Source organism: Camellia sinensis, chromosome 2, assembly GCF_055761805.1.
Source record: "Camellia sinensis isolate YWXY chromosome 2, ASM5576180v1, whole genome shotgun sequence".
NCBI lineage: Eukaryota > Viridiplantae > Streptophyta > Magnoliopsida > Ericales > Theaceae > Camellia > Camellia sinensis.
Window position 1 is genome coordinate 18,085,543 of NC_138962.1, and position 72,089 is coordinate 18,157,631.

The 72,089-nt window shown below is 36.2% G+C and overlaps 2 protein-coding genes and 2 pseudogenes across 4 annotated transcripts; 1 reads left to right on the top strand and 3 right to left on the bottom strand.

The window, feature by feature from the left end:
• The first annotated feature begins 32,832 nt into the window (after positions 1 to 32,832).
• FIO1 (methyltransferase) lies at positions 32,833 to 41,352 on the top strand. 2 transcript variants are annotated; one of them, XM_028226150.2, is made up of 9 exons: positions 32,855 to 33,109; positions 33,629 to 33,840; positions 33,945 to 34,383; positions 34,482 to 34,689; positions 34,874 to 34,981; positions 35,085 to 35,234; positions 35,327 to 35,396; positions 40,940 to 41,076; positions 41,159 to 41,352. In XM_028226150.2, exons 1-8 carry the CDS (start codon positions 32,877 to 32,879, stop codon positions 41,041 to 41,043), a joined length of 1,524 nt encoding a protein of 507 aa, XP_028081951.2. In that variant the 5' UTR covers positions 32,855 to 32,876; the 3' UTR covers positions 41,044 to 41,076; positions 41,159 to 41,352. The 2 variants fall into 2 exon arrangements, with proteins under 2 accessions (XP_028081950.2, XP_028081951.2); XM_028226149.2 differs by having other exon boundaries at positions 32,833 to 33,109; positions 40,940 to 41,352.
• Positions 38,790 to 40,327, bottom strand: LOC114283339 (uncharacterized; annotated as a pseudogene).
• A 664-nt stretch (positions 41,353 to 42,016) lies between the features above and the next one.
• Positions 42,017 to 43,240, bottom strand: LOC114283335 (uncharacterized). The gene has a single exon (XM_082913849.1). It carries the CDS (start codon positions 43,119 to 43,121, stop codon positions 42,165 to 42,167), a length of 957 nt encoding a protein of 318 aa, XP_082769975.1. The 5' UTR covers positions 43,122 to 43,240; the 3' UTR covers positions 42,017 to 42,164.
• A 9,137-nt stretch (positions 43,241 to 52,377) lies between these two features.
• LOC114283334 (dirigent protein 22 pseudogene) lies at positions 52,378 to 53,271 on the bottom strand (annotated as a pseudogene). Its single transcript, XR_014360245.1, has one exon. The product of XR_014360245.1 is annotated as a dirigent protein 22 pseudogene (transcript).
• Between the last annotated feature and the right edge of the window lie 18,818 nt (positions 53,272 to 72,089).

Genomic DNA, 72,089 nt, shown 5'->3' on the forward strand with positions numbered 1-72,089 from the left:
TCGATGAGGTGGTGTAGCATTTGCTTCAGTTCACCTAAATTGGTTTGCTCAGTGAATGGTTCGTTGCAGCCCAAATTGAAACGTTGAAGCAGTTGTTTTAGCATTTCCTTCAGTTCAGTAACAATGGAGGAGAGGTTAATGATACACACATCATTTCCTTCCACCTAATCATACAAACACATTCGTGAACTTAGTCTTATAAATCATATTCAAATGATATGGCTCAATTGTGTCAAAATTGCGTAATGATTAGATAGATTACCTTGTCATTGTCAACAACTTGCTTGCCTTGGAAATGTCACAACATCTCCATTAAATCTTTTTGGTTGTGAAGAACTTGCTTCATCATTTCCTTCAGTTCGCGAATGTCGGACTCTAAATTGCTCATACGGAGTTTATCGTATTGTCCTTTTTGTTGGTTCTCGACATGGCATGCATCCATGTCAGCATCATCGGCGTCGCTTTCGTCGTTACTGTAATCAAACTCCACATAATCATAGAAATGCATAAATGAAGTCTGACATTGTATGTTGAAGACAAGTGGGTCGATGGTGTGAAATGTGTACAGTGGTTGGAGTGCTTACCGCAATTGTTGGGAAATTTTGCTTCCTTCTGATACGTCGCAGCGTCTCCCGTATTTGGGTATCACCCCAATCATGAAGCCGAGGCGTGGACCGTGTTGTAGCTGACGTACTTGTTGAGCTCAGACAAACACAATCAAGGTACAATAGTTATGGACATTAAGAGGCACACCATAATTAATTTATTCTTCCCACAAAAATCAACTATATTCAATAACACTGACGTTCATTCTTCTCAATTTTGCAGCGGAACGTACATAGAATACCGATTTTGTTTACAATGCTGTCAACTTTATAGCCACATATCATGCAATGTTTTTTGGGGAAAAAAATGTACAACAAACTAAGGACTTTATTGATGAAGCCAAGAAAAAAAAGTTATATACATGTTTGTATATATGAATGGCTGTAACCCAAAAGACATTTCCTAGAATCAATATGTTTGGTTTGGTAATGGTCCTATCAAGGTTTCTTCTGTATATTCTTCTTCAACTCTGCCTACAAATGTGTATAATATTTCCTGTGTCATTCTGTGTCTGATTGATTATTCCAAACTGATGAAGATCAATCAATTATGTTCTCCTCTTCGCAACGTAGGCAAATTGGTTCCTCCATTGAGGTCTGTCATACTTTTTGCCCTGTACTCTTTGTTCCTAAATTCATGACGGTAGTCGCAGAAAATATATTTCTGCGAGTACCATACTTGGTCAGGAAGAGTGTTATTTGTCGTACTCACAAAACAGGTAACATTGTATGTCCCAATCAAGGCCAATTTGTTGAACCATGACAGAACAATGCATGAAACATATGAACGGAGGAATGGAAAAAACAATCGAGTTATTGGCATTCCATTAGCAGGAAAACACATCCAGTTGCACCGCGATGACCTTTACTCTTATACTTGCGAACACCGTTGTAAAGGAATTACAGTGTCAACTTTGCCCAATTACAAGCTCGCATACCATTTACGTTCTTCACGGCATGAATGAACGATGGCTTCAAGGCAGTCATTGTGGTAGGACACAACATGACCCCCAAAACGTACAACGCAAATTTCTTCCGAAACTCGTCTTCCGCACCATCAGTCTGGGTTAGATAAAGTCTCGACTTGTTCAAAGGAATGACTCCGTTAACAACTCCAACCTCATCGTAGATATTGGGATATGCTTCTAATGACCCAGCCAACTGTAGACGCGCCCGCGGAGGGGGGCCTTATGCTACTACAGTTCGGACTCGCGATTTTTGTTGTCGCGGTTCTTAATCTGAACCAAAGAGTCCAAATCTGGCAAATCGTTTTGAGAAACAGATTTTTGAAAAAGTAGTGCCAAACATGGACTGTTTTTCCAGATACAGAGTCGCCACCTAAATATTCTTAAAATGGGAAAATTTAGGAAACCCTGACTCGGTGCCGAAGGCCACATGTCCGTCATCACCGGAGTTGTCTCGGCTCGGGAGCTTGGGTACGATCGGGGAAGGTCATCTATGAGCACCCCCTTTCGCCCGGTCCGAAGACCGGCCTCTACTAACCATGATATCCGATTTTGAAAACATTACGTGTTCTTATTCCATTTATTAGCCTAGAATTACTATGTTATGCGCGCAGCAAACAAGTATAGACTAGATTGTCTAATTTGGAAATAAGCATTGCATATCCGTTTGTTTTGAAAAGCGCTTTGGAATTTGCTACTCGCAAGTAGGCTAAAATACGGATTTCAACGAGTTTTTCTAACTCAAACAATCCAACCTCCACCCACAGGTATTCAAAACAGTTATCTCATATAAGCACTTAGCCGCATGGCAGGCATACTGTCATGGCAACACTCACACACATGCGGGATGCTAAAGCATAAATACTTACATCGTACTCCGTGCCAAAACAGTAAACTAGTCAGCAAACATGCATGTCCTAGTTCATGTTAAAAATGACTAATGCATCACATGTAAAAATGCAATCTAGGCAGGCTCGGCTAACCCTAAACATGGCATGTGAAATGCGATCAACTACCACATATTCAATTTGTGAATTGAAGTACAGATGCAGTTAGCGTGATGTACCGAGCCTAATGTATGTAATACAAATGTATGGATGCACGCATGCATAGCATAAGGTATGCTAATTTTAAAGATGCCCTAATCTACCATCATAATCAGGTAAATAAAAGGGAAGAAAGAAGTGGGGATTGGAAGACATACACGCCAGTCACACACACTTATTACAGATTTGCCCTCACTCGGAGGGACCAAATAAATATTACAAATTAATTAACTACGCAAGCTAATTAAATATTACAAATTGCCTAATCAACTAAGCAAATTAAGCTAAGAAAATAGTAAATCGCCTCGGGAAATGCGCCGCCATGCATGAGCTGCCTCTGTTTTCCTTCCTTCACTCCTCTGGAGGTTGCCAAAACCTCAGGACTGCTTCTCTGTACATTGAGGAGTACCACCGGCTGAATATAATTACAACCGGCAGTGTGGAGTAGTCACCGGCACAAGATAAATCCATCGGCTGCTCGTTTACTGCCGGTCGGCAATATATACTGCTGGTCGGCAAGGAATGCCTGCAGAACCTGCAATTGACAGCAACAGAGGGCAAGGCAAAGCATGGCAGCATAATTCAAGACATATATGCACCAACCATGTCCCTTATCATGGTAATGACTCAAAGGGGCATGTGTCTCGATTCTCGGACCACCAATCACGCATTTCCATGCATGATGGCCCAAAGAGTCAAGTATGCAATTTTTATGTCAAATGCATGCAAACCAAATCAAATTAAAGTTCCAATCCCTATCACCAAATCAAGGGGCAAGGAATGCATGCAAGATGCAATGCAACCTAAGCATGCAAGCTAAGGATGCAACATGACATGGCAACAAGCTTATGCAAGCATACAAGCAAACATAGGGCAATGCTAGCCAAAGAAAAGGTGGTCTTAAGCATGGTTTAGGCAACTCTAATAAGGCCTAAAACAAGGGCCAAAGTGCTACAATGAGGAACCAAATACACATGCACACATACATATGTTGAAAGGCCAACACTTAGGCACAAATTGAACAACTCTCAAGCACACTTGAAAGGGGGAATCATGGACAATTAACATGCATAGTAAGCATTGAAAATCATGTCATAAAATGATGCCAAATCATGTTAAACAAGACAAGCAAATGCATGCAAGCATGATCCAAGTACTTGAGGCAAGTTATGAAGCTTTGAAGCACATTTATCACAACAATCATGGCATGCGTTAAACAACTAAAAACAGGTTTTTAGCATGTTAAAACAAGGCTAAAGGACTACTTAGATGGCATCTAAGTGGCTCAAATTTAGAGGCATGCACAAGTGCCAAAACAAGGAGCATTGCTACACAAGCTTATGAGGCATTAAAGATGCATTCAAGGTAAACACATAGGCATGAAAATGGGACTGAAATAACATGTAGGGTGACCCCAAATCACCAAATCAATGCAAAGATGTCATACTATACATGCACATACTTAAGGCCAACAAGCCAAAATGCAAGGGAGCTATACTAAGCATGCCAAGATCAAACCAAACGACTATGGACAGACCTAAAACATGTCAAAATAAGCACAAAATCTTCACAAATATAAGCCTAAAACATGCTAGAAACAAAGGCACACAACCCAAGACATGTTAAGGAATCACAAGGCATTACATGGCAACTATGCTAAGCATGCATGGAGTACCAAAACCAATTTAAAATCATGTTATATTATGGAAAAATAAGCATGAAAAACAGCCTATACATGCTCAACACACACTCAAACATAATGCTCTCTCAAGAGGCCAAAACATGCCATTTTCAAGGACAACAAGGAGAGGGGGTGGGCCTCTCCTTTTAGAGACTTCAAGGCACCATCTCTACCACTGAAATCCCTCAAGATTTTAGTGGTGAAGAGGCCCAAACACCAAAGTCCCGAAACTAGCACAAAATAGCACAAAATAAGGCCTTTCAAGGCCTAAGAGGGGTCAAACACCCTCAAATCACAAAACACCCTTAATAAACAATCAAGAGGGTCTAAAAACAGAACTTTTTTGTATTATACACCAAGCTTAAAAAAGAATTTAAGACAGGTAGAAATAAGGTGCAAAAATGGGGAATAAAGATGTTAGTTTCTTACCCTTGATGACCCCTTTACAAATGGTGCTCCAATGACCCTCCTTGGCTTGAATCCAACACCAAAACTTCAAAATCAGTCCTTTAGAACTTCAGTTCCAAGAGGAAGGTGAAACACTAGGTGCTTGTGTGCAATAGTATGGACTAAAACACACACAAGAGCACAAAAGAGAGGGAAAGAGAGATAGGATGTGTATCTAACCCTAACCCTAGAACTCAAACCCTAACAATGGCTGTCTAAACTCTCAAAATATCTTAAGTGTCTAACCTCTTAAGCCAAGAGACCAACCCCTCCCTTTTTGGAACTTCTTGTCTTGTAAAGCTTACAAGACAAGCCTCATAAGAGGGAGATCCCTCCATACACGTGTATGGAGGGGAGCAAAAAGCAAGACAGCTATCTTAAAATATCTGCAAAAACAGATGCACAGTAGTCGGCCGGCCAAAAATGCCATCTTGGCAAAAAAGAGTGTCGACCGGCACTAAATAGTGCTGACCGGCAACAAATAGTGCCGGCCGGCAATATACATTGCTGGTGGCAACAAAAACCAGCCGGTGGCCTCTAGCCACCGCCGGTGGTGGGTGGGGATGGTCTACAAGCCCTACCTTGCCTCTCAAAGGCAAGATGTCAGTGTTTGGTGCAAAACCAGACACTAAACGGTCGAGTTCGGAGATCCTGAGGCAAGGCGCGCTAGCCGAGGCCTCCGGGAACTCCAAACGAACACAAACATGGATAATCACCGAGTGTTCAAACGGTGACGTCCAAGTCTTGAGGACGGTCAAAAATGGGGTGTCTACAGTTGCCCCTCTTTGACAGAACTCGAAAGTCATAACAATGACGGGAGTGAATGTCAAAGCCCAGAGACGACCCATTTTTGACAAGGCCGAAGACTTAGACAAACATGCGAGACAAACAAGATATGCGCCCGAAGGCAGGGGCAAAATGCAAGACAATGCACAGAGCCGGACATAACTTATGATCATGCAAAGAAAGCTGTAACGAAGGATACATGCGACAGTTTTAAGCCAACATACACCAAACTACACTACAATGCAGAAAGGATGTAAGAGAATTATGCAATTCTCAATACGTCTCACTCGGGAGATACGATACCTGTGCGGCTCGTCTGGTTGCACCAGCCTCAAATGAACCGTACATACAATATCGTGCCTGAAAAGAAAACAAACTTAACAGGTACAATATCGTTAGCAACATGCATAGTAGTATACTCGAAATGCGTGACAGCGCAAAGCAAGTGGGGAGCATAACAATGCTGTGGAAATACAAACATGTAAGTGGAGCATGCGGTCTACGCCGGCAACGAATTTGATCATAAGCATGCGGTCTACGCAGGTAATGAAATCAACAAATTATGCGGTCTACGCAAGCAATGCATGCGGTCTACGCAAGCAATGAAATTAATGTGGGGTCTATCCAAACAAAACATGCGGTCTACACAGGTAATGATATTAAACAATCATGCGGTCTACGCAAGTAAATAAATTAATAAAGATGCGGTCTACGCAATTAAAACATGCGGTCTACGCAAGTAATGAATTTGAACAATCACGCGGTCTACGCAATCAAAACATGCGGTCTACGCAGGTAATGAAATTAATAAAAATGCGGTCTACGCAATCAAAACATGCGGTCTACGCAGGTAATGAAATTAATAAAGATGCGGTCTACGCAATCAAAACATGCGGTCTACGCAGGTAATGGAATTGAACAATCATGCGGTCTACGCAAGCAATACGTGCGGTCTACGCAAGCAGTGAAATTAACATGCGGTCTATGCAATCAAAACATGCGGTCTACGCAATCAAAACATGCGGTCTACGTAGGTAATGATATTAAACAATCATGCGGTCTATGCAAGCAATACGTGCGGTCTACGCAAGCAGTGAAATTAATATGCGGTCTACGTAATCAAAACATGCGGTCTACGCAGGTAATGATATTAAACAATCATGCGGTTTATGTAAGCAAAACATGCGGTCTACGCAAGTAATGAAAATAGTAATGCGGTCTACGCAGTCAAAACATGCGGTCTACGCAGGTAATGAAATTGAACAATCATGCGGTCTACGCAAGTAAAGAATTTAAACGATAAATATGCGGTCTACGCAAGGAAAGAAATTGAACAATTATGCGGTCTACGCAAGCAATATATGCGGTCTACGCAGGTAATGAAATTAATAAAAATGCGGTCTACGCAATCAAAACATGCGGTCTACGCAGGTAATGAAATTGAACAATTATGCGGTCTACGCAAGCAATACATGCGGTCTACGCAGGTAAAGAAATTGAACAATAAATATGCGGTCTACGCAAATAAAGAATGATTACAAACATGCGGTCTACGTAGGTAATGTAATTAACATGCGGTCTACGCAAGTAAAGAAATGATTACAAACATGCGGTCTACGCAGGTAATGTAATTAACATGCGGTCTACGCAAGTAAAGAAATGATTACAAAACATGCGGTCTACGCAGGTAATGTAATTAACATGCGGTCTACGCAAGTAAAGAAATGATTACAAACATGCGGTCTACGCAGGTAATGTAATTAACATGCGGTCTACGCAAGTAAAGAAATGATTACAAACATGCGGTCTACGCAGGTAATGTAATTAACATGCGGTCTACGCAAGTAAAGAAATGATTACAAACATGCAGTCTACGCAGGTAATGTAATGAGATGCGCAAAACCGCGCAACGGAATGCAATGCACAAAACAGCGCGACGGTTTGAAATGTACAAAACAGTGCGATGATTTGAAATGCACAAAACAGTGCGACAGTTTGAAATGCATAAAACAGTGCGACGGTTTGAAATGCACAAAACAGTGCGATTGATATGCGATACACATGGGGCAACTTTTGGATCTTGTAAAAGTCAAAAGGATACGAAAAGGATACACCTTGTATGAATTGGAGTGCCACGCACAGAAGACACGACCCGAGGTCAAAACGGAGGCCGGTTGAGCATCGGAGATGCACTTTTTTGCATTTTCTTGAGCTATGAAGACCAAAAACTTCTCATATGGCCTAAACAAGGTTGTGGGAACACCACTGGCCAGAAGGGGAGGCCACCGGCTGTCCACCGGCTGCAAAATAACTCCATCGGCAAAAATTACTGCCGGCCGGCACAAAATATTGCCGACCGGCAAAATGTTACTGAGTCGGGGCAGTTTCGACTTTTCACTTCGGGTGTTTTAAAATAGGGCTTCAAACCCTATTTCCTCACTTCTCCACCGTCGAAAACTCTCACCCTCTCTCTCTAGAGTGTTTTTCTCTCATTTTTCGCCCGTTTCTTCGCGTTCTACGCCCGTTTCGTCGTTGGATTCGCGATTTTCTTCGCGTTTCGGACATTTTTAACCGATCACATTTTTGTTTCGGTGCCTCGTTTGGCGTTCCCGCCTTTTCAGGGTTTGTTCCTCTCGTTTTCCTCTTCATTCCCGTGCCTTTTCACATTTCGGCCTTCCCGGCCATTTTCGACCTTCTCGGGAGTTGACTTTTCGGTTGACTCTTGGTATTCCAGCCCGATTTCCCTTCCTCCGGCCATTTTCACATCATTCCTGACATGGTGGACGACATTCCACGTGACGGGACTCCCCCGGACCACGAGATGGATCCCGGGGTCAAGCTCCTACCGTTGAGCGAGCGCCCGTTCGACCCGGCGACCTACCGACCGGCGATCCATGTTCTGCCCCCCGACGGCCTGCGTCAGTTCCGGAGCTTCGAGAGGCACGTGGCGCCTGAGCTACTACTGCGTGAGCCTACCTCCCACCTTTCTTTCAGCGTTTCCGAGGTAACTTTTTTTCTTCTGCTTTACTTTCCGCAATGTAGGATACAAAACTGTCATAGTTAGCTGTACTCTTTAACTGCTTGAATTTGATATACCGTAGACTGTAGTTGACTGTAAACATACATACAACTGACATCTGCTCGAGACTGACACCTGCACACACACTGCACTAGCCCTGAATCACTCAAACACACTGCGCTCACTGTATTTCATTGCATACACACTGGCACCCAGTATTTGTCTGAATCTGTTAAATTTGCACACATGCTATATCTGTTCTGAAACATCCAAACACGTTGACACATCACACGTATTTCACCGTAAGCACACCGGCACCCGGTATTTGTCTAAATCTGTCAAACTTGCACACATGCTTCATCTGCTTTTTCAAAACTGCATTTTGAATGTTGTCTTGCAATTGTTATTTTCTGTTTACAGGAGGGTTCCCATACCATTCGCGGGTATGGGAATACTGGCGCTCGGGAGTGGTACGATGAGCTCCCTGACGCGGTCCAACGTATAGTGGATCGAGCGGGTTTCGGCGCCTTCTGCCGAGGACTCTCCAGGCTCTCCACATGCAGACCTCTCCTTGCCGCTTTGGCGGAGAGATGGTGGGACACCACCGATTCGTTTCACTTTTCTGCTGCAGGGGACATGACGATGACCCCTTATGATTTCTCGATGCTCACTGGCATCGGGGTAGGGGGGGATCCGATCCCTTTTGACATCGACATGGATGAGTGGACCGCCGCTCAGGTCCATCTACTGGGGGAGGCCCTACCTCTTGCTCGTCCAGGCTTCGTGTGGTACTCCTGGTTCGAGGTACAGTTTCGGGTTCAGCCCGTGTTGGAGGAGGAGGCGCAGATGACCCAGGAGGACGTGGAGAGGTATGCTCGCGGCTTCCTCATGTTCCTGTTTGGGACTACCATCTTTGCCGATCGGGCGAACACCGTGCCTCTCTGTCTTCTCAGCGCACTGGTGGACGTCCGGGACATCCTGCATTATGATTGGGGTGGCGCTGCTCTGGCCACCCTTTATGGATATATGAGCTCGGCTTCGCGCGGCAGTGGCCAGTTGCTCGGGGGCTACTGGCGGGCTTGGGTGGTACATTCATTTTCCGCTTTTCACTTCTGTCCGATATTTTCTGTACTCTGTACACTGCACACACTGTAGTCTGCTTTATACTTGCTGTATACTGTACACACGGCACACACATACATTCTGTTTCACACTGACTGTACACTCCTCACACTGTACACTGCACACAATACACTGCACAACACACGGCTCTGCCATTTCTGCTTTATTCTGCATATTCTGCTTTATCCGATAGTCATACTGACATCTGTTTTGTAGTTGTGGGTTTACGCCTACTTTCCTAGGCTTGCCCTCGTACCAGTCACAGAGACTCCCCTGCTCGTCCCCTTCTCACGGCGCTTTAACGGGAGATGCACCCGGCGGCCGCGAGAGACTTTCGGCTTCTTCCGCCGATACTTCGACACCATTACCCCGACCGAGGTATGTTTTACTTGCAGCTCATTTAAGCTTCGCTTTCCCACTGCATATTTCAATAACAGTAGATAACAAACTGTCTGTCACTTTCAGATCACTTGGCGGCCGTGGGCTCCGTTGCCAGCTATGACTCGAGATCGGTTTGCCAGTGCCGATGAGACCTCACGTTTCCGGATCTTGCTAGAGGGCCCGGTCTGTCGGGCTTGGTACCTGGGTGAGCGTTTCCTACGCCAGACCCTGGGGTTACCTGAGCAGATAGTCCCGGTTCACCCTCCTGCGGATATGAGGGAGACCGAGAGGCTCACCAGCGAGCAGATGGATGACTACACCATTGACTGGGAGGAGGCCGGCTTTAGAGGCACCGGAGACTATTGGGAGTACGTGCAGACGTACCTGATGCGACCTCTGAGTGGCGGCCGTCAAGCAGAGGGGGCCAGGCCTGTGGCATTGGCGGTTGGGGCCGGAACGGGAGTTGGAGTAGGGGCTGGGAGGAGGGCCCGAGTCCATGGCAGGGGCGGAGCTCAGGGAGGACGGGGGACTGGCTGGCCCGCCCTGCCTGCTGTACTGACTTTCCAGGGGCAGGATGGGGCGACCTATCAGATCCCCTTCGCCCCTCCGCTAGCTGATCACGAGTTCGTCGGTGTCCTCGACTTACCTCCGGTATGTATTACTGTATTTCTGTACAGCCATTTCATTTTAGTTTATTTGATATTCCACAGAATATTGATGCATCTAATACTTTTGCAGGCTTCTTCTGAGTACACCCGTCAGTCGTTGGCGATGAATGCCTCGATGATGGGGATGCTTCAGCGGACATTTGACCTCCTAGCCCTCTACAGCATACCGGTATGTTCTTCTGACACTGGCCTCAACCATTCATACACTGCTTCACATAATCTGATACACGGCACAACACCTGATACACTGATCTCACAGTATCCGATACACTGCATACACTGCATTCTGCACCGTACTCTGCGATGATAAACTGCTCACGGCATTCTCATACTGTACTCATACACTGCATTCTGCGCTGGTAGACCACTCACGGTATTCTCATACTGTACTCATACACTGCATTCTGCACTGATAGACTGCTCATGGTATTCATACATTGTACTCTGCATTGCATTCTGCACTGATAAACTGTCTACAGTATACTGATGCATTTCCCTTTTGTGTACTTTTCAGTGCAGATTTTTGTTATTTTCTTCTTTCCTGTATTTTTCCTCTTTTCTTTGGTAGTTAGATTACCTTGTATTGCCGCAGGCAGATTTTTGTTTTCCTCAAAACTTTGTACTTAAAAGATTATGAAATGAAACGGACTTTTTATCTTAAAAAGTGTTACATTTACATATCTCATGTATTGCATCGCATCTCATCATGTACACCTCAATGTAAATGGAATTGATTGGTTATCTGAAAGTTGAACACTTGCACTGTAATAACCAGATAACTAAACAGCCAACAGCAAAATAAACCCAAGCAGCCCACTGCCTGATTCTGGACACACAGCCCTTACTCTGTTGGGGATTAATCTGCATACAGCCCATAACACAGCATTCGTTTCATTCTGCACATAGCACACCCCGAACAAACAGCCCAATCTGACAAGACGGAGCTCAATGATGGAACCGGTTGGAGTCGAAACACGTTCAAATGTAGAGAATGGCACAGCATTCCGAGTGTAAATGATTTTTGAAATCAAATGAGGGTTTTTCAAACCGGGATATCGAGCCTACAACTGAACACAGCGGGGAGGACTCAAATAAAAGGTACACGACCTAAACACAACGAGACACGCTCGGAAAGGACCCAAAACAAAGGTCAAGGTAAACAAAATAAAAGACACGACATACAGACGCGATAACGACGACGGGGGACCTCAGATCAGTCAATGCTCAACGGGCATGGAACTTACTCTTTGAGATGCGCAACCTCGGATCGGAGGCAATGGAAAATTGCCCCTGGTTTAAAAGGGGGGGAGGCAACGGAAAGTTGCCCCTGGTTTGAATGGCGTCTCATGGCAACGGAAATTTGCCCCTTGTTTGGATGGTGCCGCAGCAGTCTGCAAACAGTCTTCATTGGCGGTGGTCGAGCTCTTGGACACAGCGATGACGCAGACGGTCACTACAAATATATGGACACAGTCGCCTTGGAAGCGTTGGCGACTAGACTTTGAGATGAAATCGAAACCATTGCATGGACTGAGACGCTATGAAAGCGTTAGGGGCTGGACTTCATGATGAAGTTGCCTACGTATCCCAAACATGGGAATCAAGCCTCACGTAGTTCCGGTTAAGGTACATTCGGGTATTTTAATCTTCACTTTTTTTAGGCTCTCACTTCTGCCAAGGCGCCCGATGCGGGTTTTCGACCTTGCGAGCTTCTTTTCATTTTCTTTTGTTCATTCCTTTTTTTTTTGCATTTTTCTTTTTCTTTTCTTTTTTGCATTTTTTGTCTTTTTCTTTTCTTTTCTTCTTTTTTGTATTTTTTGCTTTTTTGTATTTTTCTCTTGCTCTAACTTTTGCCTGGGTCGCCCTTCCGGATTTTCGGCCCAGCGAGCCTCTCAAAGGGTAAAAGTGTAACAAGTCCATGCCAAATGGTTCCTGAAATTGAAGCCTCCCTGTGTCCAGGAGAACGACTGTTGCAATGATTTGCGGAAGAATCCATCCTGGTTGCTCCACGAGCTTCTTCTGGTGAGATCTACTCGTTTTGATTCGGCTTTGGTGCCTCTTGCTCGAGGGCTGTTTCGAAACTGGCCATACAGACCTTTCATGGCGTTTGTCCGATGAACTTTCTGAACGGATTCAAGGTTTGAAACGGATGGGTTGAATTTTGAGGCTGAGAGCGATCCTAGGCTGCGCAATCTCAATAGCGGTTCCACACAGGTCTTCACAGGGCCGCGTAAAACATTTGTTTTTGAAAGTTTTTAAGAAAGCGACAGATCGCTCGCACCGAAGATAGTGTGGAACCAATCCGGATCCAGCCAGGATCCTCCTCAGTACTCACACCGACAAGCATGATTTCACTCATTAAAAGGCTTAGCATGCTTCTCTTCCTCTCGAAATGATCAAAATTTTGCAAAACCCGAGGAATTCCTTCCTCTTCGTTTTTATCACCGCAGTGTTCAAAAGGTTTGTTTTTTTGAAAAACTTAGGTTAATGCAATGATTTTGGCGCGCAAGAGAGCAGACGAGATGTACTGTCAGCCCAATCGAATTCTCTGGCACTTATGCTGAAAGCAAGCATGAAGTTGAGACAGCAATAGCTGTTTCATTCGGATTTGTTGGTGCAACTGTCCCCTCGGCAGAAACAGACTCAAAACAAAAACAGATAATTACAAAACAAAACGGTGTTCGGGACAACAACCCCAGAATCACCTGGTATTATATACAAAGGGGACTGACTCGATACAACAAGACAGACCCTTAAGCGAAAAGACCGACTCAAGACAAAGAGACAGACTCAAAACAAAAGACTGACTCGACACCCAAGCCAGGTTTTACAAAACTCGGTTTCACCGATGCTCAAAAATGCATGCCAGACGCTACATCCAAAATATACCAAATGTCGCCCGCAGGCGGTTCACTTTACATACTCGCAGTATCTAAGCCCTCGAAATCCAACAACTGGGTGGTAACGGACTTGGCTGAGGTGGGTGGAAGGATAACCTTGTTGTCGATCAAATCTTGCACTTCATGACGAAGGCGGAAACAACCATCGGTACTGTGGCCGGACTGTTGGTGGTACGCGCAGTACAAGGTAGCATCATGCGTAGCGGGGAGATTCTTCGGGAGTGGCCGAGGCTCCAAAGGTTTAAGATGCCCATTCTTTGCCAATATTAGTAATGCCCTAGGCAAAGGCATGTAGAGGTCGTGAAAGACCTTGCGCCCTCGGGGCAGGTACTTTGAAGTTTGAGGATTCTTGCCAGATGCGCTAGCGAAAGGGTCGGCTGGCACTGCCTTGGATTTTTGACCCTTTCCCGGTGCAGGGTTGGGAACGACAGGAATTGTCTGGGCATGACGGGGCCCATCCCGATTTTCTGCCTGGCTTGAACTGCCTTTGATTGGAGTGGAGAAAGCATCATCCACAGCTTTGGTCATGATCGCAGATGTTTGTTGCTTGTTCGTCCCTCTGACTTTCAGAGCCTCGACTGCCCACAGCAGTTGTTCAATAGGATCGGCATCTGCCTTCATTTTGTCTTTTCCTCCGGCCTCAGCCTGGTCAAGGGTTTAGGTTGCTACTTCAGAGCGAAGCCCAGTTGTTGTTGACATGTCACGGCTGTAGCCGGAAGCCACCTCTGGCTGGCTGAGCTCTATCACAATCCGCCCCAGTAGCGGGGGTTCCTATGGTGTGAAATTCTCGGCATATGGCGCCGCTGGCGGTGAAGCCGACATTCCATAGGCCAGATCGGCCACGAACCTCTGGAGGTCACCTATCATCCCCATCAATTCAAAGGTGGTGGGCTCACGAGCCTGGTATAACTGGGGAGCCCAGACCGGGTGCACAACGGGCGACCTGGGTAGATGTGACATACTGATGCTGGCCTCACTCTGCGGAGCGGTCCCCTGCTCCAATGCAGCCGTCATAACCACAACTTCTTCTGAATTTTGTGTCGCCATAAATCCTGCCTCAGCAAGGGAAGACACTGGCTATTCTGTATCAACTCTGCGACTCTCTGAACTGAAAGAAAAAACAGACAGCATTTCAGCCCAAACTGATCAAACACGGGTGTAGCCAAACAACTGTACCCTACTGCTGATCACTGTTCCCAGAAATCACTGTTCCCGAAAACTGAACCTTGATACCCGCGGATAACTGATTCTCATAACTGATACTGATACTGGTGTCCTCAGGTCTGATACTCAAACTTGCAAACTGACATGTATTTTCCCTGTAGAAATACATTCTAGAAGCACATAGCAAGTAAAGAGAACAAAAATACCCTTATGTTGGGGTAGGGTTTTCCTGTCCTATTTTGTCAGGAACTAGGGTTTTCACTACGCACACAGCGGTTCTCAAACAACCTAACATCGGGTAAGCAACCTGTCCTAACTTGGAATGGTCACTATGGATCCGAATATGTACTAGGTCGAATGGTCGAAAAGGGTGCCTCGGTAAAAACCGGGGTTTGTGTTCCCATACTGTCAGAGCCCATAGCCGGTCAGCCTTATGGTCATGCCTTGACAAGACAAGCCTCCGGCAAACCGTTCAGGAATGGCAGATGGCAAACACTGTGTTCCTAGGCGCACTAATGCACATGCAATGCAAACACATAAATGAGATCAAAACCGGATATCATGAGTTCGAGTCAAGCTCTCTAAAGTCCCCAGCAGAGTCGCCAGAAACTGTAGATGCGCCCGCGGAGGGGGGCCTTATGCTACTACAGTTCGGACTCGCGATTTTTGTTGTCACGGTTCTTAATTTGAACCAAAGAGTCCAAATCTGGCAAATCGTTTTGAGAAACAGATTTTTGAAAAAGTAGTGCCAAACATGGACTGCTTTGCCAGATACAGAGTCGCCACCTAAATATTTTTAAAATGGGGAAATTTAGGAAACCCTGACTCGGTGCCGAAGGCCACATGTCCGTCATCACCAGAGTTGTCTCGGCTCGGGAGCTTGGGTACGATCGGGGAAGGTCAGCTATGAGCACCCCTTTTCGCCCGGTCCGAAGACCAGCCTCTACTAACCATGATATCCGATTTTGAAAACATTACGTGTTCTTATTCCATTTATTAGCCTAGAATTACGATGTTATGCGCGCAGCAAACAAGTATAGACTAGATTGTCTAATTTGGAAATAAGCATTGCATATCCGTTTGTTTTGAAAAGCGCTTTAGAATTTGTTACTCGCAAGTAGGATAAAATACGGATTTCAACGAGTTTTTCCAACTCAAACAATCCAACCTCCACCCGCAGGTATTCAAAACAGTTTATCTCATATAAGCACTTAGCCGCATGGCAAGCATACTGTCATGGCAACACTCACACACATGCGGGATGCTAAAGCATAAATACTTACATCGTACTCCGTGCCAAAACAGTAAACTAGTCAGCAAACATGCATGTCCTAGTTCATGTTAAAAATGGCTAATGCATCACATGCAAAAATGCAATCTAGGCAGGCTCGGCTAACCCTAAACATGGCATGTGAAATGCGATCAACTACCACATATTCAATTTGTGAATTGAAGTACAGATGCAGTTAGCGTGATGTACCGAGCCTAATGTATGTAATACAAATGTATGGATGCACGCATGCATAGCATAAGGTATGCTAATTTTAAAGATGCCCTAATCTACCATCATAAGCAGGTAAATAAAAGGGAAGAAAGAAGTGGGGATTGGAAGACATACACGCCAGTCACACACACTTATTACAGATTTACCCTCACTCGGAGGGACCAAATAAATATTACAAATTAATTAACTACGCAAGCTAATTAAATATTACAAATTGCCTAATCAACTAAGCAAATTAAGCTAAGAAAATAGTAAATCGCCTCGGGAAATGCGCCGCCATGCATGAGCTGCCTCTGTTTTCCTTCCTTCACTCCTCTCGAGGTTGCCAAAACCTCAGGACTGCTTCTCTGGACATTGAGGAGTACCACCGGCTGAATATAATTACCACCGACAGTGTGGAGTAGTCACCGGCACAAGATGAATCCATCGGCTGCTCGTTTACTGCCAGTCGGCAATATATACTGCCGGTCGGTAAGGAATGCCTGCAGAACCTGCAATTGACAGCAACAGACGGCAAGGCAAAGCATGGCAGCATAATTCAAGACATATATGCACCAACCATGTCCCTTATCATGGTAATGACTCAAAGGGGCATGTGTCTCGATTCTCGGACCACCAATCACGCATTTCCATGCATGATGGCCCAAAAAGTCAAGTATGCAATTTTTATGTCAAATGCATACAAACCAAATCAAACCAAAGTCCCAATCCCTATCACCAAATCAAGGGGCAAGGAATGCATGCAAGATGCAATGCAACCTAAGCATGCAAGCTAAGGATGCAACATGACATGGCAACAAGCTTATGCAAGCATACAAGCAAACATAGGGCAATGCTAGCCAAAGAAAAGGTGGTCTTAAGCATGGTTTAGGCAACTCTAATAAGGCCTAAAACAAGGGCCAAAGTGCTACAATGAGGAACCAAATACACATGCACACATACATATGTTGAAAGGCCAACACTTAGGCACAAATTGAACAACTCTCAAGCACACTTGAAAGGGGGAATCATGGACAATTAACATGCATAGTAAGCATTGAAAATCATGTCATAAAATGATGCCAAATCATGTTAAACAAGACAAGCAAATGCATGCAAGCATGATCCAAGTACTTGAGGCAAGTTATGAAGCTTTGAAGCACATTTATCACAACAATCATGGCATGCGTTAAACAACTAAAAACAGGTTTTTAGCATGTTAAAACAAGGCTAAAGGACTACTTAGATGGCATCTAAGTGGCTCAAATTTAGAGGCATGCACAAGTGCCAAAACAAGGAGCATTGCTACACAAACTTATGAGGCATTAAAGATTCATTCAAGGCAAACACATAGGCATGAAAATGGGACTGAAATAACATGTAGGGTGACCCCAAATCACCAAATCAATGCAAAGATGTCATACTATACATGCACATACTTAAGGCCAACAAGCCAAAATGCAAGGGAGCTATACTAAGCATGCCAAGATCAAACCAAACGACTATGGACAGACCTAAAACATGTCAAAATAAGCACAAAATCTTCACAAATATAAGCCTAAAACATGCTAGAAACAAAGGCACACAACCCAAGACATGTTAAGGAATCACAAGGCATTACATGGCAACTATGCTAAGCATGCATGGAGTACCAAAACCAATTTAAAATCATGTTATATTATGGAAAAATAAGCATGAAAAACAGCCTATACATGCTCAACACACACTCAAACATAATGCTCTCTCAAGAGGCCAAAACATGCCCTTTTCAAGGACAACAAGGAGAGGGGGTGGCCCTCTCCTTTTAGAGACTTCAAGGCACCATCTCCACCACTGAAATCCCTCAAGATTTCAGTGGTGAAAAGGCCCAAACACCAAAGTCCCGAAACTAGCACAAAATAGCACAAAATAAGGCCTTTCAAGGCCTAAGAGGGGTCAAACACCCTCAAATCACAAAACACCCTTAATAAACAATCAAGAGGGTCTAAAAAAAGAACTTTTTTGTATTATACACCAAGCTCAAAAACGAATTTAAGACAGGTAGAAATAAGGTGCAAAAATGGGGAATAAAGATGTTAGTTTCTTACCCTTGATGACCCCTTTACAAATGGTGCTCCAATGACCCTCCTTGGCTTGAATCCAACACCAAAACTTCAAAATCAGTCCTTTAGAACCTCAGTTCCAAGAGGAAGGTGAAACACTAGGTGCTTGTGTGCGATAGTATGGACTAAAACACACACAAGAGCACAAAAGAGAGGGAAAGAGAGATAGGATGTGTATCTAACCCTAACCCTAGAACTCAAACCCTAACAATGGCTGTCTAAACTCTCAAAATATCTTAAGTGTCTAACCTCTTAAGCCAAGAGACCAACCCCTCCCTTTTTGGAACTTCTTGTCTTGTAAAGCTTACAAGACAAGCCTCATAAGAGGGAGCTCCCTCCATACACGTGTATGGAGGGGAGCAAAAAGCAAGACAGCTGTCTTAAAATATTTGCAAAAGCAGATGCACAGTAGTCGGCCGGCCAAAAATGCCATCTTGGCAAAAAAGAGTGCTGATCGGCACTAAATAGTGCTGACCGGCACTAAATAGTGCTGACCGGCAACAAATAGTGCCGGCCGGCAATATACATTGCTGGTGGCAGCAAAAACCAGCCGGTGGCCTCTAGCCACTGCCGGTGGTGGGTGGGGATGGTCTACAAGCCCTACCCTGCCTCTCAAAGGCAAGATGTCAGTGTTTGGTGCAAAACCAGACACTAAACGGTCGAGTTCGGAGATCCTGATGCAAGGCGCGCGAGCCGAGGCCTCCGGGAACTCCAAACGAATACAAACATGGATAATCACTGAGTGTTCAAACGGTGATGTCCAAGTCTTGAGGACGGTCAAAAATGGGGTGTCTACACCAACTGCACGTCATCGCCTTCACACCGTATTCTCAATAAAACATTAACTGCCTTACAGGTGAGCCTGAGTTGACAACCATAAACATTCAATGAACTACTATCAGGATCGAAGTTCTGTACCAACCATGCGCACAAGTTGTGATCTATACGTGTACACTTCATCCCCAGGAGGCCAGCAAACCCAATGTCAATGACTGCCTGCTTTTGTGCTTCGTTGAACCGGTTAACTAGCTCAGCAATTGACTTCAATGATATGCGGAGTTGCCTTTTACCCTGCACATTTTTTACCCTTAAATTAATACAAAAATACAACCAACAATGTTAGCAAAGCAGGACCTAGCCAAATGCATTTACGAAAACATGAAGTACGTAATGACCTTTTTAGACTTCGGTGCACATGGTACTACTTTGGCGTGTTCCTCAGCGTTTGCCTTAGCCATTTCCACAAACCTCTTTTTCTCATCAGAGGGGAGTGCCTTCCACCTTTCCCCAAGCTCCTTTTTACTCTTTAACCACGAAAGTGACAGACGTACAAGATAAGTAACAACCATGAGTCCAAAATAACTGTAACTACAATTTTATGCCAAACGCAATCCGCGTGCATTTTTGGTAATTAAATAAGATTGCAAATACAAATAACAGTTGCAGGAAAAAGTCAACAACAAAACGTAGCTGGACTTTTACAACGAATTGAAATTTACGAAAACAATAGGAATGTGACATTATTACATGCTACAATCCTACAAATGTGAAACAATCACAAACCCATTACGACCATTCAATACAACGTGTGGATAGCAACCCAGCCATGTGTTTCCATCATAGTGTATTATAAAGAATACAGATTTCGACACTCACCATTTTTCGTCGAGTGTTGTCTGGCTTTTGCATTTCCTTTAATTGCTGCTGGCTGCATGCAAGCATTGTGAAGCTTGTCATCACTAAATCTTAAATATGAATACATATATATATGCAAGTATTTATGTCAAGTTGGCCCCGAAATCCGCAGAACACACATTTCGTACATCCGGAACTGAATTGACACCAATTTAAACATTTTCAGACATGCGGAACGAAACCAATTTCAAACATCACAAATTGAACTTCGACAAGGCGCGTAGTTTCACTACAAAAAAATGTAATTCCAGATTGTCAAAATGAACAACTAGTACCTGTAACAAATGAATGGTGTAACTGGCCGCTTTTGACAAGAGCCAGCGATAGTGTCAGACATTTGGATATGTTGTTCGACAATTGTCTTCAATCTTTTCCTTCCCCTTTATGAAAGAGCAAATCATACAAATTAGATTGAAGGGAAAATTACAGGGGTGGTGTACATATTTTCTCCGTTGTCTAATTTGAATCGATGCACTTTACACTCCCTCAATTCTGACACTCTATTTTAAATTTCCTGGACAATTTTGGTCAAATTGCTAATGCTGTTTGTGATTTTTATAACAAATATTGTAATGTCAATTGATTGAGATTATGTAAGTTCAGTAAAGTTATAAGTTGACTACAATAAAAAGTACAATTGCCACATATATGCATATTTTCTGATAGAAAATAGTGAAGGGTTGTAATCAAATGGAAGTAATTGAAACAAAAGTTTACAATTGATGATGCAAAGCGAGGCCATTCAAAATTTGTGCAAAACAAATAACACAAACACAAAAGTACATGGGCTGCTGTAAGAATTGATCCCAAAAAAAATTCAGCGTATTCCTTGGTAATGGATTTCGTTTGTTTACAAACATATGTACGAAACCAACTGGTAGCAAGTCTTGAAGGAGAAAACTAACATTGTTGGTGCGAGGTGACCAATATCCATCAGATTCAATGATGACAATTCCTGCAAAGTATTCCAATCAATATTTACAAGAACACAAACAAACGGCTGCAACATGTGGCTGTTAACCTAAAAATTTTGCGTAAGCACAGACAACAAAACGGAGAATTTCCCAACACATATATAGATTTTGAAACGGACAAAAGAAAGGACACACATCAAAATTTTGCATTTAGTTCACACAACTTACAATTGAAATAATTATGTGTACAAGCGATAAATGCATAATTTCCCAAAAATTGAAGAGGAAGAACTATATTTTGTTTTTCATTTAGGGCTGAAGGACTACACGCACATACTTTTATGAAGGCCCGACTACAAAGGACAAGGAAGCAACTGAACTATTTCATGACGGGGTTAAACAATCTGGACAAGATTCTGCTGTCATTGAAATTGGTGCTCATCCCAGGCACAAAAACCAGATGAAACCCCATCAAGTTGAGGGCTTCAATTTCCTACTGAGCAACTTAGTTGCAGAGAATCGAGGTGGCTGCATCTTGGCCCACGCTCCATTACCTTCAGGTGCTCAGATGGTGGGCAGATCAGAGAAGAATACTTTTTCGGGCATATAAGCAAGTTTCTTCAATTGTATGTGACAATGAAACAAGCAAGATTGCTGTTGCCTGCCAACAAGTATTACTAACGTACCCATCCATTCTCATTCTGGATGAAGGTCATACTCCCACAAATGAAAGTATGCATTTCATGAACTCGCTCAATAAAGTCCAAATAGCCCGCAACTCCTAAATGACAGCTACCTTTCTCTTCAAACATAACTGCTATTCAACAAAAAGATGAATATTTCAAGAGAAAGGTAACCGCCATTCAAGAGCTGCGTGCAATGACAAGCAAGGCTGTCCATTTCTACGAATAAGATTTTCTTCATGAATTACCTGGACTTGTTAACTTTTTTGCATTTCTTCACCTCAGCCTTACAAAAGTTCGTGAAGTTGAAGAACTGAACAACTTAGTTAAGAAGTTCAACATCACTTGGGATGGGAACACACTCTATGTGCACGCACAGTTGAGATCTCTCCTAAATAGTTCACCTATAGACACGTCAACCACAAAAAGAGAGGGCAGTGACGATGCCTGGATGAACCACATCTTAGAAAAGTTGGATATTAGAGAAGGACTGAAGGCAAACTTCTTCCTTAATCTGTTAGGCTTGTCCGAATCAGGTGGGGAGAAGGAATTGGTTTTCAGCCATCGTCTCCAGCCGCTTAAGTTGTTGGTAAGGCTAGCTATGAAAGTGAAGGGTTCGACTCTGGGAAAAGAATTGGGTGTGGGGAACGAATAGCTCTCTACAAAATTTGAAAATCGTCATCCTCATTTCAACTCTTTCAATTGGCTTTCCTATGTTTTAAGTTCAATACCGTCAACTATGCATGAACTTTAGCACTGAAACAAACAATTGTTTCCTGTGTTACACGGACTCGGGTACGGGTGCCGGGTACGGGTATGTATGTACAGGTCCGACTCATTAAATCTTACACTCAACAGTACGTGGTTTGGGAAAAAAAATATCATATTTTTAATCTAATATGTGACATAAAATGGTACTATATGTAACTTACAGTGTCAAAATGACATTTATAGTAATTTGACAATAATTTGCACATATAATAATTGTGTTATATACAATTATATAAGGAGTATCCATTGAAAAGTATCCGACACATATCCCATACCCTTGTCCGACTCTCAGGTGTCTGACACGGGTATTTGATCTATTTTGAAGAGTCCGTGTAACACAGATTGTTTCTAAACATAAGTTCCGGCAATATAAAATCACCAAGTACTACAAAATTGAAAGCAGAATTCAACCGAGTGTGCTAGCCGTTGCGGAATCAAGATTAGTCATTGTTTGTTTATCGAGTTTCTTATTTTTGCTTTTTTTGGGTACTCTAAAAAAAAATTGTTTTTCCTGTGCCCTCATTACACAATTTTTTTTTAAAGTCTTCTTTGGTTATATATAACCTAACAAGTTGGCCATGTAAATGCAGAACACCTTTTATGCTTGTTGTTAACTACTATGATACCTATGTTCAACTTGCAGCACTGATAGCAGAGGGAAGACTTCTTATTCGAAAGGGAGAAAATACAAAAATCGAGTACAGAACAGTTCCTATTGGGTTGATTTCGGGTAGTAGGGGGAAGAGTTCCTATTCGAATAGTACAAAATACCAAAATGGAGTACAGAATAGTTCCTATTGGGTCGATTTCGGGTTGGGTGTGAAGGTATATGCGAATGAAAGAAGACAAACAAGGAGACAGAGAAAGTGAGAGCACAAAATAAAGGAAATACCAACCGGAGCAGACAAACCGACGGTGGTGCTCGATTAACCCTTGCGGTTGTGCTCTAGCGACAAAAATCAACTTCAAAAAAGAATTTATGCATCAACTTCCATGGCTAGCCTTTCCAAGAACTTAAATGATTGATGTTCGCTAAACTCAAGTAAATAAGCTTTGTTCTTTCAATATGATTCTTGCCCTCAAATATTTTTCTCTATAAAACCCTACGACTACGGGGAAATGGAACAACGGAGAGACGGGGAGAGAGAAAGAAAAATAGAGAGAGAGGGTCCGAGATGGAAGAGAGACGGACGGGCCGAGGGAACTTACACCTTTTCTGAACACTTACGGCATTTTTGAAAATTTTATACTTTTTCTGACAACTTATACCTTTTCTGACTTCACTTACACCTTTTTATGAAAAGTTACATTATTTATAAATTAATTTTGCTCATAAAAGTTACACCTTGGAACTTACACTTTTTATAAAAACAAAACTTACACATTTTCTGATGTCCCTTAAAGCTTTTGTGGAAAAACATACGCCTTTCGGGAAAACTTGAATAACACGTTTTGTGAAGTAACTTACACCTTTTTAGAAAATTTACACCTTTTGTGAAAGAAATTATTTCATACAATTTACACATTTTTAAAACATTCACCTTTTCTAAAAACTTATATGTTGTAGTGAAATTACTTACACCATTCCTCAAAAGTTATACCTTTTGTAAAATATTTTTATTCTAAAAATTTACACCTTTTGTTCGAACTTATACATTTTCTGAAAACGAACCTTACACCTTTTGTCAATTTACTTACATCTTTTGTGGAAAAACTTACACCATTTCTCAAAAATTACACCTTCTGTGAAATACTTTCTTTCCAAAAATATATATCTTTTGTTCAAACTTACACATTTTCTTAAATCTTACATCTTTTGCTGAAAATAGTTACACCTTCTCTGAAAAGTTACTTCTTTTGTGAAATAAACTTTGCATAAAATTTACACATTTTGTGAATCGAAGACTTAGACTATTTTTGAAATCATTTACACCTTCTGTGAAAAACATAAACCTTTTTTGAAAAGTTACACCTTTTGTGAAATAAATTTTTTCATAAAATTTACACCTTTTGCTAAAAATATACACATTTTCTAAAAGTTTACACCTTTTGGTGCAAATACTTATACCTTTTTCTGAAAAGTTACTTCATTTGTGAGTTAATATTTTCCATAAAATTTACACGGTTTTTAAAATTCACACATTTTATGAAAACAAAATTTACACCTTCTGTGACATTACTTGCATATTTTGTGAAAACATTTACACGTTATTTGAAAATTTACACCTTTTATGGAACATTTGGTTTCATAAAATTTATACCTTTTGTGAATCCTTACACCTTGTTTGAAAGTTTAAACATTTCAATGGAAGTACTTACACCATTTCTGAAAAGGTGTAAATATTTTTCCCAAAAGGTGTACACTTTCAGAAAAAATGTAAGTTTTTTTTACAAAAGATGTAAACTTTATGAAATCATATTTTCATAAAAAAGTGTAAATTTTTAAAAACCGTGTACAAAAGATGTAAGTTATGTCACAAAATGTGTAACTTTTATTTTTAGAAAAGGTGTAAGTTATAATAAAATGTATTTCACAACAGGAGTAACTTCTCAGAATGGGTGTAAGTTTTTAACAAAAAGTGAAAATTTTCAAAAAAGATGTAACTGTTTTCACAAAGGATGTAAGTTATGTCACAGAAGGTATAACTTTGTTTTCATAAAAGGTGTAAGTTCTAATAAGAGGTGTAAATTTTATTGAAAAAATTATTTCACAAATGGAGTAACTTTTTAGATAGCGTGTAAGTATTTCCAATAAAAGGTGTAAACTTTAAGAAAATGTGTAAATTTTTAACAAAAGGTGTATATTTTATGAAATGTAATTTTCCATAAAATGTGTAAATTCTTTCACAAAAGATGTATGTTATTTGATAAAAGGTGTATGCTCTGTTTTCATAATGGTGTAACTTCAAATAAAATGTGTAAATTTTTGTAATGAAATTATTTTACAAAAGAGGTAACTTTTCCGAAAAGGTGTAAGTATTTGAACGAAAATGTGTAAATTTTCAAAATAAATTATTTCACAAAAAACTATAACCTTCCAGAATACTGTAAATGTTTTCAGAAAAGATGAAATTAACTTCACAAAAAGTGTAAGTTCCATTTTTTCGCAGAACGAGTAAGTTGCTGGAACCCAATCAAACTGTGTTTGTGTTGTTCATGGTTTGATATCGATATAGACAGACAAAGATGAATGGAGGGAGAGAGATGGACCGATATCGACAGATAGAGACCGAGATAGACATGGTTCGACAGAGAGAGACGGACCCAGATCGACACAGAGATACAGACAGAGATCGGCAGACAGAGAGAGAGAGACCGACATGGACAGAGAAGAGCCTGAGATGGACAAAGAGAGACCAAGATCGATAGAGACAGAAAAATCCTTTGATTTGTACCAGCGACGGTGGCGATGGCAATGTCAGTCGGCGGTGGGCAACGGTGGCCTGCGACGGTTGGGTGGTCTGTGGTGATAAAATTTTCAACGTATAAGTCGTCGATAAAATTTAGAGCTTCTTTGGGAACTTATATCTTTTGTAAAAACGAAACATTCAGCTTGATTGTCTCACAAAGTTTACACCTATTCCTAAATTTTACACATTTTCGTGGAAATATTTACAACTTTTTTGAAAAATTACATATTTTGTGGAAAAACCTTTTTCATAAAATTTAATCTTATTATTTGAAGTTGCACCTTTAGTGAAAAACAAAAGTTACATCTTTTCTGAGGTCATTTACACCTTCTTCGGAAAAACATACATCATATTTCAAAAGGTTATACCTTTTGTCAAATAATTTCTTTTAACAAACTTTATCAAAGCATATTTTCCATAAAACGTGTAAATTTTCAAAAAAGATGTAATTGTCTTCACCAAAGATGTAACTCCTATTAAAAAGTGTAAATTTTTAAAAAAAATTTGTTTCACAAAATGAGTACCTTTTCAGAAAATGTGTAAGTTTTTAAAATAAGGTGTAAACTTGATGAAAACATATTTTCCATAGAAGGTGTGAATTTTTAAAAAATGTGTAAGTTTTGTTGGCAGAAAAGGTGTAATATCCCATAAAAAGTGTAAATTTTATAGAAAAAGTTATTCACAAAAGCAGTAACCATTCAGAAAAGGTGTAAGTATTCCCACAAAAAGGTGTGACCATTCAGAAAAGGTTTATATTTTTAACAAAATGTATAAATTTTATGCAAATATTTTTTCCATGAAAGGTGTATATTTTCAAAAACTTGTATGTGGTTTCACAAAAGATGGAAGTTATGTCACAAATGGTGTAAGTTTTTTTTTTCACAAAAGGTGAAACTTCCCATTAAAGGTGTAAATTTTATGGAAAATCTAATTCATGTAACTTTAAGAATTTCCCCCAAAGGTGTAAACTTTATTCAATCAGATTTCCATAAAAGGTTTAAACATTTTCAGAAAAGATGTAAGTTATGTCACAAAAGATGTAACTTCTAATAGAAGGTGTAAATTTCCTGAAAAAAATTGTTTCACAATCAGAGTAACCTTTCAGAAAAGGTGTAAACTTTCAGCAAAGGTGTAAGTTCTTGACAAATGGTGTAAACTTTATGAAAACATATTCTCCATAGAATGTGTAACTTTTCATAAAACGTGTAAATGTTTGCAAAAATATGTAAGTTATGTGACAAAATGTGTTAGTTTTGTTTTCAGAAAGGTGTAAGTTCCAATAAAAGGTATAAATTTTATGAAAAAATATTTTCACAAAAGAAGTAACTTTTCAGAAAACGTGTAAGTATTTCCTCCAATGGTGTAAACTTTCAGCAAAGGTGTAGATTTTAACAAAAGGTGTAAAGTTTATTCAAAAATATTTTCCATAAGGGGTGTAAATATTTTTACAAAAGATGTGTGTTATGTCACAAAAGGTGTAAATTTTCTAATTCACAAAAGGTGTCCACTAAGAGGTGTAAACTTTATGCAAACATATTTTCAATAGAAGGTGTAAATTTTTTCACACAAGATGTAAGTTATTTGACAAAAACTGTATGTTCTGTTCTTAGAAAAGGTGTAACCTCCAACAAAAGGCGTAAATTTTTTAATAAAATTGTTTATAAAAGTAGTAACTTTTCACAAAAGGTATAAGTATTTCAACGACAATATGTAAATTTTACAAAATAAATTATTTCACAATATGTAACATTCCACAAATAGTATAAGTGTTTTCATAAGAGATGTAAGTAACTTTGCAAAAGGTGTAAGTTCCGTTTTGTCAGAAAACGTGTAAGTTCCTAAAATCCAATCGTTCAAATATTGGCAATGTCGGAGAGAAGCGACGTTTCGGAGGGCTTCGTTTTTCTCCCAGTAGGAGTCCGTTTCAGAGAAAACCAGTTTGGGAGGGCTTGGAATACCGACTCCAATTCCAAATCCAACCAAGTATGTCAATGTTAAACAAAACCATTTTTAATATAGAGGAAGGGACAGAGAGAGAGAGAGAGACAGACCGAGATCGACAGACAGAGAGACCGAGATGGACCATCGACAAAGACAACCAGACAGAGATCGACAGAAAGAGACCGAGATGGACAGAGACAGACCACGATCACTGGAAACAGATCAACATAGACAGGGATCAACAGCGAAAGACCGATATCGACGGAGAAGAGACCGACATCAACAGAGAGAGACCAAGATCGATAGAGACAGAGAAAAAAACCTTTCATTTGCGGCAGCGGCGGTGGTGGTGGCAGTAGCGGTCGCCGTGGCGATGGCGATGTTAGACGGTGGTAAGCACCGGAGGCCACCGACGCTTGCGTGGTCAACGGGGGTCAGGATTGGTGGTGACTATTCAGTGTGTGTGTGAGAGAGAACAGAGAAAAGGGCGGTGGGAAACAGAGAAGATAGGGGCCGATGGTAATAAGATTTTCAACCTTTAGCGACTAAACTGTGATTTCTCGATAAAATTTATACTAAACTAAATTTTACACCCTTTTTCTAAAATGTTACACCTTTTCTGAAAAGTTTCTAAACTTATACTTTTTCGTCAAAATACTTATACCATTTTCTGAAAGTTTATACATTTTCGTCAAAACGCTTACACCATTTGAAATTATTAATATATTATATTATTTAATTAATTTACCTGCCAAGCGACCCGTTTAGCAGGTCATCAATGTGTAAACTTTCAATAAAATGTCCTATAATCCAATACATAAAAGGTGTAAGTACAAAGTACTAAGGGTGTAAATGATATGCAAGGCATACCTAAGAAAGGTCCTTAAAATTATATCAATTCTCTATTTTTTTACATAATTTTTTTTAAAAAGTCAAAAAAATTAAAAAGTCAACTTTTAACCAACTTTTCAAAACACCCCTTATATAAATAGAATGGTGATGTACTGTTCACTAATTATGAATGAGTCATATTAATATATTTTTATTTCAAATTTTAAAATTTAAATTAACCTAATAATTATAGATTTTTTGAATTTTCATATTGTTGTTTGCACAATTAGCACTGGTTTGGCATAATAGATTGTGACTAAAATAATTATAAAAAGATAAAATAGACTAAAAAATTAATAAGATAAAATATCACATCCAAATCATAATCATTTGATTTTTTTCTCTCATAAAGATCAAAAAAGTCAAAAAATCTATCATAAACAAGATTTTTTAGCCCAAGCTAAATAGTCAAAAAAATCAACCTATATCCCAAATGAACTCTTACAACGATATATATTAAATTGAAGATGTCATTTTTATCAAATTAATCAAGGACACATTAGTTCATTTTTAGATCGATGACTCACTTTATAGAAATAAACAATTTGTATAAATAATGTGAATTTTATAATTTATCATCACTAACAATAAATATTTCTCTCATATCATTCCTGGGATGAAGATAACTTTTCGGCTAAGATGCTTTGTTCTAAATTTTCTTTTCTTATCTTGTTTTAATAATTCTCAATCTTTAAAGTATGTGGGTCTTCAAAATATAATTTAATAATATATATATATATATATATATATATATAATAATGCCACAGAATCCTGTTCAAGTCTTCTACAAACACTACAAATCTGTACAAAAATAAATATAAAAACGACAAAATCCACTAGAGAAAAACTATACCAAGGCAATACTAAAAATTTAAAAAAATAAAAAATAAAAAATTCCAAAAACACAGTGTCTTGCTGTTAGAAAAAATGTCATTCTATACCACTACCAGCACTGGTCGGACTCCCAATTTCGGCGTGGATAATGGCCCGAAAATTCCGACATTGACGTGGCTGTCGCCATGGCAGCTAACGTGGCAGATGAAGAGCCAAACCTGTGACGTAACCTAAAAAGATCACGGTCATAAACGGCACGTTTATCTGGATCTGACAGGGTCGAGTAAGCGGCATGAATCTTCATGAATTCATTGGCCGACTTGTCTCTCCGATTCACCATTGCCACATCAGGATGACACGTCCTCGCCAATTTTCGGTACGCTGCCTTGATTTCGTTGCTGGTGGCATTCATCGGAATCCCCAAAACCTCGTATAGTGATGTAGATGAAGCCATGTTAGCACAAACAGAGGTGGTATAGGCGGCGACAAGTTTGAGTTGTCGGAATTTGACACGAGCTGGAGTCGAAGAAGATAGTCTTTTGGTATTGATATTTGGCAATGAATGAAGTGATGATCCAAGAAATGAAGTAAAAGAGGAGGAAGAAGAAAGAAGCTTTTGTTTGATGAGAAGTGGGTTTGGGATTAGGATGTGAGTGTGGTTGCATAGCTTGCTTGATGAATTGTGGGCGTGCGACTTTATATAGACTACCTATATAAGTAATAACTTGGGTAAAATAAATATATAAAAGAAGTTATTTAGTAATTTAGAATAACATGTTCAAAATAATATCCATGTTCTTAGCTAATGAGATAATGAAAAGTTGACACGTAAAATAATAATCTCTCACATTTATCAGATTGTTGAGATAAGACAAGATTAATTTAATGTATTTGTAATTATTCATCTGTCCACATTTTTACAAGTAAAAAAATACGAGATTATACCTTTCAATTTAGGGGATATAAGAATAATAACTTTTAAGCCGCTTTTTCTTTTTCATAATTTTTATAACAAAAATGTTAGAGGTCCCAAAAATTCTACCAAAAATTTTACCAAATGTCTCACATGGGTGTGAGACCCACATGGGACCCACATTGTGTGGGTCCCACAGCCATGTGAGAGATTTGGTAAAATTTTTAGTAGAATATTTGGGGTCTCTAGCATTACTCTTTTTATAATGCTTTTCTCATAAATTAAGAAAACTACATCAATAACATTTCGTTAATTAATGATGCTCTAAAATTACTTAATATTTTTTCTTTAAAAAATGGGTTGTGTTCTTGTGGATTCACAAAACTGTTTTGAAATGCTTATCCATTAGATACTGTACTGTGATGAGTCAGCAAACTGTACGTATGTAGACCTAATCTTTTTTAAGGTCCCACCTCTTCTCAACCTATGAATGGAGGAGCCTAGGACTGGTAGTTATACCATGTTTGGACAAAGAGTTGCATCAACTTTTTTTTTTTTTTTTTTTTTTTTTTTTTTTTTTTTGAATTTGGATTGGAGTGATGACACACCTTACATTTTTAATCAGAGTAGATACATTTTATTTTATTATTTTGATGGTAATTAGGGCCACTGAAAGTTGCTTTAGATATATCCAAAGCTATCAACTGCAAATGAATATTAAATTTTACTTTGGATAACCAAAGAGGCAATAGAGCTTTCTTGGTTCTTTGTTTTTTTCCCATTATTGAATAATTTGGCAGCTGGAATTGAATTTTTGGATCAAGGGTTAGATTCAATTGACACAACCTTCACTTTCTCAACATAATAATTTTGAAAATCTAAGAATGTGAAAGATTTTAAAAAGGGAAATGCACAGTTAAAAAATTATATTTTGAAACTAAGTTTGGAATTTCACGTCGGGGAAGTGGAAATAAAATATTAAATATAAATAAATTTTGTGTATAATGGTTATAAACCTATGATGCTATTATAACTTAATAAAAAAATTTATTATATGTTTATAGAAATTATATTATTAAATTAATGAGAGATAAAAAAAGTGTTAAGCATTATTAACTAACAAAATTTATTTTTCCAAAAGTATTTTAATTCATTTGGTAAATTATTTTTCACTAAAAATTCACTTTAATCACTCTAAAAAGTTATTAAAAAATTCAAAAGAATTAAAAAATTATTATTTTTAATTTAATTTTTTTAACTAATATAATAACTATTTAAATAGCTCTGAAATTTTTTTATTTTGTTTTTTTTTGTAAGTGTGTGTGATATCGATGTGCTTATGGAAAGTTAGATAACCACAAGACCAATAACGGGGCATCACATCAACCTATCCAAAAACGGATAAGGTTTTGCAGCCTGTGCGATTGCTGCCTTTTGAAACAGAGTTGGGATCTTTGGAGCTCCTCCTTGTTAACATTCAACGGTTGATTTTAATTATTTTATTTTATTTATTTATTTTTTTATGACTGTTAGATGTTGCAACAGTTAATATCAACCGTTACAAGAAAGACTGCAAGAACGAGTTACAAAGAGAGGATCTCGACTTGCAACATGTCACTAGGTTCCGTAGCTTAGTTTCTGTTTTTATTTATTTTTGATTTTGAACTCTAATCATATTTTTTTTGTTTTCGGTATTGTTTTATTTATAATAATAATATTTTTTTCATATTTTAAGTAAAATTTTATTTTCTACATACACATAACTTATATACACTTAAAAAATAAAATATTTATAAAAAATATTTAAAAAATTCAATAAATAGAAAAGAATATGAAAATATATTAAATTATATATATTTTTGTATTTGATGAATTTTTTAAATTTTTTTATAAATATTATACTTTTGTAAGTGTATTTAGGTTAGGTGTATTTAAAAAATAAAAAAAATACTAAAATTTTTGACTAAAACAAAAAAAATACAAAAAATCAAAAACTCAATCTTTAAAAAAATGAGTTCAATTTTCTAAAACAAACAAGGTGAATAGCATCATTATACAAATATTTTATTTTTTGATAATTTGGTATTCTGCCCATTAGATTGACTAATTTAGAAAACTAATCCCATCGTTTACTTACAGGATCCTGATTAAAATTAACGCTTTTCACAATTTTATTTTTTATTTTTATTTGCATTCATTTATTTGTAGATGTGTATTTAAAAAGTAAAAAAAGTTGGCCAAAATATTAAAACAAAATTTGAAAACTCAATAACAAAACAGAGTGATTGTACTTTCAGCCCAATTTGGGCCCAAAAATATTAACCAACCAGCCCAAAATAACCGCCCAACAACAAATATTCATAAACGTTGCATGTTGGAAGTCCAATACAAAGCCCAAAACAAATTGTTGAAGTCCAATAAGAGAGAGCCCCATTTGGTTGCACTCTGCAAAACAATGACGAGTAAGAAGAAGAGGAAGAGATCGACGGTGGAGAGGCCAACCATACATCCTCGGAACAAGTACTCCGACAACCCACCCGACTTCGGCCTCTTAGCCTCTTTCTATCCGACATTCGAACCCTTCGTCTTCTACTCTCGTGACGGTCGGCCTCGAATCGACTGGACCGACTTCAATGCCACCAGAGAGCTCACTAGGGTTTTGCTCCTCCACGATCATGCCCTCAATTGGTACTCTTCAATATTTTTTTATTTGCTTTTGTTTTAGTCTCCGTTTGGTTTCCGAGAAAATTTAGGCAAAGGAAAGAAATTTGAAAGAAAATTTTGGTTCCTTTTTTTGGGGTTTTTTCGTGCTCTTCTGATATTTAGTAAATTACCTATACAAAAGTAAACAGTTGAATTGACTTCTGTTAAGTGGAGCTTGTGGTTCTTGGATACAAAAGTTTTTATGCTTTAAATTCTTTAATTTTTTTCTTGCTATTTCTCAACATCCAAATGGAGCTTTAAGTTCTTGTAGAATTCACTCATGGGTTTAAGATTGTGGGTGTTGGTTTTCTTTTAAATTTTTTAAACGTTGCTCAACTGAGCTAATAACTCAATTGAACTCAACTAATGGACCATTTTATTTTATTTTTTTCCCACTACAATGTTAAACCAAACATTGCATTTCCAATGTGGGTGTTCGTAGTGAGCCCATTGTGTGCAGTATTGGCTTTTGTGGTTAATTTAGAGATAAATGCAATATTGTAGGTGGATTCCTGATGGGCAGCTCTGCCCTACTGTGCCAAATAGATCTAATTACATCCACTGGATTGAAGATTTATTGTCATCAGACATTTTAACAAACACTAATGCTGATGGCAATGGTGATATTGTTAGGGGTTTTGATATTGGAACCGGAGCCAATTGCATATACCCGCTTCTTGGTGCATCCCTTCTGGGATGGAGTTTTGTTGGGTCAGGTAATTTATTTGAATTTTTCATTTGTCAAGTTTGTGTTGTCCCTTGTCACAAAACATTTATAGTAGAAAGTTTAGTGAGCTTCTAATGCTGCTGAACTTGGCAGATGTGACTGATGTTGCATTAGAGTGGGCGGAGAGAAACGTGAAAAATAACCCACAGATTTCTGATTTAATTGAAATTCGGAAGGTGGACAATGGTGAGGAGAGACCTAATGGTCAGTTGGTTGATGGGGAAAGTGGTACACACTTGTATGATATTGAGGCTATTAAGGCAGAGCCTGCCCCTTTAGGTTCACTCAAATTGCATTCAGATGTGAATAAGAGTTATCATGGACCACCTGTACTTCTTGGTGTTGTCAGGGATGGTGAGAAATTTGACTTCTGTATGTGTAATCCTCCATTCTTTGAGACAATGGAGGAAGCAGGACTAAATCCAAAAACTTCTTGTGGTGGGACTCCAAAGGAGATGGTTTGTCCCGGTGGAGAGGAGGCTTTTATCAGTCAAATTATTCAAGATAGTCTTCAATTGAAGCAGTCTTTTCGGTATCAAACTTTCTAAATGCCCCGTTTTCATTTATCTTTAATGCCTCATTGTACTCATGTAATTAGATAAACTCTGGAAGTGTTTACTTTCTTTATAGGTGGTACACATCATTGGTTGGAAGGAAATCAAACTTGAAGATTCTGATATCAAAACTTCGTGAGGTTGGAGTTACTATAGTTAAGACAACTGAATTTGTCCAAGGACAAACTTGTCGATGGGGGCTTGCATGGTCATTCATGCCTCCTTCCAGGAAGATAATTTCGTCTCATGTGGCTGAGAAGAATGTCCTATCTTTCACACTTGAGGTGTGGATATTTTTCCTAGTTTGCATGAATCAATGTGTTATCTATTCTCCTGATGTTGTGAAGGACTTCTTGATGCGATGTACTGTTGAAGCTACTTTTACCTCTATCAAGAATCCATAATTTCTGTCTTTCGTTACCAAATTCCATTATAATATATCATATTTCAAGTTTATCTGATTTTCAGGGTCTTCAACGAAAATACAGTGCCATACATGTGTTGGAATCTGTGGAATCCTTTTTCTGCAGTGCCGGTGCATCTAGTAAATCAAATGCTTCTGCATTTACCATTGATGTATGCTCTTTCTCTTTTACTATGTAATTTGTTTTTTTATTTTGGTTCCTTTTAAATGCAATATTACTATATACTTACATCTAGCACAAACTCACTTGATTAGATCACAGCTTCCAATGATCACTGTGATACAATCCTGAAGAATGAGCTAAGAAATGTCGATGAACCTGCAGCTTGCCAATATAAGCAAGTGATGTCCAATGCTTCATGTTGTTCGCATCTTCCATTGAACGACCTGTCTTTCCGCATTTCGGTAAATTTTTCTCTGTTATAGGCTTGAGTATTAATATTATGCCTTTTGCTGTTAAAACTTGTATTTGATTGCATATGTTTTTCTATTTATAGGTCTTTCAGCAAATCCCAGGTACGCTTTTGGTGAGAGGATCCTTGCAGCATAAAGAAAGCCCTGCTGCAGGTTTGTTCATGCTTTTTATTTTTTCTGTAGTTTGAATTTTTCTCCCTTGACCATGGTTTATTTATATTATTATCACACTTAATCTGCCTCTTGGTGTTTTAACTCCAAATCGTAGCATGAAGCATAATTCTTACTTCAACGCAATCAAGCCTTGTTACTACTTTTTGGGTTTGATAGTTTAAGTGTATATTACCATGGTTGTCGGAATCTTACGTTTCATGATTCGATTCATACAATTTGATATGAATTTGAAGTAAAACGATTCGATTTGTACAGTTGAATTTTAAATTGAATGAATTCTTCTTGAAAAGGTGCCTTAGTTGTTTATCATGTTTTATGATAACGAGGAATCCACTGATCCTACCTTCGGTGGGACTCGTGGTAAAACCCGGATATGTGCGACCACCTACTAACCTTACATATTGTGTCGGGGGTTCAAACCTTACCAAAGCCGAGGTTAGGGTGTACCAAGGCTTTTTAACTCCTATCTATTTCACCAGCTCCAAAAGTTTAGCAACTCCCTTTTCTTCCATACCCTTAGGGTCCATACCCTTAGGAATAGGCTAGAGAATCAACTTATTCATGCCTAGTAAGTAACTTATTCATTTCTAGTGAGCAAGGAATGTTGGCTATGTGTAGATATTCTTGTCCTCAATGCTAGGCCTGTGCACGGGTCGGTTTGGGTCAGGTTTGACCCTTACCTGAAACCTAACCGAACATGATCGGTTTACATATTTGTAAATCAATCTCGACCGTTCATGTTTTCAAAATCGACCGCTCATAGCAAACGGGTTGGCAGGCGGGTCCAGGTGGGTGGTGGGTTGAAAAATTACATATTTAGATTTTTGAAATTTGGGCCTGTATATTTTTTTGTCCTTGTTTATTACAAAGAGTGAGCCCACTTTGAAGTAAATTGCCTATTTTGGGAGGAAGAATGATCCAGACTTGCATTTGGGAGGAAGAATGATCTCGCCCTTGAGATCTGGAATTTGCATGATCTGAGTGAGCTCCCTGTACGTCTTTCGAAACTTCTAGACCTGATTGGCATCGACGAGCAGCTGAGATCGGTTTTCGAGGTGGAAGGGGTGGTTTCCAGACCAGACGTCGACAACGTACTCCTTCTGAGTCCTACCAGTGGTCATCACGAGTTCACCATTGCAGTAGACCTTGGAATCCTCGTAGAATTGAGGGTGTATGTCTTTATCCACTGTGGATGATTGGGTTGTTGTCCCACTGTGGTGGTTAGCTTGTTGGTGGAGGAGAGAGATGGAAGAGGAGAGAGGTTTCTTTGGATGAATGTGTAGGATAGTGTTAGCGCCATTTCTTTGCTTCTTGTGGAGAGAGAGAGAGAGAGAGAGAGAGAGGTGAGTGGTTGTATCTTGGAATTTGAAATTTAGAAGTTGGAAAGTGTGTAGAGCAGTCAAAACGTCTCTCTATTCTTGAGAGATGTGAGATGGGTTAGGTAATAGGTAGGTACGGTAATAATTGTATCTCCAAGACCAATGTGTGGCTGTGAAAAATCTGTAAGGCAAATAACTTTGGTTCGGGTCGGTTTCGATGGGTTTGATATGTCTATAACCGCTCCCCGAATTGAAAACCGAAAAACTAACATTTATAGAACCACAGGCGACTAAACTGTTAGTGAAAACCGCCTGCTTTTTGATCGGGTCAGGTGGACCGGGCAGGTTAGGCGGGTGGGTCGGATCTCTGCACACCCTTACTCAATGCCCATGATATAGGATTGAATTACTTTTTGGAACATATCACTCTAAGGGGAATATATTCTTGGTGCCTAAATTTTAAGTGAGGTTTTTCTGAAAGATTAATCTTATCTTATTCTTCTTATTCTTTTTTTTTTTAATTAATTAATTTATTTATTTTTAATGTTATATTTAGAATTCCATCTTTTGTGGCATAATCACAATCATTAATGTAATAAGTTTCACATGAGCCCTATTAATATCCAATGGTTGTGGTTGTGCCACTTGAGATGGTATTCCAAATGTGGCATAAAATGATGGAATGGGTTTCTCTCTAGTGGGAGAGAAGCAAAGTCTCGTCCAGTTTGGGACCTTATGGGCCATCACGAGTCCCGTATCAGTGATCTTATTCGTTCATTTTGTAACTCTTTTATGTGTTGATCGATGAGAAAATTCACATTGACTTGATAGTCTAAGCTGCATAATTTTACCAAATTTGTCTAAATAAAATAAAATAAAATAAAATAAATCAAACTCATTCATTACAATTATCAAATCATTTTTATTTATTTATTTATTTTTTTTTTGTGGATGATCTACACACATGACATGAGACTACAAAATCAATGACCCAGATCATTAAAGTGGACGAGTCCAACTGGATGGAAAAGTGTGGAGAGAATCGGGAGTATAAAAATAAGAGGGAAGGTTGTTATCTATAGGGGCATGATGGTAATATTCAAGAAATGTGAAGAATATTTATGCAAAATTTTAATTAACAGCTTCTTGTATAAGTGGAAAGTTGATAAAGCACCCCGTAGTCAGTTTTTTACAATTAGCTTGTTTGATCTTAAATAAGTTGAAATAAGATTAACCCATTTTACCGTAAGTTACAACAAACATGTTATTTAAGCTTAACTAAAGTTAAAAGTTAAAAGCTGCATCCAACAACCCCAAACTAGTGTTCTTTCAATGTTAAGGGAGATAAATAAAGAAATGAAAAAGAAGTTAAACACAATGAAGTGGAAAATTTTCAAATGAAAGGTGCAAATTGGAAATGTAGGCATGAAAACAATTATTGCATTTCTTAGAAGGCTAAGGGGTATTTGTTTCAGCTTTTCAGAGTCAACTTATGGCTTTTGGCTTTGAAAAAGTTATTTTGGACTGTTTGGTTAAACTTATTTCAAACAGCTTCTGATTCTAACAGCTTATTTTAACTCAAAAAAGTTGATTCTGAGAAGCTGTTTACCCCTTGCTTCTGATTATCAGCTTTTGCTGTGGACATGTTAATATATGGTTATACTTTTAAATTTTTTGATTTTTTATTTTTTTAAAAATAGAAAAAGACTCAAATGGATTATAAATTATTATTATTATTTTTTATGAGAAATGTAGACAAACAAAAAATAAAAATTAATTAAAAAAGTAATTTCACAGGTTATTTAACAAACACTACTCAGCAATTTAAATCTATAATCCAACAGTTACACCAAACAGATTAACAACTTCTGATTAAAATCATAATCTATAATCTGTTAAGTTATAATCTATAAGCTGTTTTTACAGTTACACCAAACGGGGCCTTAAAATCAAAGCAACCCACATAGTTATATGATAAATATACAGCAGCAACAACTCTCTGCACACATCTGGCTAACATAAAGCAATAATAATGAAGATCTAATATTGTTATTCAGGCTTTTACTTCAATCCTTGCATGCGTAAGCCCAACACAGGCATCAACAAAGTCCTCATCTATAAAATCTGTCGAAAAGATTTGCAATGGGTCAGCACATCCTCTGGAGAAGCACTGACTTATGAAAAGCCTAGCATGTCCACAGATCCAATCTGTCATCGGTTTAACCTACAACAAGAAGTTACCAAGTTGAGCCGTTTAAGTGTTCTCCACCCTGTCAAAAAAATTCCTGGACATCGCTGGCGGTTGCCTGTTTAAATTCTCCAAATTGCCGTGAAACTTTTTCCATGGCCAATCTGTGTCAATCCATTCATCCTTCAAGTACCCAGCATGCCACAATGCACCTCCTGCCTCAGGGTGAGGCGAATTCCTCAGTTTCCACACACAAATAATTCTCTTCGGCAACAATTCTGCAATTGTCTTCTCAAAGACATGATCGTCTTGGTGGATCAGAAACTTGGCAAGTTGAATCTTCAAGTACTTGTTGAACTCAAGGGGGTCATTGTGTCCATACTCTGTCCGGATCTCCAGAATTATAATCTCTGATTGGGTCTCGGATAAAAACTTCTTGATGTCTTGGATGACGAAGTCAACGCTATAGCTCTTGAGGATCCCATGACAAGCCAAGCGATCCTCCTGGACTCGGATATCGAGGATACGAGTGCCTCTTTTGAGCTGATAGTAAATGGATGAGGATTGGCATTTGGCGAAGGGGCGAGTAATGACTGGGATCCCAATCACTTTGCTTGGTTTTAGTTTTCTAAAAACACTTTTCAGAAAATTTTACTTTCTTAGTTACCGTATTTTTTTGTTTTTACTAATTTTTTTTTAATATTCTAAGTATTTTTTTTTAAAAAAATTTTAGACACATCTAACATAAATACACTTAAAAAGTATAATTTTTGTGAATTTTTTTTTATAAAAAATTCACTAAATACCAAAAATACAAAAAAAAATAGAGTATGAAAATTCAGTACATTTTTCGTATTTTTTTGTATTTATTAATTTTTTAAAATATTTTTTTACAAATATTTTACTTTTTAAACACATTTAAGTAAGATGCCTCTAAAAAAGTAAAAAAAAAAAATGTTTAAAATTTTAAAAATATTCACTAAAAACAAAAAATACGAAAAATAAAAAATTTAATTTTCAAAAAATTTAATTCAGAAAATTCAAACCAAACACTGAATATTGTTGGTAGCGAGTTAGGGGTACCTGGCCACAACCTTATTGAGGTGAACTTTCTCTATGTTGAGGCCGGACATCCAATTTTTCTGATCAGGAGGATGGGAGTCGCAACCAGGAAACTTGTTGCCGCAGTCTTGCTGAAGATCACACGGTTTTCTCCTCTTTGGAGAACAGGTCACCCATTATGAGAATCAGACAAGAAGAATAATTATTCTTACTCTTCTGACTTCTTTTTTCTTCTCCTTTATTATGTTGTTTGAAGTTGTGACAAAAAGGCATTGACGTGAGCCCCTTGGTGGGCCTAACAGCACCTCTAATGGCTTTGCCTTGCCCTTTAATAAATGCATCTTAACGCTTGTAAGTTTCACTATGAGGTTAGGCATCTCCAATTACAAGCCTACAATCACATCCACCTATACATAGAAACACACACTCGTAGAGAGAGTGGGTGTTTTGTGTTTGGATGTGTTGCCATCTGTTTTCATTTATGTTGTGATTTGACTTCCTGTTTTACCTTGGTTTTGGTAGGCTGGCATGGTTCAATAGAAATGTTAAATGTGCAGAAATAGAATATAAAAAGTACACAGAAGTGTACTGTGTGATTGAAATTCATCTCGAATGTGGTTTGTATCAGATTCTTCTATCTTCTGATTTGTCAATATCATATCTAATCTTTATGGATCAAACACTCTTCAATTCCTTCACATGGATACATACAATGATACAAGATTCATTAAGGCGATGAAGGTGTCCTTGACCCTTCAATTTCAATCATTGCATGCTTTTTATATCTAGTTTAGCTAAAGCATGTCCTGTTTTTATCTGCAATTAGTAACAGTAATTCATCCAAAATACATTTGTAAAATGTTGTGCCTTACCCAATTGAGTTGGGGTTGCTCTCTCCAAACTTCTGTTTCAGCTAATTTATGGGATTGTGGGGTTTTTTTTCTCCCCTGCAGGTGCATTCTCATTGATATTTCCGAGATTGGAGGAAGTCCTAAAAGCAAAATTTTGTCGAGAGAAGGCACCTGTGGATGGTTTCTACTCTAATACAGCAAGATAACAATGTCACATTTGCTGAAATTGCAGTAAAAAGGTTAGATTTTTGCTTGTAGCTTTAGAGTGGGAAAAAAATTGTGTACTGTACATTACTTGACATTTGCTTTTATGTGATGAAGGGAATTTATAGTTGAATGGGTGGGAAACTCAATTACAATTTTCATGGAATTAGTTGATTATATGTATCTACGGAAGACTTAATCCAACATTTGGCTCATTGGTCACTGTTTTTTTTTTTTTTTTGTTTGAAATGTTACCAACATTTACTTTCAATTGATGGATAAAATAGGAAGTCCTGGTTATGGTTTGTGAATTACACCTTCCCCAACTGAAGGAATGAAAACATTGCTCATCTTCATGTACTGTTTATGCAATTATTTATTTATTTTTGTATGGAACAAAATCAGAATAGTTGTAGTTGTGCCACATGAGATTATATTTCAAATGTGGTATAAAATGATGGTAAATGTAGTATTATTATTGTTATTTGAAAAATAAGTTTTACCCTAAACGGTTCTATTACAACCCAAATTAAGAAAAAAGTGAACCCTTCAAATATATGATCCGTCAATTCATCCCTAATGATGTGGTGCGGGGTTGAGTCTTAGGTGGTTAATTTTTAAACCAATCAATAGCTTACATGGAGTAGTTCATATCATTGTAGGTATAACTAGGGATTATATTTTAGGGGTCTCTAAAGTTTTCTTCTATACGCATATACTGTCATAGTTCAAATCTAATCATTTTCTGTGCCCACAATTTATTGACTAACAACATAGTGTACAAATTAACTATAGAGGAGCCAGACTAAACAATAGTGTTCATGTGATGAGGAAGAGAGAAAGAAATGAAAGAAAAACTTAACCTATGAAGTGGAAGCCTTTCAAATGGAAAGTGCAAATTGGAAATGTAGGCATGAAAACAATTATTGGATTCAAATCAAAGCAACCCACATCTCTACATCATAAATATTCAGCAGCAACAAACCTCTGTACACCCAACAACAAATACAATCAAACCACAAACAAACACAATCACAGAATATAATATACCATCAACAAATCCAGAATGTGTTTCTTCCACAAAGCAATAACAATGAAGATCATGATCATCCAACATTGTCATTCATGCCTTTCCTTCAATCCTTGCTTGTGTAACCCCAACACAGGCATCAACAAAATCCCCATCTATAAAATCTGTTGAAAAGATCTGCAACTGTTCAGCACACCCCCTGGCAAAGCACTGAGCTATGAAAAGCCTCGCATACCCGTGGATTCGCTCTGTCACTGGTTTAACACACACCACCGGGTTATCAGCTTGTGGTGTCACAGTGTTCTCAACCCGGTAAAAATAATTCCTAGACATTGCTGGAGGCTGCTCACTCAAATACTTCAAGTTGCTCTCGAACTTCGTCAATGGCAAGTCTGTGTTGATCCAATTATCTTTCAAGTACCCACCATTCCACAATGCCCCTCCTGCCTCAGGCTGAGGCAAATTCCTCGGCTTCCAGACGCAGACAATTCTCTTTGGCAACAATTCTGCGATTGTGTTCTCAAAGACTTGATCATCCTGGTGAATTAAAAACTCGCCAAGTTGATCTTCCAAGTACTTGTCAAACTCAGGAGGGTCCTCGTGTCCAAACTCAGTCCGAATCTCTAGAATTATAATCTCTGATTGAGTTTCTGTTAAAAACTTCTTGATATCATTGATGACGACATCGACGCTATAGGTCAGGAGGATCCCGTGACAGACATGGCGATCCTCCTGGACCCGGATATCAAAGACACGGGTGCCTATTTCGAGCTGATGGTAAATGGACAAAGACTGGCATTGGGCGAAAGGGCGAGTGATAACTGGGATTCCAATCTTGTTGGTGGCTGAATCATGGGTACCCGGCCACACAACCTTGTTCAGCTGAACATTCTCTAGGTTGAGTCCCGACATCCAATTTTTTCGGTCAGGAGGGTGGTAGTCATAACCGGGAAACTCAATGCCGCAATCTTGCTGAAGATCACTGAGAGTTTTCTTCTGCGTCATGACCGATTTTCGCTGTTCCACCTGTTTGGAGAGCTGGTCACCCATTATCAGAATCGGAGAAGAAGAATTCTAATTTCTTCCTCCCTCCTCCTCCTCTTCTTCTTCTTCTTCTTCTTCTTCTACTTTACAATGTTGTTTGAAGTTGAGACAAAAAGGTGTTATTGGTTTTGTGTGCAATCTTATAGTTTTGTTGGTTTCACTCTTCAATTATGATCAGAGAATGATTTTCCTCCACTCTTCATATTTTTTCCCAACTATTTTAATATGTTGTGTTTTGACTTCCTCTTTTGTCTGGGTTTATAATAATTGATCATTGATGGAGAGTAAACTTATAAGTCATAATCGACAATATCTCATTGGTTGGTCTACTTGTTTGGCTGGCCAAAAGCTAATTTGAGTTTTAATTATGATTTTTTGCCCTCTTTCTAAATCCGGAATCTGAGTTTTTAAATAATGATTTTTATGACCTCCTGTATTTTTAACTTAAAAGTAATCCTAAAGTCACTAGATTTAAAAATAAATAATAATAAAAAATTACACCCCCCATTGAAACTATAACACGTCACATTGGCACATGAAACAAGAAACTATAACGTCTTGCATTGAGTTTTCTCCCACGAACGATTTTATTAATTTCTCGTTTTTTTTAAAATTTTTAATCGCATAATAGTTGACCTCTTCTGTGTATAAATTATCAAATCTATTAAAAGTTTTAATAACATTAAAAATATATTTCATTAACAATTTATATAATTTTATTTCTTATATAGAAGAGTAAATAGAAATTTTATTTTTTCTGTTAATTCTATTAAATAAAAAATTTTGACAATAGAATATTTATAATTTTGAGAATTATAAAAAATAATTTGTATTTTTAACAAATTTTAAAAATGTATATATATATATATATATATTTATAATTTACCCTAATAGATTACGTACACTCGTATAACTTTAGATGTCACATGAGCAGTGCCATAACACAAAAATTAATGACGGAATAGTTAACATATACTTGTATAACTGTAGATTCCAAATTGTATAGGCTTTACAATTCCTAGCATATCAGCCGTGGATAAAATAATATATCATTTATTAAAAACATGATAATTATATTTAATTTTTTTAAATATTTTTTCTCACGTAAATAAAATGTTATATGTAAGTTTAAGCTTTTTTTTTTTAATGTTCTTTTACCATAATATATAGTATTGATAGATTAAAATTGTCGTATTGACAAATAATAATTAAAATTATGCTTTATTATAAGAAAAAAATGACATAATTATAATACTTTACTATTTTAGAATAAAAATATATGAATTTTAAAAAATTATAATATTAGTTTTTGAAAGGAAAATAATTAAAGAAATTTTAAAAATTTAATGAGTAAGAAAGAATCACCGTAACATGTAAAATTGTTAAAATTACGGTTAAATCAGTAAATCATTCAAACAAAAAATGATTCAACTTAATCAGTTAGGTTAAAAGATCAACTTGCTTATACAAAAATTAATTAATTAAAATTTTTAAATTTATTTTATTAAAATTTAAATTGTCACTAAATATGGAAAGTAATTTATTAATTTAAATTTAAAATTCACACAATATATATTTAAAATTATAATAATCTATCTCATAATTTATAAGTTTTAAATACAAATTTAAAATTCTCATAATTGTCTCATAATTTTTGTATTAAGGATTAGTAAGAGTGACACTGGCATTATCAATATATCTATGTATTTTATAAAAGAATACTTTTAAGGATAAACATTATGAGAATTTCAAAATCTCATACAAAATTATTTTTAAAATCAAAACCTCTATGTGGGATTGTAAAGTAAAGGGCAAATTACACAAATAGTCCCCATAGTTTGGGATTCGTGTCACTTTGGTCCCTGACTTTTCAATTGTAACACATTTGACCATGAATTTTGAATCTTGTTTCAAATAAGGACAATTGAAGATACCATTGTTTAATTTCAAGGGCAAAATTGTTAATTTAATAAAATATAAACTAATTTGACAAAAATAAATGTCAAAAAAATATTTTCAATTTTTAAAAATTATTTTTGTTCACCAATGATAAAATTATGTAAAATTGATAAAAATTAATAAAAATTAAATAATTAATTTTTTAAAATTCATTTTATATGATAATCATCCAAACACATAATAAAAATTAATTTGGTAAAAAAAAAATAAATGTCTAAAAGATTTATCAATTTTACATAATTTTATTTTTGGTGAGTAGAAATAATTTTTAAAAATTCAAAAATATTTGTTTGATATTTATTTTTGTCAAATTAGTTTATATTTTATCAAATTGACGATTTTACCCTTGAAAAATCTAATGAAATCTTCAATTGTCTTTATTTGGATCAAGATTCAAAATTTAGGGTCAAATATATCATAATTGAAAAGTCAGGGACCAAAGTGACACAAGTCCCAAACTATAGGGACTATTAGTGTAATTCACCCTAAAATAAAAGTTAAATGAAAGTTGGCCAATCGGGATTTTCTTAATTGTTTAAAATTAAGAAAAAAAAAATTAGTATGAGATATTGATCATAAGGTTTCTCACTAAAAATCTCATTTTCCTTATATAAATGAGAGTATAAGATTCACTTTATGTAAGTGAAACAATACACTTTTTTCTTCTTTTCTCGATGTGAGATTATAAAATAAAAATTAAATAAAAGCTAGCCAATGAAGATTTTTTTAATTGTTTAAAAGTTAATAATTGTTTAGGCGAAAAGTTTATTTTGAATCAAGTAATCTTAGCCGTTTAATCTTTAATTAGGTCAATCTTTAATTTATTTCGAATCAAACAAATTTAACTAATATATTTTGATAAAATTGATAAATTCACAGTTAAACCAGCAAATCAGTTAAATTGAAAACGGTTCACCTTATCAATTAGGTCAAAGGACTAACCAACTTATACAAAAATTAATTAATTAAAACTTTTAAATTTTATTTTAATTTTAAAATTTAAACTGTCTTGAACTGAAACATACACAACACTATATAATATTAAATGGGAGCATAAGGTTTATATAGTGAAATAACTCATTTTTCCTCCTTTTCTTGATATGGGATTGTAAAATAAAAATTAACAGTTTTTTGGACGGGAAGTTCATTTCTAATCAAGCAATCTTAGTCGTTCAATTTTTAATAAGGTCAATCTTAGTTTATTTCAAATCAAACAAATCTAAGCAATATATTTTGATAAAACAGCTAAAATCGTTGTTAAACCAGTGAATCAGTCAATTTAATTAGGCCAAGTCAAAAGACCAATCAATTTATAAAAAAATTAATTAATTAAAACTTTTAAATTTTATTTTAAAATCTAAACCATTTTGAACTGAAACATGCACAATACTATAATATTAAATGAGAGTATAAGATTCACTTTATATAAGTGAAACAATTTACTTTTTCTTTCTTTTCTTGATGTGAGATTATAATTATTTTAAAGTTAAATATTATGAGAGTTTCAAAATCTGATACAAAATTATTTTTAAAATCAAAACGTTTATGTGAGATTGTAAAATAAAATTTAAATGGAAGATAACCAATAGAGATTTTCTTAAAATTAAAAAATTAGTATTGATTATAGGGTTTCTCACTAAAAATCTTTCTTTACTTATATAAATGGAAGCATAACATTCACTTTATGTAAGTGAAACAATTCACTTTTTTCTTCTTTTTCCGATGTGAAATTGTAAAATAAAAATTAAATGGAAGCTAACTAATGAGAATTTTCTTAATTGTTTAAAATTAATAAAATTCAATAATTTATATAAATTGGAGTATCACTTTATGTAAATAAAACAATTCACTTTTTTCTTTTTTTTCCGATTTGGGATTGTAAAATAAAAGGTAAATGGAAGCTAGCCAATGGAAATTTTCTTAATTGTTTAAAATTAAGAAAATTTAATAATTTTAGAATGAGAGTTTGGAGTTTTTAGAAGGCTTCTCCAAAACTCCTTTATGAGATTCACTTTATATAAGTGAAACAACTCACTTTTTCTTTATTTTCTCGATGTGTGATTGTAATTATTTTTAAGTTAAATATTATAAGGGTTTCAAAATCTCATACAAAATTATTTTTAAAATCAAAACGTCTATGTGTGATTGTAGAATAAAAGTTAAATGAAAGCTAGTCAATGGAGATTTTGTTAATTGTTTAAAATTCAGAAAATCAAAAAAATGAGTATGAAATATTGAGCATAGGGCTTCTCACTAAAAATCTCATTTTACTTATATACATGGGAGCATAAGATTCACTTTATATAAGTGAAACAATATATATATATATATATATTTTTTTTTACTGTGGGATTGTAAAATAAAAGGTAAATAAAAGTTAACTAACGAGAATTTTCTCAATTGTTTAAAATTAAGAAAACTTCAATAATTTTAGAATAAGGGTTTGGAGCTCTTAGAAGGTTTCTCCCTAAAACCCCATTTTTCTTATATTATATAGATAGATAGTGAAACAAATTTTGCTTTTTCTTCTTCTCCCGATGTAGGATTATAAAATAAATCATAAATTAATTAGAGTTTTATTTTTATATGGTTAAATAGAAGTTAGCTAATGGATTTTTTTTTAATTGTTTAAAATTAATAAAATCAGTAAATCACAATTAAACCGGCAAATCGGTCAAACCCAAAATGGTTCAACATAATCGGTTAGGTCAAATGACCAACAAATTTATACAACAATTAATTAATTAAAACTTTAAATGTTATTTTAATTTTAAAATTTAAACTGTCTTGAATTGAAGTATACACAATACTACACTATTACGATTCACTTTATATAAGTAAAACAACTCACTTTTTTTTTCGATGTAGGATTATAAAATAAAAGTTAATAATTATTTGGACGGAAATTTTATTTTTAATCAAGTAATATCAGTCTTTCAATATGTAATCAAATCAATCTTTAGTTTATTTCAAATCAAAAAATCTAATTAATATATTTTAATAACATTGCTAAAATCACGGCTAAACGAACAAATTAATAAGGAAAAATTAGTCTAGGGTCCCTCCCCTACTTTTCATAATGTAAGAGATCCACAAAATTATTTTTTTATGTCTAAGGTCCCTAAACATATATCAGAGAAATTTGACTCTTTGCCCACGATTGCCCTCTCTCTCTTTCTCTCTCTCCCCTACAATCAAATGAACAAAAGCTTCAAGATCTTCGTCTACCCTACCCCCAAATCCCACCCCTTCGTCAGCAGCGATCTCTGAAGAATTCGAAGTAGACGATGGCGAGAAACACATCGATCGAGTCGTGAATGGAAGCAGAGGAGTCGATTGAACGTTCGCGATCACCGATTTGAGGTTGATCTTCGCTGACTCTGCGGAAGCAACGTTCTTTGGTTCTATAGTTTGTTCTATCTCTTCATTGTTGATAAATGTATATATATATGATACATACATATATATATATATATATACAATGTCAGCACATATATATATCCAGAGATTCTACTGATTTAACTGTGGGAAATCTTATCATTTCCCTCACTTTGAGATTCTACTGATTCATCTTAGGGTATCTTGTATTCAGAATTTTCCACTTCAAACAGTGAGACTGCACTTGAATCTTCAGATTCCTTCACATTTTCAGTTTGATGTTGGGATTGACTTTGCGAAACAGACAACGGAGGAGAAGGGTTTGCAACACCCAATCCTTTAGAAAGACAAACATAATTGAAGACGAGATGTTTGTAATTATTCAGAAGTTGTTCTACGTCATTGACTGTAAGATCACCGGCCTGAGAAAACAAATACAGGAAATCCCGAAAGATTCGACTTGCTTGATCCTCCTTCAAAGCTTGGTTATGGTTAATCTCCTGTCCCTGTTGTTGCTGTTATGTTTTTGAAATGCTATGTGTAATCTTGACTCATTCATGATACAAATTGAGCAGTGTTGTAATAATAGGCAGCATACAATTGCAACCTTCATATCACCTTTCATGTTTCTAGCACCCTTATTTGTGGAGCAGTTTTAACATTTTTTCCATGTGGTTAACTTAGCAGCAGTTGCTTTCCATTTGCTAGCGCCACCATTGTTTAAGATACACCGAAACTGTGCTTCTTTGAGTAGCCATTTGTGTTATAAAATTCTATCAATTAATGATGTTGATTGAGACAAATACACAGCTAATTGATGCACATTTCTCTGGGTGGTTCAGAGAAATTCTCAAGTTTGAATTGAAATTTCTTTGGATTGGTCCCTGGTATTAAGGTTTTTCAACAACAACCATCTTGCTTTGAATTTCTCTAGTCCAAACCAGAGAAATTCTTTCCAAACTAAAAAAATTCTCTCTGGTTTACTTAAAATTTTCTTTGATTTGTTTACCATTTTCTCTGGATTGTTCAAATTTATCTGGTTGTTCAAATTTCTCTGGTAGGTCTTTGGTTTGTTTAAATTTCTCTAGTTGTTCAAATTTCTCTGATAGGTCTCTGGGTTGTTCAAATTTCTCTGGAAGCTTTGTTATTGCCTCATGCTACCTCCAATTAATTATTTGTCATGTTGTGTATTTGTATTGATGCTATCAAAGTGCTCTTGCTTATATGGCTTACATGGTGCTACTACAGCTACTTATTTGATATAGAAAGAAGAAGAAGATGATGATGATGATGATGATGATGATGATGATGATGATGATGATGAAGAAGGCTATCAAAGAATTTCTCTGAAGGAAGAATTTGAATTTGAACTCAGAGAAATTAGTCTAAGGTTTGTCAAAATGATTTCATAAAATGATATTGTGATTCAGAGAAAATTGGTTAAAATAAATTCAGAGAAATTTAAATTTTCTCTGGTTAATAAATGAATCCAGAGAAATTTGAATTTGAATTTGAAACCCGAGAAAATTGGTCAAAATGAACCCAGAGAAATTCGAATTTTCTCTGGGTTGAACCCAGAGAAATTCTTTGGGAAGTCCAGAATTTCTCTGGATTGAAATTTCTCTGGATCAATGTTGAGGGAGTTTAGACATTATGAAAATATTGAATGTCCTTTATACTATAAAGTCTTAATACGAGGGACCCTAAAAAAAAAACCCCAATTAATAATAATAAAAAAAATTGATTTAGCCTAATCGGTTAGGTCATAATTAATTGAAACATGTACAATACTACAATATTAAGTGGGATGAGATTGTAAAATTCACTTTATATGAGTAAAATAACACATTTTTTTCCTTTTTTTTTTCGATGTGAGATTATCAAATAAAAGCTAACCAATGAAGATTTTTTTAATTGTTTAAAATTAAGAAAATTAATATGAGATATTGAAACTATCATAAGATTCCTCACTAAATGAGATGAGAGTATAAGATTCATTTTATATAAGTAAAATTACTCATTTTTTTTTCATTTTTTTTGATGTGAGATTATCAAATAAAGCTAGCAAATGGAGATTTTCTTAATTATATAAAATTAAAAAAATCAAAAGAATTAGTATGAGATATTAAAACTTTTATAAGACTTCTCACTAAAAATATCATTTTTCCTTATATAATATATAAATTTGCACGTGTTTTATTCTATATTTAATTTTTGTATTTTTAACAGTTTTTATTCTCATATACCTAATTGTGTGACCCACATCAATTATTGCCTTCGGATGACCGTTCAACGAACTTGGTGTCAACTATCGAAATCGAATCTTCAAATTAGTTTAATGGAAACACTCTGTCTCATTTCTCGTTCATGCTTATTTATATTATGAAATCAAATCAAATTAAATTAGCGTGTCAATCTAAAATAAAAATTATAGTGTGCATGTAAGTAAGTTTCATTATATAATTTATTTTTCTCTATCGCTAGCAATAAACTTAATTAAATTTAATAAATTCATACATATATTTTTGACAATCACATTTCAAGTCAATTTATTCAAGTAAGATTGATTACATGAATTATTTTTTTTTAAAAAATTTATCCTGCTTTTTCAAATATAATAATTTTAGTTAAATTAAATAAATTTATATAAATTTTTGTTTTATGGCCACGATTGGACTCAGTTCCTCCAGCCCGTCTGAGGCATATAGCCCATGGGCTTGGCTGATGAGCTTAAGAGATGGGTTCCAGCCCAAATCTCAATAAGCTGATTGAGTAATGTTGGATTGGGCCACTTTCACGCTCATTGGGTTCTTGCTGGTTCCGATGTCATGGACGCCTATTTATATTTAGGGAAATGTTTGAGACCTTCTTTGGGGATGACCCCTACACTTTTAAAGTGATTCGAACTCTCTATATATGTGTGTGGCTCATTTATATATGTGTGGGGTTTATATCATGAGTGGTTCAGATTTATGGAGGGCTTATGATGGTATTGTGGGGTAAAAATCTCAATCATTGCTCTTATATTTATAGTTGTCTAATAAAGTGTGCCTAGTCAAGAATCTAACCTAAATAGTTAACAAACAACCTGAGTAAAGAAATAGGTAAGTATAAAAATAAAACAATATTTTAGAAATATTCTTTTGACAATGTGAACCTTAGGCACAACCATTATTAATAGGGACAGACTACGATTCTAATTTAGGTCTCGTTTGGGAATTCTCCCTTTTAGTTAAAAAGTCAAAAAGTTAAAATTAGACAAAAAGTCAACAACCCATACTAAAAAGTCAAAGATTTTCTTTTTCACTCTACTTTTTGCACATCTTTTTGTAAAAAGCTAAAAAGTCATCCTAAACATACTAGTTTTTTTTAACTCATATTTTAGTCAAATAGTCAAAAAGTTACTCAATTAGCCTGTTTCCAAACGAGGCCTTAGTGGGGACGAATATATAAATTAACAAAAATTTTAAAAACAAAGTATGTATTACAACATCAATATAGGCATAAAAAATTAAAAATAACATCAAAATATATAGACATGTTTTCTAATATCCATGTTAAGTTACAAAATACATTTTCTTCCCCTTATGTTAAATGCATGTACGTAAACAAGGGACAAAAATACTTTATAATTAATACTTTACATTTTTCTTGAATGAAAAGAAATCATTATTTATGATTCAAAATTTTCTGAAGGTAATGAAGTGAAACATCATTAATTACTCCTAACAATGTGTTTAGTTTTCATTATTATGATTTATTTATTTATTTTTTATTTTTTTAAAGCAAGCCAGGCTTGCCTGTTGAGCTGTTGCCTTGCCTCGCATACAAGTAATGCTAGATAGGAATTATGAAAAAAATATCATGAAAATAATTATAAAAGATTCTACATCCTTGGATTACAAATACAATAAAACACCACACATTAATCAAAGGATAAAAAAATTTCATGAAACATTTCATGATATTTTTTTCATAATCCTTAATATTATTCATACAATAATATTACAAAAAACAGGTTACCAAACTCCACATGCTAATCTCACACAAATACCAGAAAATAAATAAATGAAAAATGCTCAACAAAACAATACAGTCTGTAGTCTGTACTGTAGTAAACGAAAGACAAGAAATATGACATAGAAATTGAGAAAAATAATGAAAAACAGCACACCATGACATGGTTATTCAGAAAAGACAGAGTAGATTAATAATGAATAGCAATAACATGGTACTCAACCACAGCATCACCCAAGTTAGTATTGATGGAATAAGTCTTGGCGGTGGCAATTCCTCTTGCCAGTCGGAAAACTCCTGAACCACCAACGATGGACATCTCACGGTACTCGTGAAATATTGAGTTGCGGCCAAGAAGAGCCAAAGTGCTACCATTGAACTCACCATCTGTGAAAAACAAATTTATGTTCATAAACAAACTTTGTTCCTCCATTGAAGATGCTCCGAATATCCCCTGAGCTCGGCCGAGCTGCTTGGAAGTGAGTTTGGGGCCTTCTGTCAATGGGTTGTCGACCATGTTGATTAGGCCGAAGAATGTGGGTGATGATAAGCTGTTGTTGGCTTGAGCAACCGTTATGGAAGTTGGGTTGTTCCCACTTTGTATGTCATGGAAGTAGAAATGAAGCTTTGTTACCTTTTCCTTTGCATGGTTTAGGCTTTCGAACCACTTTTCAACATCTTTTGGCGATTCGGCAATGCCGTGAACCGCCGGCATGGCCATCACCATTGAACAAAGAATCAGAATCGCACATAGCAGCTTCCCCATCTCTCTCTCTCTCTCTCTCTCTCTCTCTCTCCCTTGTGTGACAATTAACTATGAAGACATGCAGCCTTACATATACACTTAGAAGTTGAGCACATGTGCAGAAATATAAGAAATTTTTAAATTTTAAATTGAGCTGTTTATTTTCATTTATTTTATTTTATTTTATTTTATTGACAAGTGGGCTGTCCGTCATGTGGTTGGTAAGATTCTCACCAAATAAAAAGAAATTAAAAAGAAAAAGAAAGTTGTTGGTAAGATATATTAACGCTATGTAAATATTTCTTTAAAATAACTAAAAAAGTTCAAATTTTGGACCAATTTTGTGATGCCTTTACCATCGTTTTAATATACATATGGACATGTTTATCAAACTTTGTTATCTGCCATTGTGCCTACTTATAATAAATTCTAATAATTATTATTTAAAAAAAAAAATCACCGTAGTTACTACCTCTACCTGGGCCAGTTAAAAAATTCAAATTTTTATAATTAAAAGAGGTGATAAAATTAAAGGGGTCGCATAATCTAATTAACAATTTATGAAATTAGTATAGTGCTAGTTATCTAATTTGATTTGTGGGTTGCATAATTTGTTTTTGTCTATGTTTGTTTCGCAATATATATCGAAAAATATAATTCTAATTATATGTTTGTTTTGTATTATTTAAATTTTATTTTTCATTCATAAAAATTCAAATTTTCTTTTAAATTTAATGTGATAAAATTACTTTCACTCCACGAATGATAGCCATCTCACCGCCGTACTTTTCAAAATGGGTGTGGCCTACAACAACCAGAGAATAACCAATGTAGGCCTAAAATGGGAATGCGAGAGAGGCCCAATTTCTCCAACGAGGCCGGTCCATGAAAGCCCTTGGCATAGCCGAAGAGTAATGGGGAGAGTTTAGGCCCAACTTAATGAATCATACAGCATCTCATAGTGGGCCTTTAGCCAACGTTTGCCATCATTGTGTTTGATGAGGCTCCTACTAACATTTGGCAACTCCAAAATATACGTGTCCGGACGCCTAATAAATCATAATTTATTTTATCTTTTTATATTCATTAATTACTTAATACAATACCTCGTCTATTTACATTTTTTATCAATTATAATACCATAAGACATTACGTATTTATATTTCAAAATTACTAAATAATTATCCGTAATATTATGTTATCGTTATCACCCTTCAATAATTTTTTATTATTTACTCTTTTATGTATAAATAATGGCCTTGTTTGGCAAATGTTTTTTTAGCTTTTTGGATTAAAATTTACAAAAAGATAAAATATGTTAAAATAGTCAATAAAATAAAATGTCACATCAAATTCATAATCATTTCACTTTTTCTATTACAAATATCACATCAAACTACAAAAAAATTCAACCATATTCCTAAACACAAATATTTTAATATACTAAAATAGCCAAAAATTAAAATAGTCTATTAAAGTGTCAACTTTCCAAACAAGGCCAACGTTAGAAATTATGAAAAAAATATCATGAATTACTTAATGAAAATTCTCTACTCTTAAATTACACATACAATAAAACACTACACACTAATCAAATGATGAAAAATCTTTATGAAACACTTCATAATATATATATATATATATATATATATATTTTTTTTTTATGATTCGTACCATTAATCTTTATATATATATGTCACATCTAGAAAATTTTACTACCCAAAATTTTTCCTGTTTAATCTTCGTCAAAAGGCCTCACCCAAAAACTAAATAAATAAATTTTCTTTTCTTTTCTTTGTTTCCATTCATGTGGGTATGAGATAAATTGAAATTAATTGGTAGATGTTAGTAGTATCTAAGTGATATGTATTGAGAATTGATTGGCAGTCATTAATTTTTTAAAAGGGAGTTTTTTTGATAAATTTATTTTTTAAGAGCTTTATTCCATCTAACCCATATTCTTTTTGACTATTCCATTAGGTCCAATTTGACATAAGAAGACCAAAATACCCTTTTCATCTACTTATGTTCCATTCAGTTCACATTATTTTCTTATGTTTCAATAAATCCTATGGGTGACACAATTACCAAAATACCCTTAATGTGAATGTTCACACCGTCAATATAAATGTTTATATCGTCAATGTGTAGGGGCCCGGCTCATGTCAATCCTCGTGGGTGCCCGGAAAATTCGAGTCGGGCCGGGCTGGCCCACAAGCCAAAAAAATAGGCCCGACCCAGCCCGTTGATAATATGAATATTCACATTGACAAGTTAACATTCACATTGATAGGAGTGTAAAATTGGCCTGCGGCCCGAAACCAGCCCGTCTCCCGGGGCGGGCCCAGGCCGGCCCGTTCACAATATGAATATTCACATTGACATATTAACATTAACATTAACATTGACAAGAGTGTAAAATTGGCCCATGACCCGTGGGCAACCCGAAGCCTGGGCCCGGGTCGGGGCGAGCCCGGGCCGGCCCGTTGACAATGTGAATATTCACATTGACATGTTAACATTCACATTGATAGGAGTGTAAAATTAGCCCGCGGCCTGTGGCTGGCCCGAAACCCGCCTGCGGCTCTTGGGCTGCCTTGGGCCGGCCCGGCCCGACCCATTGATAATGCAAATATTCACATTGACATGTTAACATTCACATTGATAAGAGTATAAAATTAGTCTGCGTCCCGTGGCTGCCCGAAACTAGCCCGCGGCCCGGGCGGGCCCGGCCCGGTCTGTTGACAATGTGAATATTCACATTGACATATTAACATTCACATTAATAAGAGTGTAAAACTGACTCGCGTCCCATGGGCGGCCCGGGGCGAGCCCGGTCCGGCCCGTTGACAATGTGAATATTCACATTAACATATTAACATTCACATAGATAGGAGTGTAAAATTGGCCCGTGGCCCGTGGGCAGCCCGAAGCCCACCCGCTGCCTAGGGCGGGCCCGACCCGGCTCGTTGACAATGTGAATATTCACATTGACATATTAACATTATCATTGATAAGAGTGTAAAATTAGCCCGTGACCCGTGGGCAGCCCGAAGCCCGGCCCCGGGCCGACGCGGGCCCGGCCCGTTGACAACATGAATATTCACATTGACATGTTAACATTCATATTGATAAGAGTGTAACATTAGCCCGTGCCCCGTGGCTACCCGAAACACGCCCAGGCCCTTGGGCGGCCCGAGGCGGGCCCGGCGCGGCCTGTTGACAATGTGAATATTCACATTGACATGTTAACATTCACATTGATCAGAGTGTAAAATTGACTCGCGTTCCATGGGCGGCCCGAAGCCCGTGGGCGGCCCGGGGTGCCCCGGGTTTGGGTCCGGGCCTACCCCGGGCCGCGGGCGAGCTTCGTACAGCGGACAAGTTTTACACTCCTATCAATGTTAATGTTAACATGTTAATGTGAATATTCACATTGTCACGGGTCGGGCCAAGCCCACCTCGGGCTGCGATCGGGCTTCGGGCCTCCCACGGGCTGCGGGCCAATTTTACACTCCTATCAATGTGAATGTTAACATGTCAATGTGAATATTCACATTGCCAACGGGCCGGGCCCGCCCTGGCCAGAGGTCGGGCTTCGGGCTGCCCACGGGTCACGGGCCAATTGTACACTCTTATCAATGTAAATGTTAACATGTCAATGTGAATATTCACATTGTCAACAGGCCAGGCCCGCCCCGGGCCGGCCACGGGCCGTGGACAGGTTTCAAGCAGCCACGGGACGCGGGCTAATTTTGCACTCTTATCAATGTGCATGTTAACATGTCAATGTGAATATTCACATTGTCACGGGTCGGGCCAAGCCCGCCTCGGGCTGCGGTCGGGCTTCGGGCCGCCCACGGGCTGCGGGCCAATTTTACACTCTTATCATTATGAATGTTAACATGTCAATATGAATATTCACATTGTCAACGGGCCGGGCCGGGCCCGTCCCGGGCCGCCGGCGGGCTTTTGGCCGTCCATGGGCCGCGGGCCAATTTTATACTCTTATCAATGTGAATGTTAACATATCAATGTGAATATTCACATTGTCAACGGGCCGGACCGGGCCCGCCCATGGGCGGCGGGCGGGTTTCGTGCCGCCATGGGATGGGGGCCAATTTTATACTCTTATTAATGTGAATGTTAACATGTCAATGTGAATATTCACATTGTCAACGGGCCGAGCCGGACCGAGTCGGGCCCGCCCTGTGCAGCTGTCTAGTTTTATACTCTTATCAATGTAAATGTTAACATGTCAATGTAAACATTCACATTGTCAACAGGCCGGGCCGGGCCCGCCCACGGGCCGTGGGCGGGTTTCAGGCAGCTACGAGGCGCAGGCTAATTTTACACTCCTATCAATGTGAATGTTAACATGTCAATGTGAATATTCACATTGTCAACGGGCCGAGCCGGGCCCGCCCCGGGCTGCGGGCGGGCTTTTGGCCGCCCATGGGCTGCGGCCAAATTTTATACTCTTATCAATGTGAATGTTAACATGTCAATGTGAATATTCATATTGTCAACGGGCCGGACCGGACCCGCCCCGGGCAGCCCATGGGCCGCGGGCGGGTTTCGCGCCGCCACGGGACGGGGGCCAATTTTACACTCCTATTAATGTGAATTTTAACATGTCAATGTGAACATTCACATTGTCAACGGGCCGGGCCCGCCCTGGCTCGCAGGCGGGTTTCGGGCCGCCCACGGGCCAATTTACATTCCTACAAATGTGAATTTTAAAATATGAATTTTCACATTATTAAATTGCTAATCGTTGAAAAAATATTTATAAGGGTATCAAAATTAAATATAAGGGCATAAGTGTCCAAGAAAATAGTGTAAATCAAGAAAATGGACTTTATGGAATAAAACTATACATACATGGGACTAAATGGGTTAAAAAATTTCTTCATGGACTTCTTGGGTTAAAACACTTCTAAATTGGACTTATCAATAAAAATCCCTTTTTAAAATTATCAATTATAATAATTTTTTATTTATTTATTATAGTTGAATCAATGATATTAATAATGAATCAAATCACGAATTAATTATAAATTGATATGTTTGTTTTATTCTAACTAATCTACTTAGATATATGGCTATCACAGCACTGAAATTCAATACGTACCGCCAATATGATACATATTCAATTTTACATATGGATTAGCCAACATCTAAAACAATAGTTTGTAGGGCTAATTAAATCAAATCTCACAAATTAAATCAACCACCAATAAAAGCAGTAAAAAAAAAAATAAAACAAATAAAAAGTTGGGTAAATTACATTGACACCACTTGAGGTTTGGTCCAATTACTATTCACCCCCTGACGTTTTAGAAATTACATTCTCATCCTTGTAGTTAATAGTTTCATGTCACAAATCCCCCTACTTATATAAAAAGTAACAACTCCTATTAAAAAAATAGAAGAAATTACATTAAAAAAAAATAAAGGAAAGGGGGAAAAAAGAGAAATTAAAGCAAAGCAAAAAAAGAGAGTGCATGAGTTCAATGTCTTTATTCTGTGTAAATAATTACAATGAGAGGGGAATTAGTGTAATTTTTTAAATGTTAAGAGATGATATGTATTAAATCCAAATTTTAGGAGATGTAAGTATAATTTATCCTAAAACCTGGTCAAAGTTTCTCTTTATTTTAGGGAAAAGTTTGTCTTGTTTTTGTGCAATTAATGAAGTCCTGCATGTTTATTAAATTCTTAGATGACAGGTTTGTTATAGCGAGTGAGATTAAGGGGTTATTTAGAATGATCTAAATAAGTATATTTTTTGATTTTTTTATAAAATATGGATTGAGTATGGGTTGAGTTTGAAGTGATGTGATAGAGAGATAATGTGACTTAAATAAGATGATGTGACTTAAATAAAATAGTGACTTTTTGACTTTTTAAATTTTTTAATTTACGCCAAACAAAGTCTAAAGTGAGTGATCACGCACAAACCAGTTGTGCTATATATTCAGAAAAATATATAAAATTTTACTCAAAATTTAAACACGTAGACAAAATTCATTATACTTAAATTTATATCCTACACTTTGCTTTCATAGTAAAATTATGAGTAATTTTTCATGATTTCTAAAATTATTGCACACCAATAAGGTTTATTTGGGGAATATCAAGTTTTAACTAAAAAGTCCGTACAAAAAAAAGTCAATTATTCTCTCCATTTTTTTATACTTTTTTTTTCTTTTGGTAAAAAACGACTAAAAAATACCAATTCCCAATGTTTCTTATTATTTATCAAATTGATTAGAACTTAAAATTAAGGGTGAATTACAATAGCGATCTCCATAGTTTGAGATCTGTGTCATTTTAGTCTTTAATTTTTTAATTGTAATACATTTGATCCTAAATTTTGAATCTTATTCTAAATAAGGACAATTGAATATATCATTGGATTTTTCAAGAGCAAAATCATCAATCTGATAAAATATAAACTAATTTAACAAAAATAAATGTCAAAAAAATATTTTTAAATTTTTAAAAATTATTTTTAACCACTAAAGATAAAATTATGTAAAATTGATAATTCTTTTAGACATTTATTTATTTTTTATCAAATTAATTTTTATTATTTGTTTTGATGATAATCATGTAATGGGTGGTTGTTTTTGTTTTCATTAAATTAGTTTTTATTTTTTTCAAAAGTCAAATATAGCGATAACTTTGATATCATTATTAAACCAATCCATTAAATCAAAAAATTCAAAACTAACAACATTTTATATATTAAACGTATCGACTACACATTAAAAACTTAACAACTACCCATTACATGATTATCATCCAAACATATAATAAAAATTAATTTGATAAAATAAATAAATAAATATTTAAAAGATTTATCAATTTTATCTTTAATGGGTAGAAATAATTTTTAAAAATTTTAATTTTTTTTTGATATTATTTTTTGTCAAATTAGTTTATATTTTATCAAATTGATGATTTTACTCTTGAAATTAAGCAATGGTATCTTCAATTGACTTTATTTGAAACAAGATTCAAAATTCAAGGTTAAATATGTCATAATTAAAAAATCATGTACCAAAGTGACATAAGCCTCAAAATAGGGACTATTAGTATAATTGGCCTAGAATTAATAATGTTGAATTGCAACAGTGTACTCGACAGTGGTATTACCTCTGGCAACGTCGAAAAAAAGCGTGAATAACAGAGGCCAGCCAGAAAACACCAGTCCCTCCGATCACCGACAATTCGCGTTTAGTTTGCAATGTTGGGTTGGAGGACACAAAAGTGAGAGTGCTTCCATTGTAATAGGTTGCCCTTATTGGTATTACCGCTGGCAACGTCGAAAAAAAGCGTGAATAACAGAGGCCAGCCAGAAAACACCAGTCCCTCCGATCACCGACAATTCGCGTTTAGTTTGCAATGTTGGGTTGGAGGACACAAAAGTGAGAGTGCTTCCATTGTAATAGGTTGCAAGGGCAAACCTGGGATTCATCAATGGGGTGGACTAATATTAAGGTAAAATTATATAATATATTTTAAGTATAATCACATAAGAAAAAAGAAAAATATTATCTAGATTAATATCTAAATTTATTGATTAGAAACAATCTAACTAATTTGTGCTCGACGAGTCTTTAAAGAATCGAATTCATCGATTACAGAATCTAGATCAATTTTCAATAATAGTTGAATCAAATTTGCTTGGTTTATCTGCTTGAGGCATGGAAGGCGGTTGCACATCAGAAAATGAGATTTCAACAATATCGGATGTTGTACTACGAGACTTCTGTTTTAATTGATAGAATGAGAAAATGATTTTTCCTTTTTTGAGTGGCGGAGGTTCCATTATTTATAACCTAAAAAAAAAAAATTTAAAATTAGCACTATTTAATATTAAACCAAAGTATATTCGCAATAATTTTAAATATTAGGATTTTTATATATATCCTCAATAATTTTTATTTAGGCTTTCATTATTTCTATATATCATATATGTCCAAAAAATCTCCTTCAAAATTCAAAAACTAAGAGCAACATAATATTTGTTGCATAAAGACAAAATTTCAAAACCATTGTTAATCAAATCCATTCTCAACCAATGAAATAAAATAATTGGTTAATTACACTTGCAAAAAATGTTAGAAAAGTGGAGCTGCTATAAGCTGTTGGAGACAACGAAGAGAGGGTTACTACCTATCTATTGGAAGATGTGAGGATTGTTTTAGAAGATTTGTTCTTTAAACAAATACAAACCTATTGAGCTGTCTATCTATTTTTGGGGGTAAGTATTGGACTATCTATCTTAAAAACAAACAAAAAAATTATTGGCCCTTATTTGGGGCTAGGCTGGACTGGGCGGCTTGGTTGGGTTGGGCTAGGAAAAAAAATTCTACAGATTTTTTAAATTTTAAACTGGGCTACAGCCACCTATGCCTAACCCTAGGTCCGCCCTTGGTAGGGTTGGATCAGTGAAGATCAAGTTTATTATGAAGACGAGACTAAATTCCTCCTTCGAGGCGGAGGCGTACATTCCTTGGGCTCGACCGATCACTTGGAAGTCTGTGAAGCATTCAACGTCAATGGGTTGTCCGCTATGAAGGTTTCGCCGAAGAAGTTGGGTGATGTGGCGGTGCCGTTGGCCTGAGCCACCACTGCGTTGTGTTACCCCTCAAGTTTTGGAAGTAGAAGCAAAGTTTGGTCACCTTTTGCTCTAATTTGTTGGTGCTGAACTCATGGAACCGTTCCCTCCCTTCTCTGGGACTCTTTGCAATGCCACAACCACTGGCATGGCAATTGCTATTGAGCAAAGCATTACAAATATGCCTAGCTTCACCATCCCTCTGTGTGTGGCAATGTAGGTGTTTATGTGCTGTGTGTTTTTTGATAATAAGAAGGGATACGAGCTTATATTCAGACTAGTTCTAAGTAGGAAAAACGATTGAGACATCTAAAATATATTCAGACTAGTTCTACGAATTAAGACAAAAGAAACCAATTTTACATCATGGATTTATTTTTATTTTTAATGGATTTTTTTTTTCAACTTTCTAGATGCCTAGATCAAGATTTAGATATTTTACATTATTTAATTTTTTTTTATTAAAGAAAAAAAATAAAGCCAAACTAAAAAACGTCAACTTGAAACATTGGCCAACGTACTCCGTCACTGTCTGTAAGTACTATATTAGGGTCACTTTCTTCAAACAATCTCGTTTAATTTTTTATTTATTTTTATTTTTTTGGTCAAAAATTGTAATAAATTAAATAATTTACAATTATTAAATTGATCTAATAGTGTGTGAATGACATGGATAAAGTGTCCAATAAAATGAACGGTTATGGACCCAAATAGCATCCTTCAATCTAAACTTTGAACTTAAAGGCATCCTCCTTCATATTTATATATCTATGCAAAATTAATTCAATTAACAAAGTCTAACGGGTGGTTTGAGATGTTTTAAATAAGTGTATTTTTGACTTTTTATAAAATATGAGTTGGGTATGTGTTGAGTTTGAAGTGATATGGTAGAGAGATTGTGTGATTTAAATAAAATAATGTAACTTAAATAAGATAGTGACTTTTTAAATTTTTTAATTTATACCAAGTAAGGTTTTAAAATTTTGCTGATTTGAATAAATTATTCAACAAGTGGACCGGATTTGATAAAAAAAAAAAAATCGAATGTCATAACTCGAGTCGAATGTGCCATTTATAATTGTTGGGAAAAAAATATTATAATTTTCTGTTTTTTAATTTTTATTTTCTCTTTATTATTACAGATAAAAAATTCAAGATTAAACAGGTTTGCTTCGCCCAATTGTCAACTCAGGAGCAGATGAACTTTACACACATACCTACATGGTTAGTCGGAATGGCAACGGGACTAGGCGGGGCGGGATTGGGGATCACACTCTTCGTTCCCGATCTTTAAAAGTAAGATATTCTCCTTTCCCGTCCCCGATCCCTGATAGGGACCCATAGCCTGCCCCGCCCCCGATCGGGAATCGAGGATCCCCGATCCCGAAAAATCCTCAGTGGTTTTTTTTTTTGATCTGTAAAAATCTGTAAACAATCCTATTGAAATATATTTGTCAACATATTTGCCAATTAAAAAAAATCTATAAACATTCAATTCAAACATATTTGTAACATATTTTCAAATTAAAAAAATCTATAAACATCTAATTCAAACATATTTCAAATATGATATTTGTCAACATATTTTGTATTTGTAAAGAACAAAACAACATCTATGAATAACTCTGTCCAGCAGAATAGTCCTATTCAAATCAATATATACAAATCAATAAATCTATCCAGCAGTTCTCAAAAAAAAAAAAAAAAAAAAGAATCTGTCCAGCAGCATTCTAAACAAAAGAATCTGTCGAGCAGTATTTAGTGTCATCAACAAAACATCTTAAACAAAACATCTAGCATCCTATTCTAACATCTGTCAACATATCCTCAACAAAACAGATGTCCAACAGCCCACACACACAAGAAAATTCAACAAGTTGCAAAGAGAATAATTAGTCCCAAGCACAACCCGCAAGGGATAGGTTACCCAAAAATTGAAATTTAAAAAAAAAAAATTCCATTACAACATAAAAAATCAAATCCATTGTTTCTCCAATTCTCATACAAACCACACAACAACTTTCATCATCTCCTTCAACTTGAATTCTTGTTAATTAACAAAAAGAAAAAAAACAAATAATTAATACTAATAATAAAATGTAAAAAATGTTAATAATTTAAACAAAAAAGATGACAACTAACACAAAAGTGGCACATGACTCTTCCGAGTCGATCTCATCATCATCATATATAGTTGCATAGCCCACTGATTCCAATGTTGAATTTCCTAAAAAGTAAAGAATATAAATTCAGTATTGAAATTATTCCATGGTAATATAAATAATAAAAGCGAAATAATAATATGTGCATTGGATGAAATAATACCTTTCATCTCTGCACCCCACTACCAACTTTGTGCATACATTAATGCTTCTAATGTGTTTGGATGAAGTCTACTACGATGTGGACTCACCAACCTTCTACTAGTACTAAATGCTGACTCAGAAGCAACAGTGGATACATGAATAGCTAAAATGTCCCTAGCTATTGCCTGTAAGGTCGGATACTTTGGTCCATTAGCTTTCCACCAATTCAAAACATCAAAACCTGAAGTTCTTGGCAAAACTTGATCTTCTAGATAATGGTCCAACTCTGATCTTACATTCTTCATTTTTTTATTTCTGTTTCTACTAATAAACAAATCAAATTCTGAAAGGGTCTCTGTAACAATTTCTGGATGAGTAGAAGAGTCACCAACAACATCGGTCTCCATACTAACTCGGTGCTGATACTCTTGCAACAAATCATAACAAATCTGACGAACCCTATCAACTTTATCTTCAGTTTTGTCTCCATAAAGTTTTTCAAAATAAAACTCCAATACACTCGTCTTATACCTAGGATCAAATACAACTGCAACTCCAATAACACCATGTATCACTAACCAATATTTATCAAAATTTTCCACGATTTTTGATGCCATTGTTCTAATCATTTCAATTTCACAAGAGAGCCATTGAGACAATATCATTCTAATCTTACATAAAGCTGGGAAACAAACATTGGTTGTGGGATACTTTGTACTAGAAAACAACTCTGTGATAGGAAAAAAAATCTTAAACCTTCCACTAATCTCTCTAGCAAACTCTCATTCTTGCTCAGTTGGCACTGTCTTATATTGGGGCTCTCTAATTTTCAACCTAGAAAAGACATCCTTATACAACAAGCCTGTCTGAAGCATCAAGTAGGTTGAATTCCACCTAGTTGCACAATCAAGTCCTAATTTCTTAGTATGTGGAATACGCAATTAGTTGACTGTTTCTTTAAAATTTTCTAGTCTTTTTGGTGTTTCTGTCCAATAAGCTACATTCTCTTGAATTTTCTCGACACCCACTCGTATGACATCCAATCCATCTTTCACTATCAAATTCAAAATATGTGCACAACAACGCATATGAAACAAAGTACCACCCAACAAAAGCGATGTATTACTTAACTTATCCATCAACATGATAATCATGGCATCATTTGTGGAGCAATTATCAACAGTCACAGTAGAGATTTTTCGATCAATATTCCAGTCCATCATACACTCAAGCAAAGTATCACAAAGAACTTCTTTTGTGTGTGGACATGGAACATAAATAAACCTAAAATATGATATTCATAAACAAGTATTAATAACATACAAATTGAACTAAATAAGATAGAATTTTTAAATGATTTGCAAATTTACAAAAATATACCTCAAAATGCGACTTTGCAATGTCCATGAATAATCAATAAGTGTGCGGTGACAGCCAGGAATCCTTTCTTTTGATTGCTAGCAGTCCACATATCAATTGTGATTGCCACCCTACTTTTATTATGCTCCACCAAACTCAATGTCTTCACCCTCTCATAATCATAAATCTTTAAAATATCACTCTTTATCGTATTTCGAGAAGGCACATTAAACAATGGTTGAAGTGCTGCTGAATAACGTTTAAAACCAACATGGTCTACGATAGAGAGGGGATACTCATGCAAGATTATGGCATGTGACAACTCTTTCCTAGAAAAATCTTGATAAAAAATATAAGAATTCATTTTTGGACTCTCTCTACTAAAATGGTTTGTTAACACTTTTTGCCTCATGTCCATCACTTTTTTCCTAGTATAACTCTTATGGTGATCATGCAAATGCCTAGTTCCATTTTTTGAATCACCTCCAAGATGCTTATTACAATAATTACATATTGCCTTCCACACCCCATTGACTTGTTTTTTAAAATGTTCACACACAACACTAGGTTTTCTTTTAGTTCCTCCACAAGTAGTATTAGACTCTTCTTCTAAATCAATAATATTTTAATTAGAGATGGGAGACGGTGACTTCGTAGGTGAGTTTATAGCTGGCGATGAATGTTGTGACGCGTCACTCTCAAATGGTACTTGAGAGTTAATAGGTACTTGAGAATTAACAGGTACTTCAGAGTTAACTGGTGCTTGAGAGTTAACATCTGACATTTTTAACCTTTATAAAAATAATATGGATTGAATTAATATTAACAGAGGTAACATAAAAGTAGATTACTGGAACTAAAAAATAAATTAATAATAACTAATAACATGGATTGAATTAATGGAACTGAGAAACAAATTAACTAAACATCAATTTTCTTTTTTCTTTATTAACAAAACTAAGAACTGATTCCATTAATAATAGTTTTTTCTTACATCAATAATTACCAAACCAAGTAACCGTCACTCTAACTCCTATATACCAATGTATTTGGCAATTGAGATTTGAGATACTTACTCTCCATTCATAATTCTTTTCAGAACTTGAAATACATAATGCATTTCTATGATGTCAGAACAACTTTCAAGAATGAATGTAGAGAAAAGAGAAAGAGAAAGAGAAAAATATATAGGTAATAGAGAAGAATAAGGTTCAAAACAATGTCAACAGAAAGTAAGGCTGTGTGCAATCCAATTTTATTCCCAAGTTTTTCTCACTTCAAGTTACAAATTTTCCTAAATTGAGTTGCCCTAAGCAGTATAGCATAGCAGACATAGCTATTCTCTGTAATCTAGCCAAGGCAAAAAATGAAAGAGTTTCAAACTTCTAACAGTGAAATAGCAAATTTAGAAAAGTAGAAATATCAAAGAAAACTCATACATAGTAATATAAAAGAAAACTCATTACACCATCAGTCTAGTTTAAACTTTTTTTTTTTTTTTTTTTTTTTTTTTTTTTTTTTTTTTCTGAAAATTGAATTTTTTATTTTATTTTAGTGAATTTTTTTTAAATATTCAAACTCTACTTCAGCATTCAACTCAAAGAAATGAAAAAAAATGACCAAATACAAAAGGTGTAAAGTGTAATTTATCCAAATATTATATACAGAAAGAAACAATGCATTACTAATCAATGCAACAAGTGCTTGTATTGAAATTCTGTCCTATACTAGCAACCAAGATAAATGATTGGATTAAACTGTTTCTTTGTAGAGAATGTGTAGCATTGTGTTGTTTTTTACACCTAATTTTGAACATATTAATGTTTGCTTCCATTTTCAATAATAGCTGTCTTGATGTAGTGCTTCACAAAAAAATTATTAAATATTCTTAAAACAGATGTGATAATAATATGAAATCATAACATATTTGAGAGAGTCATTTTTTATTATTATTATCTTTAATTAGTTAATAAAAGTGAGTGAATATGACTCACTCATAAAACTTTTCGTTTTATAATTAATTTGAAGCATTTGTAAATAATTATCCTTCATACAAACACAGTGCAATTAATTAAAGCTATAATTTTGTTTTTATACTCTATTACCAAAGACTTACATGAGAAGCTGGTTTCATTTTTAATTATGAAACGAAGTATAATTATGAACCAAAGTCAACCAATTTGATTCACTGGCAAATTAATATCACTCAAATAATTTTAAAACTGGCCTTCCTTTCATCTTAAAAATTGGTAAGATTATGTTAATGACTGCAGAGTGTGTGCCAAGGACATTTAATTACAAACTCTGTAATTTTTTATAAGAATTTGTACTATAAGAAAATTATAATTATGTTTAACTCAATTATCTAATGTCATTAAAATTCTCACTAACAAAATACAAATTTGTATTAACAAATCAATTGTTAACTAAACAAATTAACTAAACATCAATCAACATCATCAACTTCACATAATTTCAACTACAAACAGATATCTGGACACAAATTAACAAATTAACAATTCAACAAATTAACAAATTAACAAATTAACAGATTACTTGGATGAGCAAACCAAATGTCAGTAGTGAGCAAACCAACTGAACCTAATTTCTACAGACAGAATAACATCATCAACATCATCATCTTCAATAATATATAAAATAAACAGATCTAAAATAAATAATTTTTTTTTATAAACAGATCTAAATAGATCTAAAAATAAACAGATCTAAAAGAAAAATATATAAACAGATCTATTTATATATATATATATATATATAATAAATAAATTTAGAGGAAAAAAAAAAAACAGAGGTTGAAGAAAACCCTAAATCGAAACCCTAGATCGAAATATATATATACACTCAGATCGAAACCCTAGAAAACCCTAGATCGAAACCCTATATACACTCAGACATATATATATATATATAATATAGACATATATGTAAACCCTAGATCAAAATTCCTAGAGAGAGAGAGAGAGAGATACCTAAACAGAGAGAGCAATGACGAAGGAGCGGCGGTGAAGGAGGAGCGGCAGTGAGGGAGAGAAAGCAACAGCCCCGTCGTCGTATGTGTGTATATGTGTGTGTGTGTGTGTGTGTGAGAGAGAGAGAGAGAGAGAGAGAGAGAGAGAGAGGCAAAATGGTAAACGACAGAGGTGAGGCGATAAGGAAGGCTCGGTGGTGATGGAAGATCGCCGGTGAGGATGAAGGCGCGACGGTGACAGATGAAAGAGAGAGGGAGAGACCAGTGGCGAGCGAGAGAGACAAGGAAGCGTCGTGTGTGAGAGGCTGAGTGTGTCTGTGTCTGTGTCTGTGTCAAACCCTAAACAAATACAAGCATATATATATATATATATATATATCTAGGGACAAAACGGTAATTTTACCTTGGGACTAAGCGGGGCGGGACCGGGATCGGGGCCGGGTCCGGGTCCGGGTCTGAAACACCTATCCCCATCCCCGGCCTGGATATCATCGAGGATAAATTTTTGAATACCATCCCCGACCCATAGGGGATATTTTTCGGTGAATAACCACTGAATTCGGGGTTAGGGGGTCGGGTCACTGTCGGGTCGATTTCAGATTGCCATCCTTAATGGTTAGGGTGCTCAAGAATGAACCTTATGCTTAAGATTTACTCCTAGTGGGTTGACTTAACGCTGATAATTACAGACTCACTAAGATTGTATTATGCTCCAAACGTATAAAAGCTTTAAAGTGTTAGGGAAAATATGTGATTCCCTACAAGTAAATCAATCAATTAATGGGAATAAAAATTAATGCAAAAAAAATTAAATCAAAGGCAACACAAAAAATTTACGTGGTTCCCTCAATGTGAGGTACGTCCATGGGATCGAAATCTGATTCCACTATCAACCAAATAAGTTTCCAAACGATTACAAACGAGACACGAATGGTCTCACAAACCATCCTTAGGTGAATTCCAAATAATCACAAATAAACAAAGTGGAAAGACCTCACCAAATAAATGAACAAAAATTTTCGAAACAGAATTGTAGAAAACCAAAAATAATTAACCCAAATCAGTGTCACCAAACACCAACCGAAGAAGAACAAAACATAAAGCTGCCGTAGCCCTTTTCCGAAGAACTCTAGCAACAAAACAAAGCACCAACCCACTTAAAAGATGATCAATTAGCATCCATTCTCTCACCAAAGAATATATATATAGGAAATTGATAGCCAAGCACTATCTCACCAAAAAGGAATTGTTGCTGTCGCTCCACTCCTAAACACACAAAACAATATATATATATATATTGTTAAATTTTGGGCTTGTTTTATCAAAACCCTAGTTGTTATCAAACTGAATTAGGTCTCTCAAAATTAGATATAATATATTAAAATATATTATACCTAAACCAAACAAAATTAAAATTCTTTTAACAAACTAATTGGGTCTCAAACTCCAATAAGGAGATATACCCCAACAATTCTCTCCCTATCGACTTAGGTGGAGACATCAACCATACCCGTCAAAGTTCGACACTTTAAATGTTTGTCCCTCGACAAAGTCTTAGTCAACATATCTGAAATATTATCATCTGTGTGAACCTTTTAGAGTTGTAACAATTTCGAATCTAACACATCACGAATCCAATGGTATCTCACATTAATGTGTTTCGATCTTGAATGAAAAGTAGAATTTTTACTTAAATGAATAGCACTTTGACTATCATAATAAAGCATATACTTTTCTTGCTTCAAACCCAACTCTTGCAAAAATTTCTTCAACCATAACTCTTCTTTACAAGCTTCCATAATGGTAATAAATTCAGCTTCAGTAGTTGAGAGAGCAACACATTTTTGTAATTTAGATTACAATGCCACAGCTCCCCCTTGCAAAAGTCATCAAATACCCCAAAATAGATTTCCTAGAATCAATATCACCGGCCATGTCAGAATCCGTGAACCCATCAAGCATCGGCTTACCATCCCCAAAACACAAAACCTTCGAAGTTCCTCGAAGATACCTCAGAATCCATTTTACAGCTGCCTAATGTTCTTTACCCGGATTAGAGAGAAACCGACTCACCACACCAACGGCGTGAGCAATATTCGACCTTGTACAAACCATGGCGTACATCAAAGAACCAACTGCTGAAGCATAAGGAATTTTTTGCATCTTTTCCTTGTCTTTCTCACTTGTAGGACATTGATTCGAACTAAGTTTGAAATGATCCGCACGTCGACAACCAACCGGCTTTGCTTTATTCATGTTGAACCTCTCAAGAACTTTCTCAATGTAGCTTTCTCGAGACAACCAAATCAGTCTCTCTTTGTGATCACGAACAATTTCATACCAAGTATTTGCTTTGCCGGTCCTAAATCTTTCATAGCAAAAGATTTGGTCAACTCTAATTTCAACATGTTTATCATGGTAGAATCTTGACCCGCAATTAACATGTCATCAACATAAAGCAAAAGAATAATAAATTTGCCATCCGAAAATTTTTTCACAAACACACAATGGTCCAAAGTGGTTTTAGAAAAACCATTATTCATCATGAAAGAGTAAAATTTTTTGTAACATTGCTGCGAGGCTTGCTTGAGGCCATACAAACTTTTCTTCAATTTGCAAACAAATTTCTCTTTCCCTTTCTCCACAAAACCTTTTGGTTGCTTTATGTAAATTTCTTTTTCAAGATCACCGTGAAGAAATGCTGTCTTCACATCAAGTTATTCAACTTCAAGGTTCATACTTACAGCCATGCCAAGTACAACCCGAATAGAAGACATCTTCACAATTGGCGAGAAGATTTCATCAAAGTCAATACATTTCTTTTGCCCAAAGCCTTTCACAACTAGACGTGCCTTGTACCTCAAATTCTTGCCATCATTCTTTAATTTGAAGACCTACTTATTTTTCAAAATTTTCCTGCCCTTAGGCAATTTCACTAAATCATAGGTGTGATTTTCAAGTACGAAATTCATCTTCTCTTCCATGGCCTTTTTCCAATCACCTTTCTTTGCATGCTCTTGGTAGCTCTCGGGCTCCCCTTGATCAGAAATCAACACAAACTCATTGGGAGGGTACTTTCTCGAAGGTTGCCGGTCCCTTGTAGATTTCCTCAACTCAAGTTGTGGTGGCAGCTCTTGAGTTGGATGCTCTTTCTCAATTTCTAGCTCAACTTCATTAGGATTAACATCATCCTTTATATCTTCAATGGGTGGCTGCACATCTCCCCTATTTTCATCATCAACTGAAGATGAAGGAGATGGATCTATGTCAATAAGATCACTAGTTTTTGGCTCCAGTTGATCACCTTTTCCAAAGTCTTCTATTGTTTGGTCTTCAAGAAACACAACATCACGGCTTCGAATGACTTTCTTGTTGACCGGATCCCACAATCTATACCCGAATTCACCACGGCCATAGCCAAGAAAAATACATTGTCTTGACTTACTATCAAGATTGGACCTTTCATCCTTTGGAATGTGAACAAAAGCTGGGCAACCAAACACTCTCAAGTGCTCATAAGATTTATCTTTACCGGTCCAAACTCTTTTTGGAACATCACCATTCAAAGGATAGGAAGGAGACAAATTGA

Coding starts and splice junctions, on each gene's coding strand:
- LOC114283335 (XM_082913849.1), bottom strand. CDS start 43,121: ATGGGTGACCAGCTCTCCAAACAGGTGGAACAGCGAAAATCGGTCATG.
- FIO1 (XM_028226149.2), top strand. CDS start 32,877: ATGACGAGTAAGAAGAAGAGGAAGAGATCGACGGTGGAGAGGCCAACC. Junction 34,982..35,084: donor CTTCTGCATTTACCATTGAT/GTATGCTCTTTC, acceptor TCACTTGATTAG/ATCACAGCTTCCAATGATCA. Junction 35,397..40,939: donor TAAAGAAAGCCCTGCTGCAG/GTTTGTTCATGC, acceptor TCTCCCCTGCAG/GTGCATTCTCATTGATATTT.